Source organism: Oncorhynchus gorbuscha, linkage group LG24 (genome assembly GCF_021184085.1).
Source record: "Oncorhynchus gorbuscha isolate QuinsamMale2020 ecotype Even-year linkage group LG24, OgorEven_v1.0, whole genome shotgun sequence".
In the NCBI taxonomy this organism is placed as follows: Eukaryota; Metazoa; Chordata; class Actinopteri; order Salmoniformes; family Salmonidae; genus Oncorhynchus; species Oncorhynchus gorbuscha.
In genome coordinates this window covers 29,591,831-29,663,919 of record NC_060196.1, presented here as the reverse complement: position 1 = coordinate 29,663,919, position 72,089 = coordinate 29,591,831, and the positions used below count along the sequence as shown (strand labels likewise).

At 43.5% G+C, this 72,089-nt stretch overlaps 2 protein-coding genes across 2 annotated transcripts; both read left to right on the top strand.

Annotated features, from left to right (window-relative positions):
- Positions 1 to 17,768: 17,768 nt before the first annotated feature.
- Positions 17,769 to 31,939, top strand: LOC124012205 (POU domain, class 2, transcription factor 2-like). The gene is given in 13 exon segments (XM_046325682.1): positions 17,769 to 17,891; positions 19,049 to 19,114; positions 19,815 to 19,849; positions 20,441 to 20,497; positions 28,212 to 28,325; positions 28,672 to 28,890; positions 29,132 to 29,240; positions 29,470 to 29,598; positions 29,959 to 30,059; positions 30,280 to 30,570; positions 30,872 to 31,063; positions 31,535 to 31,583; positions 31,842 to 31,939. Coding segments are annotated over 12 exon segments (1,452 nt in total). The 5' UTR covers positions 17,769 to 17,891; positions 19,049 to 19,056.
- An 880-nt stretch (positions 31,940 to 32,819) lies between these two features.
- LOC124013142 (POU domain, class 2, transcription factor 1-like) lies at positions 32,820 to 35,146 on the top strand. Its single transcript, XM_046327335.1, has 2 exons — positions 32,820 to 32,888; positions 33,441 to 35,146. Exons 1-2 carry the CDS (start codon positions 32,822 to 32,824, stop codon positions 33,737 to 33,739), a joined length of 366 nt encoding a protein of 121 aa, XP_046183291.1. The 5' UTR covers positions 32,820 to 32,821; the 3' UTR covers positions 33,740 to 35,146.
- The last annotated feature ends 36,943 nt before the right edge of the window (positions 35,147 to 72,089 follow it).

Sequence of the window (72,089 nt, the reverse complement as noted above, 5' to 3'; positions counted from 1 at the left end):
TATAGTAGTTATGTTGCGTGTTAACATATAGTAGTTATGTTGCGTGTTAACATATAGTTTATGGGTACACACAAACACATCACACACCCCATACACTTATGAGGTGCCTGTCTTTTAGTTTCATCCTCGATAACACCGCCAAAAGCAAACCCTCCCACTCTCTCTCACACACACACACACACACACACACACACACACACACACACACACACACACACACACACACACACACACACACACACACACACACACACACACACACACACACACACACACACACACACACACACACACACACACACACACACACACACACAACTTGCTCTTAGCCCCGTCTGTTCCCTTAGCGACCGTTTCCAAGGTGCTCATTCCCCAGGGCCAGGGGAGGGAACTTGTGATGTTAGGCATGCCTAACGATACACCTGTAGCTGCTACTGCTTTCTTCCTCCTTCCCTTCATCCCTCCCTACCCGTATCCCTCCGCTTTGGTGCTCAGCCTCCTTTCCCACTTACAGCAGTCCATCTCATATAACCATAGAACATCAACTCAGCTCAAAGGAACTACTTTCTGAGGGCTAAATATTTAGTGTGCAGAGGATTAATTTTGGTCACATACTCCGTTGTCAATGTGTTTATTTATATGTATTTTATTGTGATAGTTTTGCCTTTTGGTTCGTTTCTAGGGTCCTCAGTAGGCAGTGACTGCATACTGGTAAGAAGATCCTACTTCTGATCAGGTGGGACACCATTATTTTAGCTGAATCTTTTCTAAGGTAAAACCGGATATGTTGTCAGAGCATTATGGGTACTATAGTACATCACGCTACACGTGTAACTACCCATGTCTTAAGGGATCAGCTTGACCCCTCACCCTGGGCCGTTGCCATGTTCTTTATCTCTTACTACCCGAGAAAAATACCTCAATGTGTTCAGTTCACTGCTCTCTGATTCGCTGTGCCGGGATGGGTCTCGTAGTCTGAGATATTTAGCATCAACAAAGTCGAGGAGTGGAAGTAGGCCAGTTTTATGAACTCTGACACTCTGCTTCCCCCAAGTCCCCTCCCCTCTTTCGCTCCCATTTCTCATTTTTCTACCTCTGCCGCCACAACTGTTGCACTTCAAATTGTTTTCAAACTCTCAACCTCCCGTTTACTACTCCCCTGCCCTGTCTCTCTCCCCCTCATTCCCTCTCTCTCCCTCCCTCTCTCTATCTCTATTGATCGAGTCATAGTTTTCCGTCTTCAGTGTGCTGGCTGGCTGGCTTTAATCAATACAGATAATTGTCTGCTTTCTCCCGATGCCAAACAGTCTGTGTTTTTTCTCAATGAATCCAGGTCTTTCCCCTTCGCACCCCTCCCCACTCCCCTCGCCCGGGAATCCCTCCATTAATGACAGGAGATAACCTGCTTTCCGTAGCGATTTTTCTCCCCCTCCCTCCTTCACCCCTGCTCCCTTGTTCATCGATCGGCGTGAGATACCCCTCGTCTACGAATGTAAACACGGCGAACACGTGGCGTTTGTGAGTACAAACATGCACTTGTATACACACACTTCATATCAGCTAGGCCCAGGCCCCATCATACCTCACTCTGCACGTACATCAAGCCTGGTACATGTTAATAGGCTACGTGACTGTTTAGGTAGTTAAGTGACTTGACTAAGTGCCAATGGACTCTGCTGTGATTAACATGTGTTTTGAGACATCTGTCGGGCTTCACTCAACATTGTGCACTCCAATCAACTTTTGCCTGTCAGGTTTCACATATATTCACTGAAAGGGTTCTAGTTTAATTCACCCATTTTGTTTTTTACCTTGAATAATCAACATTGCCCAGAAACGGTCCTAGTTTTTGATGGTCAAAGTTCACTTTTATGATCATAAAAAAAGTTGCACAAAATGATAGACTTGACGTGCTCTTTGCTAACTTGACAAACACAAAACCGATAATGTGATTGGGAAACACTCCAATAAGTCCAACTAAATGCACTTAATACATTGACAGCATGGGCTTGATCATGCAATAGAATGATTACCTAGGTAGTTTCATACAGTGCGGGCAAGGCCACTCTTTAATGACATGGTCTATACCCAAAGGCCCTCAAATCATCTCAGAAGAACTAGACTTCACACTTAGCTGCAATGGGATCCGGCACACCACATACACAACTCTGGAATGGAGAGCGTGAGTAGCATGCAACGGGCATATGAATAGAAGGTGAAAGGCTATGAACATTCCAGACATACATTAAGGCATTGTATGCAAGGCCAACGTATGCAGAACATAGAGGAACTAGAGCAAACAACATATGAACGTGCAAAGTGAAAATGTTACAAATGTATGCACAAGACCAACCATTTCAGCATATTTAGCAAGAGTAGGTCTATAGAAATGTAATATGAAACCACAACAAAAGCATGAATAGAAAAATAACTACCTCAAGGACCATTATAGAGTTCAATGTATTTTTACATGTATTTTTGACAGTACATGTATTTTTTACAGTACATGTATTTTACAGTACATATATTTTTTTACAGTATACGTATTCTTTACAGGTTGTACCTCCTGTAAACAATACAAATGCAGTATATGCGTTAAGATTTTTCCCATAGTCCTTCGCCCCTTGAATTAAAGCACATCCTGTTCTCTGTCCCCTAGCTGCTATGATCTGTGCTTCTTCTCACTCCGTTCAACAACTTGAGTGAAACAGAGAGACACAGTGAAGAGACATTGCGGCCATTTTGTTTCTCTTTTTTTGCCGCCTGCAATGTGAACGAGCCCTGATCCAATTTATACTGGTCAGTGGTGTGAAATGGCGGTCAGCCGGGGATAAGAAGGGCTCTCCAGCCACTCGGGCCTCGTTGCAGCTGTGTTTAACTGCCCGTAGATGAACATGACACTGTGCTGGTCCAGTATGTAGCCTACCAGCATGCCTAGAGCCGCGGCACATGAACAGGACAGACACACACACACACACACAGATCTCTCGAAACCTCTATACTCCTGTATTGTATGTGGCCCCTGTTGTTTTGTAACAAGATCAAACCTCCGTCCTATACATGGAGTCATGTTTTTCTTTTTTCCATCGAGGTTATCATTGTTATAGTCTCCCCTGCGGTTTGAACTCATTCAAAAGACGAACACACACAATTACACACACAATTGCTGCTGCATTACACAGACTACCAGTATATAAGGAAACATTTTTGACCAGTACAATCAGTAATTGTATGATTGTATGATTGCTCCAATGGGCAGTTGCTATGTTCTTTCACAGTTATGTTCCACTTTGACAATTTCTGTTCCTCGCAAAATGGATTTCCAGGGATATGAGCTGAAGGGATGACAATACAAACATGGATTTGCTTGAAAAACCATGGAAACACTTTATGTACCTTATCTTACAGTACCTTACTTACCCTGCAGGTATGATGGTTTATATCTTGTAAGTGTTGAAGCCTTGATAATAATGCTTATAAAATAGATGTTTTTTTGTTTCAAGCTATAAGTAGTAATTGTTTCGATCATCTGATTGATAGATCGCTAGATTGTTCCTATATCCTCTCCTGTTTGTGTTAGTCATTACAGATGTAGGATTTTAATTTGAGCCAGTTCTCTACCGCAGGAATATAATCCTGCAGCAACAGGAAAGGTTAATTATTATGTGGATTATAATTAAGGGACATTTTTGTAGAGGTTGATCCATTGTTTTTGTAAGGGAAAATCAAGTCTGAAATTTCAAAGTGGAATTTTTCAACCTTCAGAATGCTTTTTTAAACCTCAAATACACACTACGTGTTTTATATGTCCCTACATTGCAGGAAGGTTCTCCTGCAACAAGGGGGATCAAATTAAGATCCTACATCCTGAAATCATTTAATCAATTTGTATTATGTTTGATCATTCAAACAGATTTTATTTGTCTGAGACACGTGCATTTGACCTCGTGTGATTATGAATGGAGTCAAAACGTAAGACGTATACACGCCTGCTCTCTAAACAATTGGCCAGTTTGAGCATTTTACCAAACGGAACAAAACAGGACAAAGAACAGCAATGTATTTTCCATAGGACTTTCGGCCAACTCGAATCCTTGCCAACACACACGTACGCTCATTCAAACGTGTTGTGTTTTTGTTGTCCATGGCGACAATTGCCGTGCTTGACGACCATACAGTGCGGGCATGGCAACACAACGTTCACCATCTGAGAGAGGAGAAGGACTGTTGTCTGTGCCATTTGGTGAGTGAAATAAGTGGTGGTGAGATGGTCAGAGGGTCCGCCGATGGAGGGAAGGTAAAAATAGAGAGAGAAGAGACACTTTTGACTGGGGGGGGGGCTGTGGCCAGCAACAGTCGCAAATATAAAATAAACTATGGCCCTCGGAATCAGCCATCCCGCCAACCCAAAATGGAGTTTGTTAACTGAACGACGAGACAGTGTTATAAGACAAGGCAGTCTTCTGTCTGTAGTCTGCGTAACTCGGGCTGGAGTCTGCCTCGGGGGAATTGTGGGTGCGGATCACAGGCCCAAGGGCGACACACTGCGATGTTGCAAGAGAACCGATCGTCCAATCACACTCGCCGTGGAATTTGTTGTACGCCCGTTTGATTCCCCTGTTATCCCCCAAATTCTGAATCGGCCCCTCTTATCCCTAGTCCTACCGTGAGCGGTCACGCTTCAAGCTCAGGGATTTCTGGGCCGAATCCAACAGCTTTCATAATAAATATATGCATCTGTTTCATACTTGTAAAAAAATATATTCATTCAGTGTTGGAACAGACTTTTCTACATAAAATGTATATATATATATATTGTGCTTTTGCTGAGGGTCATTTTTACTGGCAATTGCTAGAATAACAAAAATATGAGGGGAGGGAATATGACAAAGGAGGAAGGAATATGGAAGACCAGTGGGGGTGAATATATGGACACTTATGCTCATGTTTTCATTCACATTTATATTCTCTAGCCTCTGGGGTTTATGTGTGTGACTCGGGCATTGTGTTTGGAGTGTGGTTAGGTAAATAAAAAGCTGGGCGGTCTGCCTCTTAACCTCTGAAAACAGGGAGATGCAAATTTGAATCCCCCAGCGAGCCGAGCCAGAGAGCGAGGAGATAGGGGTGAGGGAAAGAAAGGGGGGAGCGGGGAAGAGGAGGAGGGTGCAGAGTGGAGGCAGTGGACGTTGTGAAAGTGCCTCCGAAGCCCGCGGGTCGCTGCAACCCCTGTGAGGGGCCCCGATCGATACAAACTCAGAGCAATAAAGCTTTCTCCCTGTCATCTCCGCAGAATACAAAGCAGAATGGGGAAGGAAGGGAGAAGGGGGGGGTGAAAAGCTGTTCCGCTAGCCAGACCAATTTCCTAACCCCCCCCTCCATCCCCAACCCCAAACCACCACCTTCTTTCTTTCGCTCTCTCTTTCAGACCTTTCTTTTCCCCTCAGTTTTTCCACAGCTCTTCATGCCCACTTACATCACGTGTTATATAATTAATGGTGTTTGAATAAATAGACTCAATAATTCATCACTGTGATTTTAAAGAGATTGATAGAGCAGAAGACTGAACTGAACAAGTGTGGGTCCAAAGGAAAGGTGAAACGCTGAAAAAAAATTGGAAGATTGAAGGGGGGTGAGAGAGAGAGAGAGAGAGAGAGAGAGAGAGAGAGAGAGAGAGAGAGAGAGAGAGAGAGAGAGAGAGAGAGAGAGAGAGAGAGAGAGAGAGAGAGAGAGAGATGGAGAGAGAGAGAGAGAGAGAGAGAGAGAGAGAGAGAGAGAGAGAGAGAGAGAGAGAGAGAGAGAGAGAGAGAGAGAGAGAGAGAGAGAGGTTTGAAGGGAGGTGATGGCCTGAGAGAGAGAGAGAGAGAGAGAGAGAGAGAGAGAGAGAGAGAGAGAGAGAGAGAGAGAGAGAGAGAGAGAGAGAGAGAGAGAGAGAGAGAGAAAGAAAGAGAGAGAATTTAACAGGACAGGAAGAGAGAAAGACTGGAAGAGGTCAAATAATAAGGAGGTCAAATAACCTTTCTCTTTAATTCAGAGCCAATTTAAGTCTAGGACAATCGATACCCCTATAAACCGAGCAATCTAACACGGACCATAACCCATACCGTAGATCACATTGTTTTGTTGGTTAGGAGGCGCTGTCATGTCGAATGACTGTCTGTCTGCGCTTTCATTACACTTTTGATGCTGATGGATATTCACAGCAGTTTAGCCCTGTTTATGTCCATAGAAATAGAATCTATTCTATTCATTCAAGTCATTCTATTTCTACGTTTATCGCCCCTTGTTGTTCAAGACAAGAGTGTCGCTCGACATTATTATATCTGAAGCCTTTACACTTTCATTTTGGCCACATCCACATCTCTTTTTCTCCCTCTCTCTCTCTGGACTGTATGACCGTCAGTCTGTCTGTCTTGTCATTTCATTCTCTTGAGTCCTATCTGTTCCCTCTCTATTCTGAAGAGGCACTGTGTCTTTGTTACCCTCATTGTCACCCCCTCTTCCTTCTGTCAGTCCTCCTTTTATTGGAAAAGCCCAATACACTACTGCCACTACTGTCCTTTCCCTCCATCCTTGTGAATTGATCCCTTTATCCCAAGTCTCCTACACTCTCTCGCTCTCCCTCTCCCTCTCCTCCTCTCTCTCTCTCTCTCTCTCTCTCTCTCTCTCTCTCTCTCTCTCTCTCTCTCTCTCTCTCTCTCTCTCTCTCTCTCTCTCTCTCTCTCTCTCTCTCTCTCTCTCTCTCTCCATCTCTCCCCCCCCTCCCTCTAATACTCTGGTCATCCCTCTTTCCATTCTCTCTGCCACTGTCCCCCAACACCGGCTTTCCTCCCTCCCTCTCTCCTCCTCTTTCTCTCTCTCTCTCTCTCTCTCTCTCTCTCTCTCTCTCTCTCTCTCTCTCTCTCTCTCTCTCTCTCTCTCTCTCTCTCTCTCTCTCTCTCTCTCTCTCTCCTCCTCTTCCTCCATCTTTTTGCATCCCGGCGTCCACCCCAACGGAGGAAAGGATGAAAGGATGAAGGGAGGAAAGTAACACGCAGAGGCTATTTCCCCTTCTCCTCCCCCTCTCCTTCCATTTCTTTGTTTATCTTCATCCCTCCGTCCCGCTCCCTGGGGAGGTCAGTAATAATGTTGGAGACGGAGTGAGGGAGGGAGGTGCGATTATTGTCTTGTTGGGAGTCAGAGGGATCGATCGGGCTAGAAATATGTGGTGCGAGAAAGAGGTACTGTATCGGATATAATAAACACTCCAGAGAGATACACACACACACACACACACACACACACACACACACACACACACACACACACACACACACACACACACACACACACACACACACACACACACACACACACACACACACACACACACACACACACACACACACACACACACACACACACACACACACACACACACACGACACATACATCTGCACAAATAATTGCCTACCTGCACACACTCACTCTTGAGAGCCACTGAAAGACTCTGAAAGAAACTCAACATTGCTGTAAGAGACAAGCAAAAGAAAGACACAGTCCTTAAGGATTTTTTTCAAAGCCTTCCAAATATGTGAAGACACCTTGCAATGGTTTCAGAATGTCTAAACAAGCTTTGCGTCATTCAGAGTTGTGTTTTCTTCCTATTCAAGCTTATCAATGAGTTGGGCTAATGGTTTGAAAAACATACTTATACTTAATCATTAACACGCACTGAAACACACACTTACACACATCTACACACACACAGGCACATACACACACAGGCCATACACAGTGATCTTTCACTGCTGTTGCCTGGCAACATGCCTATGTGTCCTATTGGAGCACAGAGCTGTCCAGTGATGTCACGACCAACGCTGCTGACCAGTGATGTCACGACCAACGCTGCTGACCAGTGATGTCACCAGCAACGCTGCTGACCAGTGATGTCATGAGCAACGCTGCTGACCAGTGATGTCATGAGCAACGCTGCTGACCAGTGATGTCATGAGCAACGCTGCTGACCAGTGATGTCATGAGCAACGCTGCTGACCAGTGATGTCATGAGCAACGCTGCTGACCAGTGATGTCATGAGCAACGCTGCTGACCAGTGATGTCATGAGCAATGCTGCTGACCAGTGATGTCATGACCAACGCTGCTGACCAGTGCTGCTGCACCATGTAGCTCTGTGAACCGGGGACAAATAGGAAAGGAGATAATGTACGCGGTATAGGGAAAGATAGACGGATAGAGAGATAATGAAAGAGAGAGCGGAGTAGAGGAGAGCAGTGATAGGTGCAGAATGAGAGGGGAAAAAGTGATAGATGAGCAGCATTCAATGTTGCTTTTACAATCCAAGCTTTTCCGATGAATATTATTAAGTCTACAAAGAAGTGGCCTAACGCTGCATCAATCCTTGTCAAGTAGTATATCCTCAGAAATGCACTGTTTTTTTCATATTTTTCCAGAGATTAATCTATTTACAGAAATGTGTAATATTTTTTTATATAAAACATCCAGAACAGTCTACATCTGAAGTTGTGAAAAGCAGTGGTAGAAATTGCTGAATGTGTGCGCGTGTGGTCATCGACTCCTAACTCCGCTTACGATCAACCCCCCGTGAAAGACCGTGCGGTCGGTCGTATGTCTTTAGAAGAGACTGCGTTCGACTTTTAAACCTTTAGCTCCCCTCTGTAAAAACAGCCATTGTTCCGTTCCAATGTCTGTAAGCCAGGTCAACATGTAACCAGGTAGCGCTGCAGCTCCTTGCATCAGGTACTGAGTTACATTGGTCACATTGGTCACTTGTGTGTCAGTGTGAGGCAGTGCAGTAGCAGTATAGGTTCTTGTCAATGGATTATGCAAAAGGTCATATCTTCTTCTCCATCTACTCAGTGGGCCTGCTCAGATGCAATTCAGCAAGCCTTTACACCGATTGACCTATCTCTCTGACAGTTGGGATTCTTAGAACACAGATCCTATAGTTATATGTTGGTCCGCAGGACAATGATAGCACATACATGGGGAATGGCAGTCAGCAGTAACATTGGATCCTGTGGGTGCATAGCACAAGTGAGACCAATAGACCACAGGGTCCCGAGATGACTCCTCTCTGTGTGTGTGTGTGTGTGTGTGTGTGTGTGTGTGTGTGTGTGTGTGTGTGTGTGTGTGTGTGTGTGTGTGTGTGTGTGTGCGTGTGTGTGTGTGTGTGTGTGTGTGTGTGTGTGTGTGTGTGCGTGCATGCGTGCGTGTGTGTGTGCGTGCGCGAGAGAGAGCGAGAGATGGCGGGGTTGGGGCCAGGGCAGAGCGAGGCAGGAGGTGCGGGGTGAATAGGTTGTTTGCTGTTGGTCGGGGCCATGTGGCTGACCTCTTGACATCCACACGCCTGTCTGGACCCTCCGCTCTCCCCAAAAAGGCCCCCCTGTCACCCCCCTGAACCCACTCACACTGCCCCCCTCCACACACAACAAACACGTTGTCTGTCACGGTCCCCAGACAGGCGTGAACGTGGGGGAGCAAGACCCCTTCAGCCATCCTCCCTCCTATCCACTCCCCCTCTCCTCCTAATTCCCTGTCAGTGACCCTGAGCATCCCTCCCATCCCCCGCCTCGGCCCCGGTCAGCGTCCCGCGCCGCCCAAAGACAGATACATCATCTGCCGAGAGGCCCCCAACTCCCATTAGCACTGATAGACTGGGGGCCCTCGCAGCCTGCTGGCCGAGGTATATAGGGATGGGCTGGGGGGGTTGGGATGGGCTTGTGGGAAATTGGACCCCTGGTCAGAGGGGTGATGATGGGGGAAGTGGGGGGGTATGACTGTTAAAAACACTTTTTACATGACTAGTTTCATGTATTGTGTGGATGAGGTTATTGTGTGAATGTGTGTGTGTGTGAAAGCAGTTTTATAACTTTCATCTTCCAGTATTTCCATCTCCTCTTTTTAAATACATGTTGTGGAGATGCAATGGACTTGAACCATATACTTGACAGCATGCACTTTGAGCAGTGCTTTGGTGGTTTTGTGATTTTCAAAGAGTTACAGACTGTCCGAGCACTTACCAGGCCAGAAGCAGGCAATACTGTCTATGTAATAAAACGTAATCTAAGGTAGTTGAATTGTGAGCGTTTATGTGCTGCTGTTATAAGAAAATACAGTGTGATATGATGTGTCCTACAGCATTCAGTGACCTCCCTCAGAATCGGCAGGGTAGTGCTGCCACCACGTGGTGGTATTTAACTACTGCAATTTCCTCAATACCTGTTAATCTGATCCAATTGATTCTCAAACGAAACGGAATTTCTGGTCGAAATGTTAATTACACACAGTATGTAATGATAAGAAAGTACTGTATCTGCCTACATAGGCGACTGTGAAGAAGTGAGAGTAAGAAATTGGAAAAGAAGAGTCGCATAGTGTGACTGAATGTGAGCGGAAGGATATTTCTCCTCGTATGACCAGTAGTTTCCATCAGCCACCCAAGCACTTTCCAACTGCGACACTTTCAGTCGTTCACTCGTTCTTTCCTTTTCGTCTTTGGGCTTGCTGTTTTCTCTTCTTCTACCCAGCCTGTCACTTTATTTCTCCCACTCTGTACGTTCCGAAACCACCTCTCCTTTCTTCCTCCTCCTCCTTCTCAGACATTGAACTTGATACTGACCCTAATACCCTTTTTTTCAATTACTTTGCTGCAATTTGTACAAGTATGTGGTACATTTTCACAACTCTAAGCACAAAAATCTAAACAGATCATCAAAATGTCTCATGTTTCAAAACTCGAAGTACATTTTCAATTGACTGAGTACAAGAAGCAAATTCACAAAGTAACTTGTTCACTGCACCAAATCACTCTTTGAATTTGTATACATATTCAATAAAAGTATCTGATTTTCAAAATGCAATATCCACTTTACTTTGGATTTTCTTGTAATTTGTTTACAATACAATTCATTATCACTTAATCATACTGCTCAAAACTCATAACTACTGAAGCAAAAGTATGTTGTGCTAGTTAACGTACACCACCGGTCAAACGTTTTAGAACACCTACTCATTCAAGGGTTTGTCTTTATTTTTTACTATTTTCAACATTTTAGAATAATAGTGAAGACATCAAGACAATGAAATAACACATACCACAAGTGTTAAACAAATCAACATATATTTGAGATTTGTTCAAATAGCCACCCTTTGCCTTGATGACAGCTGTGCACACTCTCGGCATTATCTCAACCAGCTTCCTCTGCAATGTTTTTCCAAGAGTCTTGAAGGAGTTCCCACATATGCTTAGCACTTGTTGGCTGCTTTTCCTTCCCTCTGCGGTCTGACTCATCCCAAACCATCTCAATTTGGTTGAGGTGGGTATTGTGGAGGCCAGGTCATCTGATGCAGCATTCCATCACTCTCCTTCTTGGTAAAATAGCCCTTACACAGCCTGGAGGTATGTTGGGTCATTGTTCTGTTGAAAAACAAATTATTGTCCCACTAAGCCCAAACCAGATGGGATGGTGCATCTCTGCTGAATGATGTGGTAACCATGTTGGTTAAGTGTGCTTTGAATTCAGACAGTGTCACCAGCAAAGCACCCTCACCCCATAACACCTCTTCCTCCATGCTTTACGGTGGGAAATACACATGCAGAGATCATCCGTTCACCCACACCAGGTCTCACAAAGACACGGCGTTTGGAACCAAAAATCTCCAATTTGGACTCCAGACCAAAGGACAGATTTCCACCGGTCTAACCTCCATTGCACGTGTTTCTTGGCCCAAGCAAGTCTCTTATTATTATTGGTGTCCTTTAGCAGTGGTTTCTTTGCCACAATTCGACCATGAAGGCCTGATTCACACAGTCTCCTCTGAACAGTTGATGTTGATATGTGTCTGTTACTTGAACTCCATGAAGCATTTATGTGGGCTGCAATTTCTGAGGCTGGTAACTTTCATGAACTTATCCTCTGCAGCAGAGGTAACTCTGGGTCTTCCATTCCTGTGGCGGTCCTCATGAGAGCCAGTTTCATCATAGTGCTTGATGGTTTTTGCGACTGCACTTGAAGAAACTTTCAAAGTTCATGAACTTTTCCGTACTGTCTGACCTTCATGTCTTAAAGTAATGATGGACTGTTGTTTCTCCATGATTATTTGAGCTGTTCTTGCTATAATATGGACTTGGTATTTGACCAAATAGGGCTATATTCTGTATACCCCCTAACTTGTCACAACACAACTGATTGGCTCAAATGCATAATGCATTTAGGAAATAAATTCCACAAATTAACTTTTAAGAAGGTACACCTGCATTCCATGTGACTACCTCATGAAGCTGGTTGAGAGAATGCGAAGAGTGTGGAATGCTGTCATCAAGGCAAAGGGTGGCTATTTGAAGAATCTCAAATATAAAATACATTTTGATTTGATCAACACTTTTTTGGTTACTACATGATTCCATGTGTTATTTCATAGTTTTGATGTCTTCACTATTATTCTACAATGTAGAAAATAGTAAAAATAAAGAAAAACCCTTGAATGAGTAGGTGTTCTAAAACTTTTGACAGGTAGTGTAAATAGTTTGGTCATTTTGTTATTTTATTTAACTTTTATTTAACCAGGCAAGTCAGTTAAGAACAAATTCTTATTTACAATGACCGCCTACCCCGGGCCAAACCCTAACCTGGATGATGCTGGGCCAATTGTGTGCCGCCCTGTGGGACTCCCAATCACGGCCGGTTGTGATACAGCCTGGAATCGAACCAGACCGCTGCGCCACTCAGTAGCCACAAACATGTGTCAGAAGTGGGATAGGAACCCACCCCTTCCTTCGGAGACCAGAACTGCTGATAACTGCTGAACACTGTATCAATTTGACATCAATTTATGTTGGAAGGTAAAACCAAATCATAAATACAGTGCATTTGGAAAGTATTCAGACATCTTGACTTTTTCCACATTTTGATACGTTACAGCCTTATTCTAAAATGGATTAAATACATGTTTACCCTCATCAATCTACACACAATACCCAATAAGGACAAAGCGAAAACAGGTTTTTAGAAATATTTGAAAATGTATTAAAAATAAAAAACAGAAATACATTATTTACACAAGTATAATGACCCTTTACTATAAGACTCTAAATTGAGCTCAGGTGTATCCTGTTTCTATTGATCATCATTGAGATGTTTCTACAACTTGACGGAGTCCACCTGGGGTAAATTCAATTGATTGGACATGACTTGGAAAGGCACCCACCTGTCTAAGGTCCCACAGTTGACAGTAAACGTCAGAGCAAAAACCAAGCCATGAGGTCAAAGGAATTGCCCGTAGAGCTCCGAGACAGGATTGTGTCGAGGCACAGATCTGGGGAAGGGTGTCAAAAAATGTCTGCAGCATTGAGGGTCCCCAAGAACACAGTGGCATCTATCATTCTTAAATGGAAGAAGTTTAGAACCACCAAAACTCTTCCTAGAGCTGGCCACCCAGCCAAACTGAGCAATCGGGGGAGAAGGGACTTGGTCAGGGAGATGACAAAGAACCCGATGGTCACTCTGACAGAGCTGCAGAGTTTCTTTATGGAGATAGAATAACCTTCCAGAAGGACAACCATCTCTGCAGCACTCCACCAATCAGGCGTTTATGGTAGAGTGGACAGACGGAAGCCACTCCTCAGTAAAAGGCACATGACAGCCCGCTTGGAGTTTGCACCTAAAATCTCTCAGACCATGAGAAACAAGAACTCTTTGGCCTGAATGCCAGGCGTCACGTCTGGAGGAAGCCTGTCACCATCCCTACGGTGAAGCATGGTGGTGGCAGCATCATGCTTTGGGGATGTTTTTCAGTGGCAGGGACTGGAAGACTAGTCAGGATTAAGGGAAAGATGAACGGAGCAAAGTATAGAGAGAGATGAGATGAGAGAGAGGACCTCAGACTGGGGGCGAAGGTTCACCTTCCAAAAGGACAATGATCCTAAGCACATAGCCAAGACAACGCAGGAGGGGCTTCAGGACAAGTCTTTGAATGTCTTTGAGTGGCCCAGCCACTCGAACCCGATCGAACATCTCTGGAGAGACCTGAAATTAGCAACGCTCCCCAATGTGACAACACTTGAGAGGATCTGCAGAGAAGAATGGGAGAAACTCCCCAAATACAGGTGTGCCAAGCTTGTAGCGTCATACCCAAGAACACTGTAATCGCAGCCAAAGGTGCTTCAACAAAGTACTGAGTAACTAATGTAAATACTGAAGTAAATGTGATATTTCTGTTTTGTATTTTTAATAAATCTGCAAAAAATGAAATTATAAATGTTTTGTCCAACATACGTACTGGATAAGGAAGCTGTAAGCATATTTCACAACCTGCCAATGGATACAAATGACAAAAAATGGTGCATGTCAAGTTATAGTCAAATACTGTATGTAAATTATACTAACCATCTACTATTCTTTACATTCAGCACTTCAAAAAGGAGAGTTGTATATTGTATTTTTTTGCTATTGGATTAAATGTTATTTAAAATGACTAAATGGTGAGCCTATGAGCAATTTGTATTTCACGGAAAAAAAACTTGTATTATGCATGAATGACTCAGGCTGAAAGATGTCTTAAACCCAAATGAATGCAGGACCAATGGTTCTGAACATAAGATTACAAGTGCTATCAGTTCAGTGTTTTGTAATTAGGGTTTTGAAAATCTACCACTTACAATCAGAAAAATATGCTGAAGAGATTGAAAAACAAAACGGTCATAACATTGCCCCGATGCCCCCCCCCCCCCCCCCCACACACACACACACACACTCCACTCCTCCCACTCTTATTTATACCAATATCCCCCTCTTTCTAGTGTTTTTTTCCTTCGCTCATGCACTACATATGTTTACAGGATGTGGCGGGAGGAGGATGGGGGTGTAGAGGGGGACGGTGAAAGAGTCGTAGTGGGAGGAGGAAGGATTAAGAGTGAGGTGATAAGGTGGTGTTCACCATCTCCTTAAACTCACATATTAGCATGTAGAACAGAGCTCAACCCTGAACCATAAGAGGCCTAATATGAACATTTATGATTTATTATTGCTCTAATTGTACTATTCAGGCTCAGCTATAGCTATTTTCACATCTATTACATCTTAGGCCTTGCGTGAAAGTGTGAATGTGGAAAGAAAGACAATAAAAAGAGAGGAAAGGCAAAAAAAAGAGAAAAACGCAGTAAGGTCAGTACTGAAGAAAGACTTTCTTCCCTTAAGATGGTGGCGTTGGTGAACAATAATGTCTGATTCGCAGGTAATCTCTCCCGAGAAGGACCAACGCGTGTGTGTGTGTGTGTGTGTGTGTGTGTGTGTGTGTGTGTGTGTGTGTGTGTGTGTGTGTGTGTGTGTGTGTGTGTGTGTGTGTGTGTGTGTGTGTGTGTGTGTGTGTGTGTGTGTGTGTGTGTGTGTGTGTGTGTGTGTGTGTGTGTGTGTGTGTGTGTGTGTGTGTGTGTGTGTGTCTGTAAAGTATAGGCTCACGTACAGGCTACCATGGTAACATTTTACCGCTACTTCTAGTGTATAACCATTGTTAGGCGGTGTGTATTTGACAGTGTGTATTTGCATGACTTTGTGTTACTCTATAACACCTCCTCTTTCTGGGGATGGAATGTCGGGTGTGTAAAGTAGTAGGCTATTCCATAAAAATGAATCACAGGACAGAGGCAGGGACTGACATTAAGGTCAGAAAGACACAAGTTAGGACTATGTTTTGCTTGTCGAAGATTATCATCACTTTTCTGAAAATGTGAATGAGCTGTTAACACGCAGTCATATACAGTAGGCCTAATGCCTGCCTTTCCCCTACACATAGGGGAGGAATAACAAAGATAACTAGGCTACTGGATTTGATTGATTTTGGTTGTTGTCAGTAAAAAGAATTCAGAGCAGGCTCAATTTGCCCACCTGCCACAATTGCAAAAAAATGCCTGCCTTTCACGGTAACAATGGTGGTGGGGGGGATTAGAATTCTTTGCAGTTTGGTTGTTTTCACTCAGAGCAGCAGGCTCAACTTTCGCGGCATATAATTGTAGGATAATTAGAGCCATTCGAATTGTAACTAATTTAAACCAGTGACTCACCATGGTGTCAGTGTTGAAGGTGGAAGAATTTTAGGCATCCAAAAATAGCTAACTGAAATGGTAAGCCTATGGATGCTGGGTGTAAGATGCTCAGAGTTTCGCTCATAAGCATTGAGGCTTATTACAGTAGACAACCTATTTGACCTTGCCTTCAAGTAGGCTTTGTTGGTCACTAATGTAATAAAACAGTGCGTTCACTTTATTATTTTGCAAACTATTTAGGCACATTGATTGGTAAAATAAATGGCTCGAAAATAATCATTGCTCTTGACGAAATCTGCTGGTATGCACAAATAGACACGCGCAAATATGCAACCAGAGCTTGATAGTAGGAAGGACACCGCCAAAACCAAATCTTCCGATATATATTTGTATTTTCTCATGAATGTCGATAACCCAGGTAACTCTTGAATTATGTCAATGTTTGAAAATGTGAAGTTTGTAGGTTTTTATAACAGCTAGGGTAAACGTTTATCTATTCAAATGTTGCTAATTAGTGTACATCAAAACAAGCTCTGTCCGTGATAGTTGTAATGAAATGTCGGGTCATCTCTCCTGAAGAAGACCAACGTGTGTGTGTGTGTGTGTGTGTGTGTGTGTGTGTGTGTGTGTGTGTGTGTGTGTGTGTGTGTGTGTGTGTGTGTGTGTGTGTGTGTGTGTGTGTGTGTGTGTGTGTGTGTGTGTGTGTGTGTGTGTGTGTGTGTGTGTGTGTGTGTGTGTGTGTGTGTGTGTGTGTGTGTGTGTGTGTGTAAAGTATAGGCTCATGTACAGGCTACCATGGTAACATTTTACCACTACTTCTAGTGTATAACCATTGTTAGGCGGTGTGTATTTGACAGTGTGTATTTGCATGACTTTGTGTTACTCTATAACACCTCCTCTTTCTGGGGATGGAAAGTCGGGTGTGTAAAGTAGTAGGCTATTCCATAAAAATGAATCACAGGACAGAGGCAGGGACTGACATTAAGGTCAGAAAGACACAAGTTAGGACTATGTTTTGGTTGTCCGAAGATTATCATCACTTTTCTGAAAATGTGAATGAGCTGTTAACACGCAGTCATATACAGTAGGCCTAATGCCTGCCTTTCCCCTACACATAGGGGAGGAATAACAAAGATAACTAGGCTACTGGATTTGATTGATTTTGGTTGTTTTCAGTAAAAAAAAAATCTCAGAGCAGGCTCAATTTGCCCACCTGCCATAAATTGCGTTTCTTTCACGTTATCAATGGAGAGGAACCAGGGGTCAGTTTTAGGATAGGCTATTGGAAAATGTGAAATTCTTTGCAGTTTGGTTGTTTTCCGTCATAGCAGCAGGCTCAACATTTGCTGCATGTAATTATAGGCCTATTAGTCTATAATTAGAGCCATTTATAATTGTAACAAAGCTAAACCAGTGACTCACCGTGATGTCAGTATTGAGGGTGGAAGAATTTAGGCATCCAAGAATAGCTCATAGAAACCGTAGACCTATAGAGGCTGAAAGGGTGGGTGGAAGATCCTCAAAAGTTTCGCTTATGTGCATAGAGACTTATTACTGTAGACAGTCTATTTGATCTCGTCTTTAAGTAGACTTTGTTGGTCACTAATGTAATAAAACCGTGCGGTCACTTGATCCTTTCGCAAACGATTTAGGCACATTGATTGGTCCAAATAAATGGCGCGAAAATAATCATTGCTCTTGAGGAAATCTGCAGGTATGCACAATTAGTCACGGGCAAATATGCAACCATAGCTTGATAGTAGGAAGGACACCGCCAAAACCAAAGCTTTCGATAGATATTTCTATTTTCTCACGAATATCGATAACCCAAGGTAACTGATATCATTGTTTGAAAATGTGACGTTTTTAGGCTTTCGTAACAGCTAGGCTAAACGTGTATGCATTCAAATGTGAATATTTAGATTAGAGGTAAACACAACGAATGGAAAATGTCGGAGTTGTTTTTCATGACACGACGTTCATTTCAGGTTCACAAGGCCTAAAATGTATTATTATTTGAAATGTAATTATTGCAGGTAATACACTGCAAATAAAACAACTGTAGACTGTTATACGATTTTGTAAGACATGCATGTAAATAGCTTAGCCTATTAGCTTGTTATAAATGGCATGCGCTCCATCATACATCGTTATTTGTGTATTAATTAACCGTTTTTTATTACTATTCAAGACGGATTATGAAAAAAATAGTTTTGATTTAAAAAAGGCTATATTTGGAGCATAATACATTTCTGTCAAACGTGTGTGCAGAAATAAATTCACTTGCATTTGAACTTCTAATCTATTGTAGAAAAATGACCTATGCAATTAAATTCTCGAGGTTATTGACACAGGTTCCCAAAAATATAGACTTACCCTATATGAAATGAGTTACAGTCTCCAATGATGTGAAATATGTATTATTATCATTTGTATTGTGCATGTATTTATACAGCATGTCATGTATTTGGACATCTTGAATAACACTTTCACATTTATGTTTGACGTTAATTATTTTATTAACGATTCGGTAAAAACATATGACTGTGTTATTCATGCTGCAATTTCCCCTCCAGAAAATCACATTCCTTTACCAACGCTGACTTTATTACAAATAGATGAGTTGGATTTATGGTGGGGAGATTTGAAACGACATGATCTGTCCCGCCAGGTTTCATAACCATTTCACTTGCGTTCATTAAGCCAGCCTGATGGAAATATCGTGTGTGGCCTCTCTCTCTCTCAATCCTTGTGTGCATAGCATGCGTTACGGCATAACATTGAACATGTCCCTGTGACACTCATAAGCGGGGAAGCCACTGTGCGAACCACGGAGGACTGGAGATGGAGGGCAGGGGAAGAAAGGGTGAGGGAGCTTTTCTCCCTGTGAATCTCTCATCCTCATCCCTCCATATACGCTGGGCGGGCTGGGGATGTTTGTCAGTTGGAAACATGTTATATTTAACCTGCTTCCTTCTCTCCCCTGCAGATATCAGGATGTCAAAACCAGCAGAGGATGAGAAGCCTGGGGCAGACTTTCCAGGAGAGAGCACAGGTAACCATTTTGAGACTGCATTATGTGTTGCTTTGATATCAGTTATCGTCATGTGCCGTCATTGGGCCTGTTTCATGTTTGAATGAAAGGATGATGTGTGTGTGTCCACATCTGTTTATGTTGTCGTATTGATTGGGGAGAGTGGGCTAATCTGGTGTGTGGTTTTTGGATGTATTTCAATTTGAGTCATTTAGCAGGTGCTCTTATCCAGAGCGACTTACAGCAGCAATTAAGGTTTAAGTGCCTTGCTCAAGGGCACATTGACAGCTGTTTCACGCAGTTAGGGATTCAAACCCCCGACCTTTCAGATACTGGCCCAACGCTCTTAACTGCTAGGCTAGCTGCCGCTCTATGACACAACACATCCACAATAAGAGACCTGAAATCTTCTTCTTTGGTCACGTTTCTCACATTTTCCGAACAGAAAGTGAGAATGTTTTTGTCAGACTTGTTTGTATGACTTATGCACGTGACACTATACCGCCATATAAGTCGCTGCTCAGAGTCATGTTGTCACACACCTATGTGTTTACCTAGACAGCTTGGGCTGCGGAATGTTAGTAATTGACATTTGAAGTAACCTGTTTAAGGTTTTGCTGCAGCCCGAGGTATTTACAGTCGATCATGACGGGGTTATTAGAATTCCATCTTTATACTTTTCTCCTCTCTCTTTCTCACCCTCTTTTTTTTTATCTTACAGACTCTGAGAGGAACAGTCCTGATGCCAATGATCAGGTCTGTCATTTCAATTTAATTAATTGTAAAATTACGTTAGTTGTTGTTGATTTATTGTTATTCGTGTTTTTCTGTATTGCTGTCATTTGCTCTAAGGTTGTAATAAGATTATCTGCGCATATAGTAGAACCTCAAAGTTAAGGACTAACCAGTCAACCCAACGGGCAATATTAAACCGGGACATAAATGCAAAAAAAAACATATTAGGCTACAGACAAACAGAAATGTTGCTTAAATTTGGTAAAAAACATACCAGATATGTACAGTATCTGGAAAAAACATTTTTTTTAAACATACGCAATCATAATTTTGTATAAAGGTTTGATGCTGTTTTAAGGTGAATTTAAAAGTGTTATAGATATTTCAGTGTTCAGAACCACCTCGATTCCCAAATTTGTCCTGAGGTCCTACTGCTGTACTTTTTTTGGATAGGTTTGAATTAATGTAAAAATGAAAATGATTAGGAAACACATGGATTCAATTGATATTCTGTCAATCTGGAATGGCACCTGTGTTTATGGCTTCGCAGTTGAATATATTTAAAGATCTGTGTCTGAATGGATTCTATTGTTGCCATTCGTCTCATCACAGGTTCAGCCAATGAAAACGAGTCCCTTCAGTCTTTCTCCTACCTTGAGCAGCATCAAGGTGAGTGAATTAGTGCACGAGGGGGGGAAATGAGCTTTACCTTTCTCTTCAGAAAGACAGACTATGGACATTGATGTATAGAAATTAAGGGAGATCGAGGAAAAAAAGAGTGATGGGCAGATTGATGGATAGGACAGGTCAGAAATCCTCAGCTAACTTGGAATATTCTAAAATTATTTAGCCCCCATTAGGGCTAAAATGCTGATCAAATTCATAAATACTGAACAAAAATATAAACGCAACAATAGGAGAACCTTCCTGAACAACAACCATCTCTGCAGCACTCCAACAATCAGGCCTTTTGTTTGAACCTTTATTTAACTAGGCAAGTCAGTTAAAACCTTTTGTGACTAGGGGGCAGTATTTTCATTTTTGGAAAAATAGCGTTCCCGTAGTAAACAGGATATTTTGTCAGGACAAGATGCTAGAATATGCATATAATTGAGAGCTTAGGATAGAAAACACTCTAAAGTTTCCGAAACTGTAAAAATATAACAGAACTGATATTGTAGGCGAAAGCCTGAGAAAAATCCAATCCGGAAGTGCCTCATGTTTTGAAAGCGCTGCGTTCCAATGCGTCCCTATTGAGCAGTGAATGGGCTATCAACCAGATTACCTTTTCTCCGTATTCCCCAAGGTGTCTACAGCATTGTGACGTAGTTTTACGCATTTATGTTGAAGAATACCTGTAAGCGGCTACATTGCGCAACTGATCACCTGATGGCTCCCAGAGTGATTGTCGCGTAAAATACAGAGGTAGCCATTATTCCAATCGGTCCTACTGAAAAACCAATTGTCCCGGTGGATATATTATCGAATAAATATTTGAAAAACACCTTGAGGATTGATTATAAACAACATTTGCCATGTTTCTGTCGATATTATGGAGCTAATTTGGAATATTTTTCGCCGTTTTCATGACTGCAATTTCCGGGTGATTTCTCAGCCAAACGTGAATTAACAAACGGAGCTATTTCGCCTACAAAAATAATATTTTTGGAAAAAAGGAACATTGGCTATCTAACTGGGAGTCTCGTGAGTGAAAACATCTGAAGCTCATCAAAGATAAACGATTTAATTTGATTGCTTTTCTGATTTCCGTGACCAAGTTACCTGCTGCTAGCTGGACAAAATGCTATGCTATCGATAAACTTACACAAATGCATGTCTAGCTTTGGCTGTAAAGCATATTTTGAGAATCTGAGATGACCAGGTGATGAACAAAAGATTAAGCTGTGTCTCAATATATTTCACTTGTGATTTTCATGAATAGGAATATTTTCTAGGAATATTTATGTCTGTTGCGTTATGCTAATTAGTGTCAGTCGATGATTACGCTCCCTCATGTGGGATGGGGAGTCATTAGAGGTTAAGAACAAATTCTTATTTATAATGACAGCCTACTGGGGAAATTTGGGTTAATTGCCTTTTTCAGGGGCAGAACAACATATTTTTACCTTGTCAGCTTGGGAATTCGTTCCAGCAACCTTTTGGTTACTGGCCCAATGCTCTAACCACTAGGATACCTGCCACCCCTCAGTAAAAGGCACATTTCAGCCCGCTTGGAGTTTACCAAAAGGCACCTAAAGACTCTCAGACTGTGATAAACAAGATTCTCTGGTCTGATGAAACCAAGATTGAACTCTTTGGCCGAATGCCAAGCATCACGTCTAGAGAAAACCTGGCACCATCCCTACGGTGAAGCATGGTGGTGACGGCATCATGCTGTGGGGCAGTTTTTCAGTGGCAGGGACTGGGAGACTAGTCAGGATTGAGGGAAAGATGAACTGAGCAAAGTACAGAGAGATCCTTGATGAAAACCTGCATCAGAACGCTCAGGACCTCAGACTGGGGGCGAAGGTTCACCTTCCAACAGGACAATGTCCCTAAGCACACAGCCAAGAAAACGCAGGAGTGGCTTCAGGACAAGTCTCTGAATATCCTTGCGTGACCCAGCCAGAGCCTGTACTTGAACCCGATCGAACATCTCTGGAGAGATCTGAAAATAGATTTGCAGCAACGCTCCCAATCCAACGTGACAGCACTTGAGAGGATCTGCAGAGAAGAATGGGAGAAATTCCCAAAATACAGGTGTGTCAAGCTTGTAGTGTTATACCCAAGAAGACTCAAGGCTGTAATCGCTGCCAAAGGTGCTTCAACAAAGTACTGAGTAAAGGGTTTGAATACTAATGTAAATGTGATATTTCAGTTTTTTATTTTGAAGAAATCAGCAAAAAATTTAAATTTAACTGTTTTTGCTAAAAAAATATATATTTTACAATAAGGCAACCTAACAAAATGTGGTAAAGGTCAAGGGGTCTTAATACTTTCCGAAGGCACTGTTTATGTGACCCACTGGCTTGATTCGGTCTTATGTAGCAAAATTTGAAATTATGTTTTTTACATTGGATAAAAGTAGAGACTCAGAGCTAGACAATGGTATATCATACACTACAGTTGAGGAACAATGGGAAAGTAATTATTAGTGATGCAATATCCAATATTTTCCTTGCCAAAAATAACCGATATAAAACATGTGCAGCCTTTTAAGAATTCTAGTACAATTAAATAGCTAACACACCACATGAGTGCAGCGGTCTAAGGCACTGCATCTCAGTGCAAGAGGCGTCACTACAGTCCCTGGTTCTAATCCAGGCTGTATCACATCCGGCCGTGATTGGGAGTCCCATAGGGCGGCGCACAATTGGCCCAGCGTCGTCCGGGCCGTCATTGTAAATAGAATTTGTTCTTAACTGACTTGCCTAGTTACTGTAAATAAAGGTTACACACACATCACACTGACCAAAAAGTAATTTTGTTGGCATTTACGTATGTCCCCATTACCAGTCAAACATAATTAAAACCTATTTCTTTCACTTACTTGCTGTGCTGTTTTGTTGTTCATTTGTTCAGTCGTTTCATTCTCAACGAGGATTTCTGTAGAATGCCGTTTGGGTCTTTGCGTGTCAAAAAAGATACATGTCAAATAAAACTATATAGCTAGGTATCCTCATCTAAAATAACACACATTTATAAAACCATTCTTATTTGATTAATGGTTGTCGGACCCATCTACGTGAAGCTGGCCACAATAAGGATTAGCCACAATAGTGGACTTTGCGGGTGGCCTTCAAAATAAAAGTATGGCATAATTCTACTATTTGTATTCATTTGCATCACTGTCAATCACATATGCTATATTTGAAGTCAAACCGCAAATTGCACTATTGTGCCTAATCCTTATTGTGGCTAGCTTCACAACACATAACCCGGTCCGGTCGAGCGTCACTAGACAGATGAAGCTAGCTGGCTGCTAATATCTTTAGCTTTGGCCAACAGGGTTAAGTAGCTGGCTAGCTATTTATTTTCATGAACTGAAGTTCATTTCAATAGGTGAACAACAAGTGGCAACCTAGCTAATACTTACTCACAAGGATTCTTAAATCATTGCTAAGAATAATGAAAATGACTGCAGTTTCTACTGGTCATTGTTTGCAGGCTGGTTGTATTGGTGCTAGCTAGGTACCAAGCTAAAGCTAGCTATCCCAGAAGTTGCTGTCGAACAAATTATGCTTTATTACCAACGCGGTATTGTAAAGACATTGTTTTGTACAGCTTTGACAGTGCTTCTGTATCTTTTTTGACATGCAAAGACCTAAACGGCGTTCCATAGTATGTATGTCGTGAAGCTAATAGCAGTGACACTATTACTGTGTAACTCCGGTAGGGCAACATCTGAAAAATAGCGCACTTGGTAGTGTGTACCGGTGCTCGACCAGTCGGCGAAAGACAACATTACCCACGACAGGGTACGGTTGATTGTCAAGGGCAACTAATTCCATTATCTTGGCTTTAATGGATTTCGTCTTTGAGTTGTCTTGCTGAAATGTTCTTACTCTTTCAAATGACTTGTCGGCTGCTCGATCCACACAGAAGACATTGTGTGGGCTAGGTTAGGAATGCTGTTGCATGTGTAGCGCAAAATTTTATGTGGCGTTATTACGTTATATAGGTTATATAGGTATGCGCTGTAACTTTGACATCGGTTTTTAACATTGGCGTTAAACTAAACTAGACATATCGATTCCGATATGTTTGCCGATATATCGTGCATCCCTAGTAATTATGCTTTGTAAGTTGATAAACTTGTAACCCCACCTTTGAGACTCCGCCTGCATATTTGCAATCAAATGCCAGAATTTTCTCCATCTCCTTAGCTATCATACTCTGCTTCCACCGGACATTCCACTGATTTCAAAACTCGGTCCTTGTAACGTTCTGAGTGTAGTGGGTGAGAAGTCAGGCGCAGGAAGCAGAGAGTTCAGGGTAGTGCTACTTTAATGCACAACACGGCGAACATAAGCCAAACCCACGAAAACACAGGGCGTATAACAAAACAAACGCCCCAAACACGGGGACTTAACCTGTCCAGCAAAACCCACGAAATGGGATAACACGTAACCCACAGAGGTGCGTACAAGTTACACAAAACAGAAGGTCACAATAATTAATCCCGCCCAAAGAACCAGGCGGGCCGGCTGACTAATAAAGCCTCCCTAATTATACCCAACTCAAAACAGGTGTACTCAATAAACACATAAGGAGGGGGAGGAAAGAATCAGTGGCAGCTAGTAGGCCGGTGACGACCGCCGCCGAGCGCCACCCGAACGGGAAGGGGAGCCACCTTCGGTCGGAGTCGTGACAGTCCTCCAGAAAGTGGAGAGCATTAGCAACACTTTTGCAGTTCTTTGTGATATCTTTCAAAAAATCTGCGTTAGAAAGGATTACCTACACATACTAAGCAGCTCATGTTATAGACAGAAGCATGCTACATGGCAGACCAATCCGAACTCATCTCATCTCATGTTCAGCCCATCCATTGTCTCAGCCAATCATGGCTAGCGGGAAGGTTCCTGACTTTCCCTGTGGCTAAACTAATTCTGCTCGTCATTTAACCATTTTATTTGTATTTCCAGATGACATACAAATTTGTTATTAAGGCAAATAAAAGTTCACATGTTCCAGAAGGCATTTATTTTTTTAATAAACATGTTCAAATGCCTCTCCTGTGAAGTAATGAAGCGGGACCTACACCTAGTCTCCTGAAACGAGTCACATATCCACTAAACAAAAATATAAATGCAACATCAGGGCCTAAAATTCACTGCCACTGTGTCATGTAGATGGGGAAAAAACCTGCCAGGCCCTCAGATTTTTTACCAGGCCGAATATATTTTTGTTATAATTACATTTAAAAAAAACTGATGACCATGCTTTGTAATGTTTCTAAAACAAGAAATGTATTATTAAGAAGTGATGTGGTATTTTGCTCAATTTTTGTTGTTCTTGTGTGACCTGTGTCTTTTACCCCAAATATCAGATGATTAAAAAAAAATCAGCTGCCCATTTAAGGGAGGGAGGTTACCGTGGTAATAGGGCCACTCAAGTCTGTATGTGTGTGTGTAAGATTTGGGATGTGACTAGTAATAGACCGCTTCTCTTCGCTATCAGTTGAAACAAAAGATTCAAACTAACATTTGAAAACAGCCAAGCTTGTGAACAAAACAATGTATTAAGCCAAGAAACCGGAGGACTTTGCTGACTTGAGTAAATTATACCAACTATTATGCTTGTGCAAGCTCCTTGTATCTATCAGCCCTTCACTCACAGTGCACAAAGCTGTTGCTGCGCAAGGTGGGATCTAGGATTTGTATTTCTTTGTTCGATTAGCAGATATGAAACAAAACAGCAGAAATACTTTGAAAACAGCTTTGCACATATTCTAATACTTGACTTTTGACTATTTTGTATTCACAAATTCAAATGTAATGCGCGCACTCTAGAGCCCTGAAAATGTACCACCTGCCAACTTGGCTGGTGAAATAGCCATTCTTACCCGCTAATACCTAAATCTACCCGCATTTGGCGGGTGTTAATTTTAGTGAGCATTTTTCTTTGCCAAGATAATCCATCCACCTGACAAGTGTGCATTATCAAGAAGCTGGTTAAGCAGCCTCATTACAGAGGTGCACCTTATGCTGGGGACAATAAAAGGCCACTCTAAAATATGCAGTTTTGTCACACAACACAATGCCACAGATGTCTCAAGTGTTGAGGGAGCGTGGAATTGCTATGCTGAGTGCAGGAATGGCCACCAGAGTTGTTGCCAGGAAATTTGATCTTAATTTCTCTACCATAAGCCACCTCCAACCTTGTTTTAGAGAACTTGGCAGTACATCCAACCGGCCTCACAACTGCAGACCACGTGTATGGCGTCGTGTGGGCGAGGTTTGCTGATGTCAATGAACAGAGTGCCCCATTGTGGTGGTGGGGTTATGGTATGTGCAGGCATAAGCTACAGACAACGAGCAAAATTGCATTTTATCGATGGCAATTTGAATGCACAGAAATACCGTGACGAGATCCTGAGGCCCATTGTCGTGCCATTCATCCACCGCCATCACCTCATTTTTCAGCATGATAATGTAAGGCCCCATGTCGCAAGGATCTGTACACTATTCCTGGAAGCTGAAAATGTTCCAGTTCTTCCACAGCCTGCATACTCACCAGACATGTCATCCATTGAGCATGTTTGGAATACTATGGATTGACGTGTTCAAGTACCCACCAATATCCAGCAACTTCACACAGCCATTGAAAAGGAGTGGGACAACATTTAATCAGGAGTGGAACAGTTCACAGGCCACAATCAATTGAGTGGACCAGCCAGAGCCCGGACTGGAACCCGATAGAATATCTCTGGAGAGACCTGAAAATAGCTGTGCAGCAACACTACCCATCCAACCTGACAGAGCTTGAGAGGATCTGCGGAGAAGAATGGGAGAAACTCCACAAATACAGGTTTACCAAGCTTGTAGCGTCATACCTGTCACGATCGTCGAAATGAGCGGACCAAGGCGCAGCGTGAGTTGAGTTCCACATATTTAATACAAAGTTAAACTTCAAACAACGAACGTGAAAGCCGTGGTGCAACATGCACACACACAAAACAATATCCCACAAAACAGGTGGGAACAAAGGACAACTTAAGTATGATCCCCAATTAGAGACAACGGTTATCATTGGGAACCATACGCAAAAACAAACATAGAAATACAAATACTAGAAACCCCCCATAATCACACCCTGACCTAGAACACCACAGAGAACTCCGAGGGCTCAGGGCGTGACAATACCCAAGACTCGAGGCTGTAATCGCTGCCAAAGGTGCTTCATCAAAGTACTGAGTAAAAGGTCTGAATACTTATGTAAATGTAAAATGCGCGTTTTTTAAAATTTTAATACATTTGCAACAATTTCTAAAAAGCTGTTTTTGCTTTGTCATTATGGGGTACTGTGTGTAGATTGATCAATTTTAGAATAAGGCTGTAACGTAACAAAATGTGGAAAAAGTCTAGGGGCCTGAATACTTTCTGAATGTACTGTATTGGTCAAATTTGAGCTTGAATATTAGCTGTGTGGTTCATATATAGATACATGTTTTATCTCATGAAACCACACAAATCCTTAGATTTAGGCAAAATATGTTTTTGCTCCAATCAGGTCATCTCTGGACCGTATTTCTGTCTATTTAAGGGACCCATTTTGGCAACTAAAATGAGGCCTGTGTACCAGATCCCCCCCCCAATTTTTTTTATGATTATTCTTTTGAGCTTTAACCTTATTCAATGTTTTGATATTATTCACCCTGCAGAGTAAAAGTGAGGCAGTACCTGAGATGATCTCCACCCATGTGCCGCCTCCTTCTCAGCAGCAGACGCCTCACCCTCACACACAACTCATGTTGGCAGGGAGTCAGCTGGCAGGGGTAAGCACTGGCACAGATGTAGTGTGTAGGCGGTTAGGGTGATGGACAGTAAGCATTTTCTGCTTCACTCATGCTCTTGCTTGCATCTCACCAAGGTTGGAGTGAATGACATTTTCATTCAATTCTGTCAATTAAGGAAGTAAACGGAAATTCAAATTCCAATCTTCCTCATTCCTGAATTGACTGAATTAAAATGGAATTCATCCCTTCTCTGCCTCTTACTGCCTGCTCAAACGCTGGGTGACACTATTCTTTTTCTCTATATCTTCTGCTTTTTCCCCTCCTCTCTTTGGGCAAACCCTACCCTCTCCTCCACCACCTCCTCTTCTTCCCGCCTCTTCCTCAGCTGGCTGCCCTCTTGCCTGCGCAGCAGCAGCTGTTGCTTCAGCAGGCCCAGGCTCAGCTCCTGGCCGCCGCGGTGCAGCAGTCCAATGCGGCTCACGCTGCTCATGCCGCTCACGCAGCCGCCCAAGCCAATCAGCAGCAGCAGCAACAACAGCTGACCAAACAGGAGCAAGCCCCGCCCCAGCTCACCCTCTCTCAGCCTATCCAGCTCACCGCCCAGGTAGGAGCGGCCAGTCACGGATCAGATATGACCAGCTTTAAGCCAATCTAACTCACTAACCAACACTTGTCTGTCAGAAGTGTTTCTCTATATACTCTTAGGTGTTGTTACTTTGAAGGCTGGGGCTGTGTACATTTGGGTTCTTTGCTAATTTCTTTGCATTGTATTGTATATATGTTGCTCTGTTCAGAAATCATACATGACTCGTTGACCCTTTTCTCTCTCTCGCTTCCTCCTGTAGGATATCCAGCAGCTGTTGCAGCTGCAGCAGTTAGTCCTGATGCCCGGCCACCACCTGCAGTCTCCTCAGTTCCTCCTGCCTCAGGCCCAGGGACAACAGGGGCAGCAGGGTAAGTGGGACCTACTAAGTAAGTGGGAACCACCATCATCAACACTGTCACTTCCTCTTGGCACAAAACATCATGTAGAGCTTGGTGTTCTGATCTAACTGCTAAGTTCTAAAACAAGTTAGAATAAAGTTGTAACAATACAGTTAAAAAACAATAAATTAGTGTTCATATAATTACAATACTTTAACAGTGTTAATAGTATTAACGGCCTCTCCGTTGTGTTCCTTAGGTTTGCTCTCGACACCTAATTTAATTCCGCTACCTCAACATCAGCAAAGCCAGGGGAGTCTTCTAACTATTCCACCCAGGCTGGGACTGCAAGCACAGGTATAGTATTATTGAAAACCACCTCAAATATGTGTGTCCGTGTGTGTGTTGAGACTGGACTTTATAACATACATACTTGTAAGTAGGGTAGGGATCTGCCTCTACAAGCAGAAAACAAAGAGCTCTGTGGAATCAGTGCTGGTGCATTGATCCAAACGCTGATCTAATCAAACACCAAACCCGTAACCCAGAGTGTGTTTGAATTGATCCACAGTTTAAACATTGCTAATGTCAGTGTGCCAGCCACCCCTCGCCATTCCACAGGAATGATATGGGTTTATGTCTCCCGTACTGTAGCGTCGCCATGGTGATGGCCTCTCATCTTTACAGAGGGACAAGAGCGGGGACGGCGGGGTGACCTCCGGGGCCTCAGCAGCCCCCATGACCTCAGTGACCTCTGGCCCTCACGGAGAGGAGCCCAGTGACCTGGAGGAGCTGGAGCAGTTCGCCCGCACCTTCAAACAGAGACGCATCAAACTGGGCTTCACACAGGTAAGTTTGTATGCATGCGTGGGTGTGTGCGTGTGTTGTGATAAAGGGCAAGAGAACCATGAGCAACTTGATCAAGCTAGACTACATATGGGTCAGAGTGTGTGTTGGTGTGTGTGTGCGTGGGTCAGAGTGTGTATGTGTGTTTGCAGTGAGGGAGGGCAGGAGGAGCTAGAGGCCAGAATGAAGATGACTGTTTAACACAAATTCTCTCTTCCCTCAGGGTGACGTAGGCATGGCGATGGGGAAACTGTATGGGAATGACTTCAGCCAGACCACCATCTCTCGCTTCGAGGCCCTAAATCTGAGCTTTAAGAACATGTGCAAGCTCAAGCCTCTGCTTGAGAAGTGGCTAAACGATGCGGAGACCATGGCGATAGACAGCATGCTTCCCAGCCCGAACTCTCTCTCCTCCCCCATGATGGGGTTTGAGGGCATGCCGGGGCGTCGCAGGAAGAAACGCACCAGCATCGAGACCAACGTCCGCGTGGCCTTAGAGCGCAATTTCATCTTGGTGAGAAAGAGATACGTCCCACAACAGACTCCTAAGGAACACACTCAAATGACATTCTACTCCCTACCCTGCACTCACAGTGGAGTACATAAACCGGTGACTCTGTTCACAACAGTTTATTTCACTTTTTGATTAACATTTCATTTAACGTAAATAAATATTTACCCCTTGCTTGGTATTTTCTAAATATTGCTGAAACTGTTGAATGTAACATTGACAACATGTCAGCTTTATGCGATATACAATGTTTGTGGCCTGTGACAACATGATTGACCATGATTTTTGACTGTGTTCCCTCCAGAACCAGAAGCCTAACTCAGAGGAGATTCTCCTGATGGGCCAGCAGCTCAACATGGAGAAGGAGGTGATTCGGGTCTGGTTCTGCAACCGGCGCCAGAAAGAGAAGCGCATCAACCCTTGCAGTGCCACCCCTCCCCTGTCCAGCCAGCCCCCTTCTATGACGCACAAAACCCCCTGCTACAGCCCGCACATGGTATGACCCCGCACTCACCCCATCCCCACTCTCCCCACCATGCCTGTCATTGGCAGGCCTTTGGTCCTTTGCCTCCCTGTTCCTTAGTTTGGAAACAAACTGTCTAAATACAAGTCAGGCATCATGAGAGGAATAGATCTTTGACTCTCTGGATCTATGGACTTGCCCCACTCCCTCTGCATGACCCCATGTGTGACCCTGTGGCCTAACCCATCCTGCACTGCTCCACTCTCAGCACCGTGCAAATGACTACACTGTTGTATGAGGTGCCAAATGTTACAGACCAACCCACACGTCATCACAGTTACACCATGAGAGCATGTTTCTTCTGTCTCTCTCCTCACGGCCTATCTACCACTCCTTTTCTTTCTTTCTTTCTTTCTTTCTTTCTTTCTTTCTTTCTTTCTTTCTTTCTTTCTTTCTTTCTTTCTTTCTTTCTTTCTTTCTTTCTTTCTGTTCCTCTCCCTCCAGGTGTCCAGTCAGGGGCTGCACCAGGCTGCCACCAGCCTCAGCACAACAGGTGAGGAAATAGATTTTTGGATACATTTGTGTTTTTGTGAAGCTAGGCCATAAGTGCCAGAGGTCTAAATTCCCTTTAGTGGACTAAGACATAGAGACGAGTGCAGATGCCCAGTACCATGGACATTGGGAAAACCTAGCAATGTAATCAAATGTACTGTATACCATTCATATTACCACTGATGGTTCGCGCTCTCTTTCTCAGTGACCAGTCCATTACCCTCGGTGACCTGCCCTCTGACCCCCTGTGGCTCTGCAGCCACCAGCTCCACCCCCTCCTCTAGGACTCCGCCTCCACACAGCACAGCCAGCCCCGCTCCTTCCACCCTCAGTACCCACAGCCTGAACGCTGGGTGAGTGTCTTGTCTTGTCTGTCTGTCTGTCTGTCTGTCTGTCTGTCTGTCTGTCTGTCTGTCTGTCTGTCTGTCTGTCTGTCTGTCTGTCTGTCTGTCTGTCTGTCTGTCTGTCTGTCTCTCTCTCTCTCTCTCTCTCTCTCTCTCTCTCTCTCTCTCTCTCTCTCTCCTTTCTCCTCTCTCTCTCTCTCCTTCTCTCTCTCTCCTACTCTCTCTCTCTCCTACTCTCTCTCTCTCTCTCTCTCTCTCTCTCTCTCCTACTCTCTCTCTCCTACTCTCTCTCTCTCCTACTCTCTCTCCTACTCTCTCTCTCTCTCTCTCTCTCTCTCTCTCTCTCTCTCTCTCTACTACTCTACACTTACTCAATCTAACACTAAACAATCCCTCATACTCAACAAACACACTTTCATATTCGCTGGGTTAGTGTCCCCTAATTATATAATTATACTCTATCCTCTCTGTCCCTTGAACACTCAACGACTACTGCTCAATAGAACACTGACTCCTAACACTGAATCCTCAATATCTGCTGAACTGTGTCCGCAGCCAATAAAGTCAACTTTGAGACTGGATGAGGCGATATTTACTGACTTGCTGGGAATTCGTGGTATGGGGCTACATGGGAAATGTCATGTCACCTGTTTAGCAGCAAATCTGAAAGTTCTCACACATATGAAGAAACATGAATATTTGTCAACCCACAGTCAGACCCAGGCCAATGCATGAATTGAAAACATGTTGTGTATCCTTAATAGAAAAACATGAGGGTGTTTGATTAATGAGCTTTCACTTAACCCTCTTGGTCCTTTTCTCTATCTCTGCATGTGTGAATGTGTGTGTATGTGCACATGGGGGAATATGGATCCATACATATTCCAGGAACACAATGATGAGAGTAAGCACAGGGATGAACCAGGCTCTCGTCAGCAGCAATCACCTGGCCACAATGCAAGGTGTGTTTGTCCGACAAAATCGGTGTGTATCCAGATTATGGACGGTATTCTGACTTCTGATAAGCACGCGCAACACTGCCTGGCGTAAATCATGACTTGGTGTCAATAGGATACAATTTTGAGTTAAGCGTGCAGATCTCAAGTCAGAAAAGAGGACGTCCCTCCATTTGCCATCATTTCAACATGCGAATTCAGATCAGTTGAAATTGCATGTCTTCACACCATCCCATTCCATCCATATCACCACCAAGTAGATCATGGGAGTGTCGTGTGTGTCTGTGTGTATGTGCCAGGTGTTTTTCTGTAAGCTCTGACTGACTAAGCTCTCCTTGCTCTACTCATACTATGTTCTCTCATCTGTTGCAATGTCACACCTTTATCATCACCATCCTTCATCTCACCATGTCATCAGTTACAGTGTCACCCAAATCGATGCCGATGTATCTCTGGTAGGTGTATTCACTTATTCTTTCTCCTCTACCTTTCTCTTCCCCCACCAATCCTTCCACCTGCCTCTCTCACCCCGTCCCCTGTAACTCTATCATGGTTCAGCTCTGGCTGCCAGTGGTGGGCAGCTGCCCATTTCCAGTCTTGAGGCCGGAGGTCAGATGATCCTGGGCGGGGCGGGAGTTCGCCCCTCCCTATTCCTCAACCGCCACACCCTCCTGCCTATGGCGTCCCACCAAGTCGGCGTGGGTTTGGTCGGCGGTCCCAGGGGAGCATCTCCACCCCCCGGCGCCAGTGGGATGGACGTCGACTCCTGCTCCGCCTCTCCCTGCTCCAGCCCCGCCTCCTTCGGCTCGTTCAGCGAAGCCTCACCGCCGCCGCTTGACGGGGCCATGGCCGAGTGACGACGACACAACCCAAAGGATCCTATCAGAAGGAGGAGGAGGAGTTTTAGTGGAGCTTTACAGAAACACCTCACCTTTCAACCAAAGCCATCTCTCTCTCCCTCCATTTGTCGTCTCCGCTCTCTCTCCCGGAGTCTTTCAAAGCCAAAAAAAATACACAGATTGAAAGAGGAAGAAGAGAGCGAGGAAGAATGGAGAGGAGGAGAGAACAGGAGAACGGTGGAGATTTAAACCAAAAAATATATATCTATACAGTTGGAGAGGTGGCATTGTGGAACACAGTGAATGCTAATGTACATTTACTCCTTTCTCTGGAAAAGAAGAAATGAGCTGAAAAACCTGATGAAAAAGAGGGCAGGGATGACAACTGAACTAAGACTGAGAGAGAGATGGGTGGCAAGGACAGGAAAAGAAGGAAAGAAAAGACTTTCAACAAGCTTCAGCAGATGGATGGAAAGAAAATCACGTTTTTAAAAAACCTACAGGGGAAAAACACACAAAGACAAAAATGACAAACATTCCACAATCTCCAAAACCGAAATACCAAAAACTGAAACCAAAAAAACGGAGAGAAAAGCTTTACTTAAAAGACTTATGATTCTGATCTGTCCAGGATCAGCACATCAACCACACTTAACAAGGCCAAAAACATGTATCATTTCATCATAATATATAATTTTAAAGTTTTGTTTTCAACACTTTTACAACGCATATTTTTAGTATTTTATATGATTTGAGCTTTGGGTTATGTCATAGCAAATGATTTGATATAGATATCTTAGTAGTGTCAGTCCTCCCACATATCTCTACCTACCTCTCTAGTGGCTCTACAGTTTTAACCTAGTTACAGTATTAAACTGTGTTGTGGATTTAGCAGTCACCTCAGACTAATAACAATTAGTAACTTTCCAACTTATTTTGTGGTTTATTTTCTTATTTCTGATTTTTCTAATGATCATCGTAATTATAATCATCATCATTAGGGTTATTATCTTCAATATTTGTTTAATATGATGAGATATTTTTCTTTTTCTAGGCAGGTCAGTTAAGAACATCTTATTTACAATGACGGCCTACCCCGACCAAACCCGGATGACGCTTGGCCAATTGTGCGCCGCCCTATGGGACTCCCAATCACGGCCGGTTGTGATACAGCCTGGATATTATTGCCTCCTTTGTTTCATAACTTATTTTATACAGTGGATTCAAATTATTGACACCCTTGATAAAGATGAGCAATAATGACTCTGTAAAATTAATTACTAAAATACTGGGCTATATTGTATGCAAAATAAAATGGGAAGATATGTTATACAAATAATTGCTCAGAGAAAGAGATTCTGTTTAACAAGCAATACAAAAAAATACAAATAAAGATAGGGGTCAAAATTATTGGCACCCCTGTTTTCAATACTCCAGCATCCTCCCCTTGTGAGGATAAGGACGCTGAGCCTTTTTCTAAAATGTTTTATGATATTGGAGAACACGTTGGGAGGGATCTTTGACCATTTCTCCATACAGAATCTCTCCAGATCCTTGATATAATTTGTCTGCGCTTATGGCCTTCCATCTTCAATTCAAACCACAGGTTTTCAATGGGGTTCAAGTGTGGAGACTGAGATGGCCATAGCAAAATGTTGATGTGTGGTCAATTAACCATTTCTTTATGGATTTTGATTAGTGATTGGGGTTATTGTCTTGCTGGAATAGTCCCATAACATCAATGATCCACCACCCTATTTTACCATATGAGGAATGTTTTCACCACTGGTGTGCGTGGCCAAAGAGATTCATTTTCATGTTATCTGAATATAGAGCTCTTTGGCCAAGCACACCAGTGGTGGGTTTGGTGTTGAAAACCGAAGCATATGCGTAAAAGTACCTCATACCAATGGTAAAATATGGTGGTGGATCTTTGATGTTATGGGACTATTTTGCTTCCACTGGTCCTGGGGCCCTTGTTTTAAGGTCAACGGCATCATGAACTTTACCAAGTACCAGGGCATTTTAACCGAAAACCCGGTTGCCTCTGCCAGGAGGCTGACACTTGGCAGCAAGTGGAACTTCCAGCAAGACAATAACCCCAAGCGCTAATCAAAATCCACATAGAAATGGTTAATTGACCACAAAATCAACATTTTGCAATGGCCATCTCAGTCTCCGGACTTGAATCCCATTGAAAAACTGTTGTTTGAAGGCTCAGTGTAGTTATCCTCGCAAGGGGAGGGTGCTAGAGTATTTTAAACATTCATTCTGACCACTATCTTTTTTAGATTTTATTTTATTACATGTTAAAAAATATATATTTCTCTGAGAAATTGTATTAGTGTAAAATATAATTTCTCCAGGTTTAAAAAAAATATTTAAAAAAATAGCTTAGTATTTTTATAATTTATTTTATACCGTTTTTTAAATCACCTTTATCAAGGGTGCCAATAAGGATGGACCTGACTGTATATGAACACCAAAATGTACTCTACTGCCTGTTGCTTCAAACACACACACACACACACACACACACACACACACACACACACACACACACACACACACACACACACACACACACACACACACACACACACACACACACACACACACACACACACACACACACACACACACACACACACTACACTAGAATGTATTGAGATGTTGAACTAAAATAGTCCTTTATGCCTTTCATTATATTTGTTTGCCTGTTTTTTTTATATACACTACTGTTCAAAAGTTTGGGGTCACTTAGAAATGTCCTTGTTTTTGAAAGAAAAGCTATTTTTGTCTATTAAAATAACATCAAATTGATCAGAAATTCAGTGTAGACATTGTTAATGTTGTAAATGACTATTGTAGTAGGAAACGGCAGATTTTTAATGGAATATCTACATAGGCGTACAGAGGCCCATTATCAGCAACCATCACTCCAGTGTTCCAATGGCACCTTGTGTTAGCTAATCCAAGTTTATCATTTTTAAAGGCTGATTGGTCATTAGAAAACCCTTTTGCAATTATGTTAGCACTGCTGAAAACTTGTTTTGATTTAATAATAAAACGGGCCTTCTTTAGACTAGTTGAGTATCTGGAGCATCGGCATTTGTGGGTTCGATTACAGGCTCAAAATGGCCAGAAACAAAGCACTTTCTTCTGAAACTCATCAGTCTATTCTTGTTCTGAGAAATGAAGGCTATTCCATGCAAGAAATTGCCAAGAAACTGAAAATGTAGTACAACGCTGTATACTACTGTGTACTACTACTTCTAATCAATTTGATGTTAATTTAATGGATAAATCATTTGCTTTTCTTTCAAAAACAAATACATTTCTAAGTGACCCCAAACTTTTGAACGGTAGTGTATATAATTTCCATATAATTCCACCAACTTCATATCATTCACTTCCAGTCAGTCACTCTTGGATACCAAAGCATTGTTTCTCCCGACTGGAAGAGCCGGGAAACAAGTGTTCAGACAGAAACCTCAGCAGTGTCAAAAACCAAACCATCAATAACAGGACGACTCCACACCAAAACAAAAGTGACAGCGTCCCTCCCAGTCCCCAACCCCCTGCCCTCCATCCCTTCTGTCCCTCTCCTTTGCCTCGAAAGATGGGGTGAAAGGGCCAAAAAAGAAGAGAAGAAAACAAGAAGACGACCCAGAGAAGTCAAAGGCAAAAAAAAGGATCTGTTGAAAACTGCAGGGGAAAACCGAGGAGAAAGCTGGAACGGAGGACCCAAACCAAAAAAGAACCTAACCAAAACCTCCGTATGAGCAACTAAACTGAACAGATAAGAAACCAAAAACCAAATACAACACGTTGTAGACAAAGAGGAGGAGGAAGAGAGAGGGAGGGGTCAAGCCCTGTCTGTCTGTCACAGTCTGAGACAGAGGCTTTCCCTCTCATTCTCTCCTCCCTCCTCCATTTGTGACCTCCTTTGTTCACCCTTTTCCTGGACGGAATAGCTAATGACCTCGTGGAACTGATTTTTAAAATATATATTTTTCGTTTTTGCTTTTCATGGTCTGTCTGTCGATTGCTGTATGACTTTGTCTCATTGCTTTCTACTTGACTGGGTGATTTATTGCCTATTTTCCTATCTTGTCTGGGTTATTTTTTGTTGTTGTGCTTTTTTTCATTAGGTGGTTGGAAAGAATACTGTGAAAATGTAGCTTCCAAATCTTTCTTTGATCAAGAATGTCGTGAAGAAGCCAAAACTGAATACCAAAAGTGAAACTTTTTGACACAGACATACCAAATACCAACCAAACCAATGCACAATTGTCAGAGAGGAACAGTTGGATAACTGTGTTTGTGCTAGGTTTTCTGGATAGATGTATAGAAAGACTGGTAGAGCAAGAAAGGTACTGTGCGAGCGTGTGCATTCAGGCATGCTTCCATACATGATTGCCCGTATACCTGTGTGTGAGATATGGATGGTGTGTATGTGACAGGAGAGGAAAAGTGAGATCGAATGAGTGTGTGGAAAGATTTATTCTCTTGCATATTAACCAACCCATAAAGATTCAGTACACACTGTTCTGTCTAGTGTACCACAGAATAGTGTTTGATAAAGGCATGGAACTTCACGAGTGAAATGAAGAATACTTGGGCACATATAGGCAGATATTAAAGGCAACCAATGATAATATTGTGGGCAGGGGCGGGCGGAAATCAACTGAAAACCAGTTGACAGACACTTTTAGAGGGGATGTATCTGTTAGTGCTTCAATAGATTTTGTAGGAAAAAATCTATATGTTCTACTGCTTATTTATTGCTAATGTATAAAAGGCTGTGAAGTGATCCTTGATACAAATGTTGATGATAACAATGACTTGATTTTAGACCAAAAGCTTTAAACTATCTCTCTGGGGATCTTTGTTTGAAGATGTGTATTTATTCATGTTCAGGGGAGGATACATTTCTTTGCAAATGATTTGTACGTTATGAACTCTCACCTGTTTATTTATTGATTCATTCGTTTATGTAATGTATTTGTTCTATTTCTGGATTGGGACCTTTTGAGGTTCTATTTTGGAGAGAGGTGATCTTGAGATTAAGACAAGAAGACAAAATGCTTTAAAACACAAAGAAAAGGGCAGAGCTTTAAAACAAAAAGTGAAACCAAATGTAAAGACTGTGGGTGTCATCTCATTGCCCATGTCAACTGATTAAAACCCTAACCTAACGGAGAGGAAGAGAGGGAGAGCCTATCAAACTCATCCATGAAATGGGTACATTTTAGAGTTACAGTGGCCCCTGAATTTTCTCCTTTCTCTTTTCTGCTTACACCTGTGAGTGTCAATAGGAGTTCAGACACGTCTAGATGTTCACACTTTCTCCAGCTCGCCCTCTCTCTCTCTCTCTCTCTCTCTCTCTCTCTCTCTCTCTCTCTCTCTCTCTCTCTCTCTCTCTCTCTCTCTCTCTCTCTCTCTCTCTCTCTCTCTCTCTCTCTCTCTCTCTCTCTCTCTCTCTCTCTCTCTCTCTCTCTCTCTCTCTCGCTGTCTGGTCCCGTCTTTCATTTCAAGGCGAGGGCGACGTCATATATACCTCGTATTCTTTGATGAAAAACCAAATAGACAGAAGCTTTAATAAGACGTGTGACCCTGGTCGTCTTGGCTCAGGAGAGGGATACAAGAAGTGGCCTGGCTATTGAGTTTGATGAACAAGCCTTTAGAACACTTTATTTTTAAACGGTTAAAAAAAAAAAAGTTTGTAGGCAGTTTCCTCTGTTTTATAGGTCACTCCTCAGAAGTAGATGCACCACTCCTCTCTCCTTCAGTGGGTCTTTGATTTCTGTTGACAATGTTGTGAGGGTACTGGAGGTGTTTATGGCAATGTTTCTTCTGAGAAGGTGTGTGTGGGATATTAACATGATGCTAATACTGTACAGTATGTGTGCCTGTGTAGGGCTCTCCTGTGGTGGACCGAGAATGATACCAAAGTCAAACCACCACAGTGAGACCACACACACAAAACACTCACTCACACACACAGTTAATCCATGTGTATATAAACATTCAGGAGTCTTCATAAAGACTGTAAATGCTACATTATGGTGTTTATTACCCTTCATTGACATCAAAAGACATACTACTGTCTTCAAGAGCACTTAATGCTATGAAGCAATGCGCCTTGAATTGTGACCATTTTATACTGTAGTTATAAGTGGCTATGAATGTTTGTTTTATGTGCTTATTAAGAATATCCTCAATTTATAGGTCTCCATGAACTAAGATATTTCTTTGGCCTTGAGAACACAAATATGTCTGAACGTCACATCAAATCAAAGTGGATATAGTAAAAGAGAGAACAAACAGTGAATTTGGCACATATTCTTTGTTTATTTTTGAAACATATTTTTTTCTACAGTACAGCTTAAATCCAAAGGTAATTTCATTAGTACGGCAAAGAAAGATTTTACTAATGAAAACCTCAATAGTGAAAACCAAAGAACTCCACCAACCTTTTTACACATAAAAAAATCCCATTTTTCTTTTTGATGGTAAAACATCAAAAAGTTCTCTTTAATACAATGTTTGATGATGATGATAACTATGATGCTGATGATGATAACTAAAACACTGCTCTCTAACTTTGTATCTGTTACGACCCATTTAATTTCTGTTTGTGAGTAACCTGCTTTTACCTCAAGTTTCTCTCTGAGTTAGTAACCCCTTTTTTAAATTTTGTTCCCAACTGTTAGCCTGTCCCTTATTCATCGCTATGGGTGTGCCTGTTGTTTGGGGGGGAGGGGGACAAATGAAACAGTAAGTGTTAGGAATAAAGTGCGAATTTAGACCAATCTGTCCATGTCTTTTATTTATTTGCCCTCTTGGTGTTCAAAACCAGTTATTAAATGTCTTACATATGACTAAAAAGATATTTTTGCAGTGCCAGTATGTAGATTTAAAGTAGGATTTTGAACTCAATTTGAAGCTGAGTTCAATCAGTTAACAGTTAACATTGTTTTATTGAAAAAAGGGATCCAAATGGGTATTTATGCATCAGGAGAAGAATAAAGTATATTGTCTTCTCCCTGAAACCCTATTACCGGTTTTGGTCAAGAAAGCCCTAAGTCGGTGAACTCATGAATAACTGTCTATATGCAAAATAGAGTCCTTGATAAGAGTAGATACACAAAGAAAAGTAGGTTAGAGGTCCAATGTCTCTAGACTAGATACACTACATGAACAAAAGTATGTGGACACCTGCCTCTCTGAACATCTCATTACTAAATCATGGGCATTAATATGGAGTTTGTCCCCTCTTTGCTGCGATAATACCCTCCACTCTTCTGGGAAGGCTTTCAACTAGTTGTTGGAACATTGTTGCGGGCCATTGCTTCCATTCAGCCACACGAGCATTAGTGAGGTCCGGCACTGATGTTGGGCAATTACGCCTAGCTCACAGTCTGCGTTTCTATTCATCCCAAAGGTGTTCGATGGGGGCTCTGTGCAGCCCAGTCAAGTTATTCCGCACCAATCTCAACAAACCATTTCTGTATGGACCTTTCTTTGTGAACGGGGGCATTGTCATGCTGAAACAGGAAAGGGCCTTCCCCAAACTGTTGCCACAAAGTTAGAAGCACAGTATCGTCTAGAATGTCATACAGTATGCTGTAACGTTAAGATTTCCCTTCACTGGAACTAAGGGGCCTAGCAACGAACCATGGAAAACAGCCTCAGACCATTATTCCTCCTCCACAGTTAGCACTATGCTTTGGGGCAGGAAGTGTTCTCTTGGTTATCCATCAAACCCAGATTCTGTTATGCTGGTGAATGAGGACCCAAAAGCGACTTAACGAAAACAGAGTCTTTATTCCAGTATATGACAAAAGTAATAATCCTGGATATATCAAGGAGAAAACAAAACAGGAAAACTGAAATCCACTTGTAGTAGCGAGGACTGACTGGAGACTCGACCATAGACTGCAGGTTGCTTCGGGAAGGCACCGACCGTAGCAGACTAAGACACCTGCTCACACGCAGCATCTGAAGAAGGTAAAACACGACAGGGCGAGACAAGGACACAGAACAGCGAACATCATACAAGGATCCGACAAGGACAGAAGCGGAAAACAGAGGGAGAAATAGTGGCTCTAATCAGAGGGCAACATAGGGGACAGGTGTGAAAAGAGTAAATGAGGTAGTAGGAGAATGAGGAACAGCTGGGAGCAGGAACGGAACGATAGGGAGAGAGAGCGAGAGAGGGAGAGAGGGAGGGGAAGAGAGGGATAGAAAGAGGGAAAGAACCTAATAAGACCAGCAGAGGGAAACTAATAGAAGGGAAGCACAGAGACAAGACATGATAACCAATGACAAAACATGACAGTATCCCCCCACTCACCGAGCGCCTCCTGGCGCACTCGAGGAGGAACCCTGGCGGCAACGGAGGAAATCATCAATCAACGAACGGTCCAGCACGTCCCGAGATGGGACCCAACTCCTCTCCTCAGGACCGTAACCCTCCCAATCCACTAAGTACTGGTGACCACGTCCCCGAGAACGCATGTCCATGATCTTCCGTACCTTGTAAATAGGTGCGCCCTCGACAAGGACGGGGGGAGACGAACGGGGCGCGAAGAAAGGGCTTGACACAGGAGACATGGAAGACAGGGTGGACGCGACGAAGATGTCGCGGAAGAAGCAGTCGCACAGCGACAGGATTGACGACCTGGGAGACACGGAACGGACCAATGAACCGCGGAGTTAACTTGCGAGAAGCTGTCGTAAGGGGAAGGTTACGAGTGGAAAGCCACACTCTATGGCCGCGACAATACCTAGGACTCTTAATCCTACGTTTATTGGCGGCTCTCACAGTCTGCGCCCTGTAACGGCAAAGTGCAGACCTCACCCTCCTCCAGGTGCGCTCACAACGTTGGACAAACGCCTGAGCGGAGGGAACGCTGGACTCGGCGAGCTGGGACGAGAACAGAGGAGGCTGGTACCCCAGACTACTCTGAAACGGAGATAGCCCGGTAGCAGACGAAGGAAGCGAGTTGTGAGCGTATTCTGCCCAGGGGAGCTGTTCTGCCCAAGACGCAGGGTTTCGAAAAGAAAGGCTGCGTAATATGCGACCAATCGTCTGATTGGCCCTTTCTGCTTGACCGTTAGACTGGGGATGAAAACCGGAAGAGAGACTGACGGAAGCACCAATCAAACGACAGAACTCCCTCCAAAACTGTGACGTGAATTGCGGACCTCTGTCTGAAACGGCGTCTAACGGGAGGCCATGAATTCTGAACACATTCTCAATGATGATTTGTGCCGTCTCCTTAGCGGAAGGAAGCTTAGCGAGGGGAATGAAATGTGCCGCCTTAGAGAACCTATCGACAACCGTAAGAATCACAGTCTTCCCCGCAGACGAAGGCAGACCGGTAATGAAGTCTAAGGCGATGTGAGACCATGGTCGAGAAGGAATGGGAAGCGGTCTGAGACGACCGGCAGGAGGAGAGTTACCTGACTTAGTCTGCGCGCAGTCCGAACAAGCAGCCACGAAACGGCGCGTGTCACGCTCCTGAGTAGGCCACCAAAACCGCTGGCGAATAGAAGCAAGTGTACCCCAAATGCCGGGGTGGCCAGCTAACTTGGCAGAGTGAGCCCACTGAAGAACAGCCAGACGAGTAGAAACAGGAACGAAAAGAAGGTTACTAGGACAAGCGCGCGGCGACGCAGTGTGAGTGAGTGCTTGCTTAACCTGTCTCTCAATTCCCCAGACAGTCAACCCGACAACACGCCCATCAGGAAGAATCCCCTCGGGATCGGTAGAAGCCACAGAAGAACTAAAGAGACGGGATAAGGCATCAGGCTTGGTGTTCTTATTACCCGGGCGATAAGAAATCACGAACTCGAAACGAGCGAAAAACAACGCCCAACGAGCTTGACGTGCATTAAGTCGTTTGGCAGAACGGATGTACTCAAGGTTCTTATGGTCAGTCCAAACGACAAAAGGAACGGTCGCCCCCTCCAGCCACTGTCGCCATTCGCCTAGGGCTAAGCGGATGGCGAGCAGTTCGCGGTTACCCACATCATAGTTGCGTTCCGATGGCGACAGGCGATGAGAAAAATAAGCGCAAGGATGGACCTTATCGTCAGACTGGAAGCGCTGGGATAGAATGGCTCCCACGCCCACCTCTGAAGCATCAACCTCGACAATGAATTGTTTAGTGACGTCAGGAGTAACAAGGATAGGAGCGGATGTAAAACGCTTCTTGAGGAAATCAAAAGCTCCCTGGGCGGAACCGGACCACTTAAAGCATGTCTTGACAGAAGTAAGAGCTGTGAGTGGGGCAGCAACTTGACCGAAATTACGAATGAAACGCCGATAGAAATTAGCGAAACCTAGAAAGCGCTGCAACTCGACACGTGACCTTGGAACGGGCCAATCACTGACAGCCTGGACCTTAGCGGGATCCATCTGAATGCCTTCAGCGGAAATAACAGAACCGAGAAATGTGACAGAGGAGACATGAAAGGCGCACTTCTCAGCCTTCACGTAGAGACAATTCTCTAAAAGGCGTTGGAGTACACGTCGAACGTGCTGAACATGAATCTCGAGTGACTGTGAAAAAATCAGGATATCGTCAAGGTAGACAAAAACAAAGATGTTCAGCATGTCTCTCAGTACATCATTAACTAATGCCTGAAAAACAGCTGGAGCATTAGCGAGACCGAACGGCAGAACCCGGTACTCAATATGCCCTAACGGAGTGTTAAACGCCATTTTCCACTCGTCCCCCTCTCTGATGCGCACGAGATGGTAAGCGTTACGAAGGTCCAACTTAGTAAAGAACCTGGCTCCCTGCAGAATCTCGAAGGGTGACGACATAAGGGGAAGCGGATAACGATTCTTAACCGTTATGTCATTCAGCCCTCGATAATCCACGCAGGGGCGCAGAGTACCGTCCTTCCTCTTAACAAAACAAAACCCCGCTCCGGCGGGAGAGGAAGAAGGCACTACGGTGCCGGCGTCGAGAGAAACAGACAAATAATCCTCGAGAGCCTTACGCTCGGGAGCCGACAGAGAGTATAGTCTACCCCGAGGGGGATTGGTCCCCGGAAGGAGATCAATACTACAATCATACGACCGGTGAGGAGGAAGGGAGTTGGCTCTGGACCGACTGAAGACCGTGCGCAGATCATGATATTCCTCCGGCACTCCTGTCAAATCACCAGGTTCCTCCGGAGAAGAGGGGACAGAAGAAACAGGAGGGATAGCAGACATTAAACACTTCACATGACAAGAAACATTCCAGGATAGGATAGAATTACTAGACCAATTAATAGAAGGATTATGACATACTAGCCAGGGATGACCCAAAACAACAGGTGTAAAAGGTGAACGAAAAATCAAAAAGGAAATGGTCTCACTGTGGTTACCAGATACTGTGAGGGTTAAAGGTAGTGTCTCATATCTGATACTGGGGAGAAGACTACCATCTAAGGCGAACATGGGCGTGGGCTTCCCTAACTGTCTGAGAGGAATGTCATGTTTCCGAGCCCATGCTTCGTCCATAAAACAACCCTCAGCCCCAGAGTCTATCAAGGCACTGCATGAAGCAGCCGAACCAGTCCAGCGTAGATGGACCGACAAGGTAGTACAGGATCTTGATGGAGAGACCTGAGTAGTAGCGCTCACCAGTAGCCCTCCGCTTACTGATGAGCTCTGGCTTTTACTGGACATGAATTGACAAAATGTCCAGCAGAACCGCAATAGAGGCAAAGGCGGTTGGTGATCCTCCGTTCCCTCTCCTTAGTCGAGATGCGAATACCTCCCAGCTGCATGGGCTCAGTCTCTGAGCCGGAGGGAGGAGATGGTTGCGATGCGGAGAGGGGGAACACCGTTAACGCGAGCTCTCTTCCACGAGCTCGGTGACGAAGATCTACCCGTCGTTCTATGCGGATGGCGAGTGCAATCAAAGAGTCCACGCTGGAAGGAACCTCCCGGGAGAGAATCTCATCCTTAACCTCAGCGTGGAGTCCCTCCAGAAAACGAGCGAGCAACGCCGGCTCGTTCCAGTCACTAGAGGCAGCAAGAGTGCGAAACTCTATAGGGTAATCCGTTATGGATCGATCACCTTGGCATAGAGAAGCCAGGGCCCTAGAAGCCTCCCTACCAAAAACTGAACGATCAAAAACCCGTATCATCTCCTCTTTAAAGTTCAGATAATTGTTAGAACACTCAGCCCTTGCCTCCCAGATAGCTGTGCCCCACTCTCGAGCCCGACCAGTAAGGAGTGAAATGACGTAAGCAATCCGAGCTCTCTCTCTTGAGTATGTGTTGGGTTGGAGAGAAAACACAATATCACACTGGGTGAGAAAGGAGCGGCACTCAGTGGGCTGCCCAGAGTAACATGGTGGGTTATTAACCCTAGGTTCCGGAGACTCGGAAGACCAGTAAGTAGCTGGTGGCACGAGACGAAGACTCTGAAACTGTCCTGAGAGGTCGGAAACCTGAGCGACCAGGGTCTCAACGGCATGACGAGCAGCAGACAATTCCTGCTCGTGTCTGCCGAGCATAGCTCCCTGGATCTCGACGGCAGTGTTACGAGAATCCGTAGTCGCTGGGTCCATTCTTGGTCGGATCCTTCTGTTATGCTGGTGAATGAGGACCCAAAAGCGACTTAACGAAAACAGAGTCTTTATTCCAGTAAATGACAAAAGTAATAATCCTGGATATATCAAGGAGAAAACAAAACAGGAAAACTGAAATCCACTCGTCAGTAGCGAGGACTGACTGGAGACTCGACCATAGACTGCAGGTTGCTTCGGGAAGGCACCGACCGTAGCAGACTAAGACACCTGCTCACACGCAGCATCTGAAGAAGGTAAAACACGACAGGGCGAGACAAGGACACAGAACAGCGAACATCATACAAGGATCCGACAAGGACAGAAGCGGAAAACTGTGGGAGAAATAGTGGCTCCAATCAGAGGGCAAAATAGGGGACAGGTGTGAAAAGAGTAAATGAGGTAGTAGGAGAATGAGGAACAGCTGGGAGCAGGAACGGAACGATAGGGAGAGAGAGCGAGAGAGGGAGAGAGGGAGGGGAAGAGAGGGATAGAAAGAGGGAAAGAACCTAATAAGACCAGCAGAGGGAAACGAATAGAAGGGAAGCACAGAGACAAGACATGATAACCAATGACAAAACATGACAGATTCGTCCATCAGATTGCCAAATGGTGATGTGTGATTCGTCATGCCAGAGAAAGTGTTTCTTTCCACTGCTCCAGAATCCAATGATGTCGAGCTTTACACCACTCCAGCCGATGCTTAGCATTGCGCATGTTGATCATAGGCTTGTGTGTAGCTGCTCGGTCATGAAGCTCCCGATGAAGCTCCCGACAAACAGTTATTGTGCTGACTTTGCTTCCAGAGGCAGTGTGGAACTCTGTAGTGAGTTACGCGCTTCAGCACTCGGCGGTCCTGTTCTGTGAGCTTGTGTGGCCTACCACTTCGCGGCTGTGCCGTTGTTGCTCCTAGACGTTTCCACTTCACAATACCAGTACTTATAATTGACTGAGGCAGCTCTAGCAGGGCAGAAATGTGAAGATCTGACTTGTTGGAAAGGTGGCATCCTATGACGGTGCCACGTTGAAAGTCACTGAGCTCTTCAGTAAGGCCATTCTACTGCCAATGTTTGTCTATGGAGATTGCATGGCTGTGTGCTCGATTTTCTACACCTGTCAGCAACAGGTGTGGCTGAAATAGCCAAATCCACTCATTTGAAGGGGTGTCCACATACTTTGTGTATATATATATTATATAAATAATCAGTGCCGTTTAAGATGAGGGAGGACAATATTTTTTCATGAACATGGCCTTATTTCTATTACATTGGATGACTGTCATTCATATTGCATTCACTCAGTTCAATGTAATATGGATAGGTTTAGGCTACTACAGGATACTCAAATTTTCCCTATACCTATCATGATGTTGCGACAAACTAGCCTATGAATAAAAGTTTGCAACATAGGTGCACACTGGTCGAGAGACAAATTTGAGGTGACAGACAGTGACACATGGACAGATGGTGACATTCAATACCACCTTGCACACTCTTGCCTGCATCTAGCTGATCTATGGTGTAATCGTTGGTCCAACAGTTGCAAACAAGAACTTCTATTGGACAAATTCAGGTATGTTTATTCTCGTTTTGTCCCGTTTAGGAAACATTTTTCAACAGAATCAGCGGAATAAATACATCCCTGATCACGCGTAAACACAGTTCACTTTCATAGTAGTCAAGTTGTATTCCTTCTCTCATCTATGCGCTCTCACCTCTTCCCATTGCTTGTGTACTTCAATGCACTTCACATCAACTGTATGTCACCAAACGAAAAAACCTTTCCAAGCCTAACCGCTACACACAGTCTACATCGTTTTCACCATCTAAAGTAACGTCATAGTCAGCATAGCATAGCTATTAGTAAACCCGCTACAAACATGCAGTAATGTTACAGTAAAAAGTCAGTATGCACTTACACCGGCGGGCCCAGGTGGCAATAAATGAGTAAAACCAAAAGCTTACCTTGAGTTCCAGTGTTGTGTTGGATAGTCATAGCCAGCTAGCTAACATAGCATCCCTCTGTAGGCTGAACCAGCTAGCTGCATTTTCTAGCTAAGTAAGTGAAACTGAAAGTGAGAAGAAAAAAATGACACTCTATTTCTCAAAACTCTTCAACTGTTGTCTTTCTTTCTCTTTGAGTCAACTACTCACCACATTTTATGCACTGCAGTGCTAGCTAGCTGTAGCTTATGCTTTCAGTACTAGATTAGTTATCTGATCCTTTGATTGGGTGGACAACATGTTAGTTCGTGCTGCAAGAGCTCTGATAGGTTGGAGGACATCCTTTGGAAGTTGTCATTTATTACTGTGTAAGTGTATGGAAGGGGGTGAGAACCATGAGCCTCCTAGGTTTTGTATTGAAGTCAATGTACCCAGAGGAGGATGGAAGCTAGCTGTCCTCCGACTACACCATGGTGCTACCCTACAGAGTGCTGTTGAGGATCCTGTAGATCTTCATTGCAAAACAGTGTGTTTAAATACATTTTTTGGTGACGTGATTATATTTAGTATAGTTTTATCTAAAAAGGATAACTTTTAAAATGTTTTAAAACATTTATTTTTATGAAATTCACTGAAAAGGATGGTCCTCCCCTTCCTCCTCTGAGTAGCCTCCACGTATGTATATATACTTTTAACCTCTTTCCACTGTTCAGTCATGCACGCTATTCTTACTTTATTTTGAAATAGGTGTAAGTTATTCAGGTATAATTTTATAACATCATCATGATTAACCCAAATTCAGCTATAGTATGCTATACCTACACTGTGGTTTAGAGTTTGGTCAGACTTTGTGCAGTCTTTCTAGTAAATTAGTGGGTGGCATAGTGTTTTTCAGTTTCAATCGAGGATATCGTGGATCGTCTGGGATTGATATACAATACTCATCCTACATGATGGATGATTTTGCCACCTTCTCCTCCCTCCTGAATCCTCCTCCCCCTCCCCCCACCTCCTCCCTCTCTGCAGATGACTTCGTCAACCATTTTGAAAAGAAGGTCGACGACATCCGATCCTCGTTTGCTAAGTCTAACGACACCGCTGGTTCTGCTCACACTGCCCTACCCTGTGCTCTGACCTCTTTCTCCCCACTCTCTCCAGATGAAATCTTGCGTCTTGTGACGGCCGGCCGCCCAACAACCTGCCCGCTCGACCCTATCCCCTCCTCTCTTCTCCAGACCATTTCCGGAGACCTTCTCCCTTACCTCACCTCGCTCATCAACTTATCCCTGACCGCTGGCTACGTCCCTTCCGTCTTCAAGAGAGCGAGAGTTGCACCCCTTCTGAAAAAACCTACACTCGATCCCTCCGATGTCAACAACTACAGACCAGTATCCCTTCTTTCTTTTCTCTCCAAAACTCTTGAACATGCCGTCCTTGGTCAGCTCTCCCGCTATCTCTCTCAGAATGACCTTCTTGATCCAAATCAGTCAGGTTTCAAGACTAGTCATTCAACTGAGACTGCTCTTCTCTGTATCACGGAGGCGCTCAGCACCGCTAAAGCTAACTCTCTCTCCTCTGCTCTCATCCTTCTAGACCTATCGGCTGCCTTCGGTACTGTGAACCATCAGATCCTCCTCTCCACCCTCTCCGAGTTGGGCATCTCCGGCGCGGCCCACGCTTGGATTGCGTCCTACCTGACAGGTCGCTCCTACCAGGTGGCGTGGCGAGAATCTGTCTCCTCACCACGCGCTCTCACCACTGGTGTCCCCCAGGGCTCTGTTCTAGGCCCTCTCCTATTCTCGCTATACACCAAGTCACTTGGCTCTGTCATAACCTCACATGGTCTCTCCTATCATTGCTATGCAGACGACACACAATTAATCTTCTCCTTTCCCACTTCTGATGACCAGGTGGCGAATTGCATCTCTGCATGTCTGGCAGACATATCAGTGTGGATGACGGATCACCACCTCAAGCTGAACTTCGGCAAGACGGAGCTGCTCTTCCTCCCGGGAAGGACTGCCCGTTCCATGATCTCGCCATCACGGTTGACAACTCCATTGTGTCCTCCTCCCAGAGCGCTAAGAACCTTGGCGTGATCCTGGACAACACCCTGTCGTTCTCAACTAACATCAAGGCGGTGGCCCGTTCCTGTAGGTTCATGCTCTACAACATCCGCAGAGTACGACCCTGCCTCACACAGGAAGCGGCGCAGGTCCTAATCCAGGCACTTGTCATCTCCCGTCTGGATTACTGCAACTCGCTGTTGGCTGGGCTCCCTGCCTGTGCCATTAAACCCCTACAACTCATCCAGAACGCCGCAGCCCGTCTAGTGTTCAACCTTCCCAAGTTCTCTCACGTCACCCCGCTCCTCCGCTCTCTCCACTGGCTTCCAGTTGAAGTTCGCATCCGCTACAAGATCATGGTGCTTGCCTACGGAGCTGTGAGGGGAACGGCACCTCAGTACCTCCAGGCTCTGATCAGGCCCTACACCCAAATAAGGGCACTGCGTTCATCCACCTCTGGCCTGCTCGCCTCCCTACCACTGAGGAAGTACAGTTCCCGCTCAGCCCAGTCAAAACTGTTCGCTGCTCTGGCTCCCCAATGGTGGAACAAACTCCCTCACGACGCCAGGACAGCGGAGTCAATCACCACCTTCCGGAGACACCTGAAACCCCACCTCTTTAAGGAATACCTAGGATAGGATAAAGTAATCCTTCTCACCCCCCTCCCCCCTTAAAATATTTAGATGCACTATTGTAAAGTGGTTGTTCCACTGGATGTCATAAGGTGAATGCACCAATTTGTAAGTCGCTCTGGATAAGAGCGTCTGCTAAATGACTTAAATGTAAATGTAATGTAAATGGATACATTAATGAATTGAGATTAGACTGTTGCTGCTTCCCAGAATCATGGAAGAAGCCTTACGGCTCACACATGACCTGAATTGGAAAATATCCTTCTTTGCAGTATATGACAATAACAGGGGTAGAGCCCACAGAGGGAGATTACCAAGTAACCAAAACCAAACAGACTTGCGTCATCTTAATCAAGTGACAAATCTCACTTTAAATCATCCTTTCACAAGACTGCGTAGTGTCTGTCTGAGAGTTAATGCGGGTAACAATCCCCCGATGCTTTTGGTCTGGTGTGGTGAATGGTAACAATCTCCTGATGCTTTTGGTCTGGTGTGGTGGATCTGGGTGGCCTAGTAGTGTAGGAGGGAGGGAGGGGAGAACTGACGAGGGATCTTTCCAGTCAGTCCCAGTCCTTCTTCCTCTCTTCTGGGAAGTCTTGTTTATCCTACATGTGTTACCCGAGGAATCCATCAAGGGCTAGTAACGAATGGAGAGCCTGCCGGGCTGTTGCAGAGGGCGTCTGTGTGTGTTGGGCATGCACACACGTTCCACTGCCTAGTGAGGTGAGAAAGCCCCCCTCTAATACACAGTTCAGACTATTGGCTATTTCTCTACTAATGTTTATTGCCAGTGTGTCTCAAATTCACCAACAGAAACCACATAGACTGGTGTGGGCTTAGTGAAATGCCACATTCATGCCCACACTGGCCCATTTAAATGTATAATGGAGCGTGGCATGGTCCAACACATTCTGCGTTGTTATTGGCAGTTGCTCTGACGTCTGATACATCGGCCTACTAATAAGAGCCACCACTAGATGGACACCTACACAAGAATGAGAAAACATGCTTTGAGAAGGCCTGGCTGAGCTACGTGTAGGAACAGGCAATCATGGCACCCATGTACTGCTGCCGATTTAACATATACGAAAGTGTTTTTCAAGTATGATTTTGAAGGGGACCTAATCTTTTATTCAGACCAATATAGAACGGAGTATAAATATTTTCCTCGAAAATCAGAGCAGGGCCTTCTGCATGACAAATAAAACAAATGTACTGGAAGTTGAGTACTTTGCATTCCTGACTTGAGAATAACTGGTAGCGTCAACCTGTACAGACGCGTCATGCAGGTTTAAGCTCATTTGAAAACATATTTGAATTAGAGGTAAACACAAGTATTTGTGCAGGTAACACTGTGTACTGAGGAGGAACAATTCACTTCTTTAAATGTTATGCCTAAACGTGCAAATGTGTACGGTTCGGTTCGATTCTGACGTGAATAAGAAAGGGCCCGTTTGATTTTTCCTGTTTGAAAGATATCCTGCAGCTGCATGATGAATGTCATATCCCGGTAAGTGTATTCTGGTGGGAACTAACAAAGGATTTCCACTGTGTTAATGGATGAATCACACATTTATGTGTAGGAAGTTTCATTGTGATAATGAATGAATCACATGCAGAGGACCTATATTGACCTGTAGTCTACTTCATTTCTGCCTGTCACAAATAACTATCACAACAAATACCACTGTAATCATTTACACAGTTGAGTCAGTTAGTTACAGAGAAGACTTCCTCTCTTAACATGACCTGACCCAGAATAAAATAAAGTAAGGCTGCTACACTTCCGGGAAAAGCTCAGGGACCTTAGTATAAACTACAGTTATAACTATCCTCCTGATTCCTTTGGGACCCGAGGATGAGCTGCTCTATGTCTTTTGATGACTGCCACCCTCTCCATGTGTCATCTCTTGTAGACACGCGTAGTCCCGGATGACGCAACTGTCTGTCTGCTCAGTGTGCGACCACACATGGTTGAAGTTGGCGCTCGCCTCTGGACCGCCGGCTGGCTGGTTCTCCGCTCAGCAGTCCTGGCACTCTGTGCCAACCGCCATGCTTATTTTCCTTATGTGCCCAAAGGGAGCCATCGCATGTAGACTCCACCCTAGCCGAAAAACGACGAAACCTCCCAGAGCTGCAATTTAAGGTTGAGGCAGAAGTTTCTGTTCCCCAGTCCAGGTTTTTTAAAATCCTATGTAAATAGTGGGTGTGTTGAAATTCAGTCTGATTTCAGACCTAGTTTACAGAAAGCAAGAGATGGCAGGAGTAAAACGACGATAGAGTAAGAGGGTAGAGAGAGAGGGTAGAGAGAGAGAGGGTAGAGAGAGAGAGGGTAGAGAGAGAGGGTAGAGAGAGAGAGGGTAGAGAGAGAGGGTAGAGAGAGAGGGTAGAGAGAGAGGGTAGAGAGAGAGAGGGTAGAGAGAGAGGGTAGAGAAAGAGCGAGGGCAGAGAGAGAGAGAAGTGGGAAGTGGTGTGCATGTTGCCAATCGGAATAGGAAGGGGAAGTTCCTCGGTGAGATACAGGAGACCCTGTCCTCACATACACACTGAACTCAATATAGACTGACATCGTTCCACGCATACCTCTGACTTCTGCCTCTCTCACTCTCCCTCCCCCTTTCTCCAGCCCTCTCACACTGTCATATACACACACACACACTTTCCCGTAACTTTTTCCCCCCACTCTCCCCTCCTATTCCTCTCGTAAACTTTCCCTCTCCCATACTGTTAATCTCTCTCTCTCTCTCTCTCTCTCTCTCTCTCTCTACACTTCTGTACATTATAGATTTGGCGCACAGCCGGAAAAATAGGTCAACTATCTCTCTCACATTCCTCTCCGCAGTTTCTCTTCCTCAAGGATTCAGTGTGGCCTCTCTCTCTCTTTGAGGTTCCACAGTACTTTATTTAAACTTCCTTGGGAGGTTACGTGTTTGAGTTATTTTATATGTGTGCCGCTTTAGAAATGCTTACTATAGCCAAACAATTTGAATAGAAATTGTAATTAAACGCATAGAGCAGCTTCACAGAGATGTGTTTGTTTGCAATGTGCAGATAACGTGCATTTTAGAACCTCTAAAATGTCATGCTGGGCTAGAAATTCATTTGTGAAACTGTCCGATTTCCTCCAATGAACTTCCAACAGTCTAATAACGGGATCATTTGAGGGTCTTTCTTGCCCCCTTGTCTTTGTATTCTCCTTCTAGAATCTAGACCATTGTTTGCCTTTTCATAAACCCCCCCCCCCCCCCCACTGAACCGTCCCCTTTATAACCTCCCTTGCCTCTTCCGCCCCCGGCTCTTATCTTCCAGGGCCTCGTCATCCCCTCTTCTTCCATTTCGGTCCCCTCTTTCCCCAGGGCAAGAGCGTAGTAATCCCATTACACATGTGTGAATACCAGCTGGGAGAGAGAGGGAAGGAGCGGGAAGAGGAGAAAATGAACCATGTGTGTGTCTATATAGTACGTGTGTCTGTCTCCCCCCTTCTCCAGTCTAAAGTATGTAATCTAATGTTGGAAGTATTTCAGTGCTGGTAAGAGGCGACAGGGCACAGGCAGGCACAGTAGAGGTTAGCTTGGGAAGGGTTTGTAAGGTGAGGACGCCAGACAGCAGAGACAGACCCAATGTGTTTCCTGAAGAGTTCAAGCGCCAAGAAAATAAACAAGCCTTTTGATCACAAAGGCCCTATTCACTCCGTCTCCCTCTCTCGCTCTCTGCTTCTCCCCCTCCCCCTCCGTCCTAGGCCTTCCACTTACCCTTGCTACTCTCGCCATTAAATCTCCACTTTCCCTCTCTCCCCCGGACCCCTTCTCTTTCTTAATCCCCTTTCCTCCTTTAAAAACCTTCCTCCCTCTCCTCCCTCCATCTCACCCCTCTTTTCCTAAGGAGCTGTGCCTCAGCTGTGTGTCTGTCACTTGTATGACTTGAGGGCCTCAGTTCATATTGTCTTTGGGCTTTGAAAAAGCCTTGAAGATATGTGTGCCCCCTATCATCTCGTGGGGGAAGGAGAGCTGTAATAGTGTTGAGGAGACTGTGACACTGAAAATGTCTTCATCGTCATAACATCATTGACACTCAAATGGTAGTGAGTGACAAATGCCATCCTCACTTAACTCTCCTTCATCCCCTACTCAATGGCTCTTTTGTGTGTGCCTATTTGTTTGTTAAATGAATGCAGATGTGTTGGTGTGAATCGGTCTCTCCCCATATCAGTGTCGGCACTTGTGTGTTCTGTTGTTCATTGTGATTCCCTCAGCACCACTTAGGAAAGGAAAAGAGATGACCTCATTACAATACTGTGGTTTAAAATAATACATTTGATGTAACCTCTGGTCAGATTATATAACCTTCGCTAATCATCAGGTTGCTTACCCTATATTTCAAATCTCACAATATGGATAGACTAACATCGATTAACCGTTATGAACTATTTTGTTGTGTTACAGCTTGAATTTAAAATGTTTTGTGTCACTGGCATCGAGTACAACAGGTTTAGAGACCTTACAGTGAAATGCTTACTTACAAGCACTTAACCAACAATGCAGTTTTAAGACAAATAAGTGTTTACTAAAGTATTTACTAAAATGGTGACTTTATAACAGTTTCAGAGTTTAATGGCTGTGATAGGAGAAAACTGAGGATGGATCAACAACATTGTCAAGTCTAGGTCCTTCACAATACTAACCTAAATGAAAGAGTGAAAATAATAAAACAAATATTCCAAAACATGCATCCTGCTTACAACAAGGCACTTAAGTAATACTGCAAAAAGTGTGGCAAAGCTTCTAGTCCTGAATACAAAGTGTTATGTTTGGGACAAATCCAGAGTAACACTCTCCATATTTTCAAGCATAGCGGTGATGCATCATGTTATGGGTATGCTTGTAATCGTTAAGGACTGGGGAGTTGTTCAGGATTTAAAAAAAGAAACGGAATGGAGCTAAGCACAGGCAAAATCTCAGAGGAAAAGCTGATTTAGCCGCTTTTCACCAGACACTGGGAGATTAATTCACCTTTCAGCAGGACAATAATCTTAAACACAAAGCCAAATCTACACTGGAGTTGCTTACCAAGAAGACAGTGAATGTCCATGAGTGGCCGAGTTACAGTTTTGACTTAAATCTACTTGAAAATCTATGGCTAGACATGAAACTGTTTATCTATCAATGATTAACAACTAATTAGACAAAGCTTGAATAATTTTGAAAAGAATAAATGGGCAAGTGTTGCCCAATCCAGGTGTGGAAAGCTCTTTTGTATTTAACTAGGCAAGTCAGTTAAGAACAAATTTACAATGACGGCCTACTCCGGCCAAACCCGGACGATGCTGGGCCAATTGTGCGCCGCCCTATGGGACTCCCAATAACGGCCGGATGTGATACAGCCTGGATTCAACCCAGGAACTGTAGTGATGCCTCTTGCACTGATATGCAGTGCCTGAGACCATTCTTAGAGACATACCCGAAGGATTCACAGCTGTAATTGCTGAAAAAGGTGCTTCTACAAAGTATTGACTCAGGGGTGTGAATACTCATATAAATGAGATATTTCTGTATTTCATTTTCAATAAATTTGCTAAAATTTCTAAAAACATGTTTTCACTTTTTCATTATGAGGTAATGTGTGTAGATGGGTGAGATTAGTTTTTATATATATATATACAAACACATTTTTAATTCAGGCTGTAAAACAACAAATATGTGAAATAAGTCAAGGGGTATGAATAGTTTCTGAAGGCGCTGTTGGTCCTGAAAATATGCCCCGTCTCTCTGTCCCCCCAGGTGTATGTCCCCCCCCCCAGGCGTCTGTCTGTCACTCTGATTAGGGACGCCAAGGTCACCCCACAAAGGAGGAGAAGAACCCTTAACGTTCTTCTAACGTTCTGATTAATCGTCTCAAACTCAACCAGGGCTTATCAATGCACTAAGGTTCAGAAAAGGTTTTATGGAAGGACAAGTCCAAACATGACTATCAATGGCTCAAGATCAGGGGAGAATGAGTGCTCCCTCTCGTTGAAGCTGTGGAATATCAAGGCAGACCGCAGTACTGCAGTCATTGTTTGCAGAAAACAGGAGTGATCCCCTATTAAAGTGAATGGGAAAATGGCAATCTTTGAGGTCAGTCTTCATGTAAAAAAAAAAAAAAAAACATTAAAATCCAAGACAATCGTGGTACCAATAATTCATTCTATATACCAGATGTATGTTGTTGAACTATTATTTTAAAATCACACAAAGAAAACGTTCTAAGGATAATTTAGTTGCTAATGGCATCCTTTAGTATCCCAGTGGGCCTTCAACTGGAATTAAGACGTCTGCATGCTTCGCAGTTCATGCATATATCATGATGACATTTTGTGACGTTTATCTCTCTCGTTATTTTGGCTGTTCGGCCACACAACATTTTATCTTGACGTATGCCGAAGTTGGTAACCCGTTGTCATTCCACGAGAGACAACTCGTCCTCGTGCACAATTGTTCACTTGAGAAATACTGCACCAAACATCCTAGTCAGATGCAAAATTGCGTGACTGAGATCTCCTCTGCAAAAACGTCAAAATGAATGACAGATTTCTTTAGTTATCTTTTTGAGGTGCATACTGCCTATGGCGTCTCAAAATGGCCACCGACTGAAGCACGCTGATGCCTTTAATCAATGAGAGGAGGCAACACTGAGCTAGCCTGCAATGTCACTTCCTGGAGTACCTAAAACTGTGCATGTTATGCAAAGATGGTGGATAAATAAAGATAGTTTACTCAGGCCATTTACCCTTTTCTTTTCTTTTTAATTGTCAGTTCCGGTCGACTTAACAGCGTGGGTGACCCACAGACATCAATGCAATAATAGCTGGGTCTGGTCTACTTAGTTAATTGACTTTCATTGAACCATAAAAAAAACAGCTAGTGGGGTGTCTCGCTTCCTCTTCCGTCTCTGATGTTGTGTCCGTGAGACGCCATTTCAACCGACTTAATCTGGCTTCGTTTCTCCTTGAGTCTTTACACAGGAATGAATGGTGTCATGTGATTGATGGCTTTGTCAGTCATTGTTGAAAATCAATGAGACAGGAGCTAGAGCATTGCAGAGCTGTTACCTCACCCTAGACAAGTTGGCTACTGGGGGGGGGGGGGGGTCACAGTCTCTTCACACTCTTTGGAGAAGGAATGGGAGTGAGGGATGAAAAGAATAAAGGAATATGGATTGAGGTTTGGTTTGGTCTGGTAGAAGGGTGGTAGAAGAGAGGCAGAGTGGTGGAGGACTGTTTCCGCTACGTTAAAACTGTTCTGTTACCCGGGTCCCTTTGTGTGACAGCTTATGAAATGTCATCTACTTCCCTTCAGTATCCACACACAACAAATTAGAGGAAACAAGAGCAGGGGAGGGAGAGACAGAGGGAGAGTTGGATGAAAAGAAAGAGAATGCCACATACAGAGTAAGGCTGTAACGTAACAAAATGTGGTAAAAAGTGAAGGGGCCTGAATACTTTCTGAATGCACTACACGATCATGTTCCCCACTTCAATTTCCCTCCATCCGTTTCTTCAACTCTGCATATTTCATCTGTTCTCCAACCCTCCCCTTGGGCCTCATCAACTTCTAGTTTCTCTTATAACTTCATTTACAGTATGTTCTCTCCTGGATCTTTAAAGAAATACTCTTATAAACGAAAAGGTTGAAAGGATAGACTGAATAAAAAGGAGTGCAATTAAAAACAACTTATTTGGTAGAAAACAGCCGATGTGGCATCAATATCAGTCCGAAGAATGTATTCGTGTCAATTGAGTACAAAGTGTAAATAAGATCATTTTGGTCATAAAGTCAGTCTTGTTCAAAACTGAGATTCGCGAGATAATTAGGAAAAAATGGTATGTCACAAAATGAAGGGTAGCGTAACAGTTTTCCTTGGTTTGGGTTTATTTCAAAACTGCTGGCAGCACTCAAGTAATCGTCAATTCGAAGCACATGGTCAATTTGGTTTGGCATTTGATATCCCTATGGGGCTAGTTAGGGACTATCAGTATATTACACAATGTACATTTTAAAAATGTCAAAAGCTTCAAATTTCAATGACTTAAAAACCGACTATAAAATGTAGTAATTAATGTACAAATATTGAACACATTTAATGAGACAACTAAAAGTCGTGCAACATTCCCAGAGATAGGCTATCCAAAGTTAAACCAATTTTGCCATGGTTGCTCATTGGCAGCTGAAGTTAATTAGTGAAGGAAGTTGGCTAGCTTGCTAGCTAGTGTAGGCTACTTCCAGACACAAGATTTGTTTAGACTTTCAAGTTATCTAGGGTGAATGACTAACTGTGTACTGTTTTGGCAGAGTGAAAGTACAAACTCTTCACACGTTCGAACCAGAGGAGGCTGGAATGGAGTTAACGGAAAGGTATCTATCAAACATATGGAAACTACATGTATGATTCTGTTCCATCATTCCATTCCTGCCATCACAATGAGTCTGTCCTCCTATAGCTCATCCCCACAAGCCTCCTCTGGTTTGAACACACACCTACACACACACAAAAGCACGCCTCCAAGACCCAAATCTCATTCTCAGTTGCATTTCCTAATGAGGAGAATTGAAACCAAGGCTAAATCGGGAAGTTCCCCTTTAAGAGAAAGACCCATCAGCAATGTTACATCAAATTTTTGTCAGCAAACTTGACCGTTGTGAAAATTCTGTGCAACTTTCAGTGCGCATTTACTGTGAACACTGAGGCTGTACCCACTTTAAGTTACAGTTTTAACAGTGGCCAAGTAGGCTACTGTGGCTATTTGAACATAATGTAGGCCTACCAGAGTGGTCTACCATCAAAAACAATGGAGAAAATGCATTGCATAACATTCTAACATGGAAATAGCTGTTCTATCATTCAGCCTACAGTAGCTGCCAATGTGTGGGACTCAATGTGGGCCTACATTCCATGAGACTTTTGAAAAAAAACATGCAGGGCTTGACATTAACCTGTTTATCTACTTGTCCTTCAAGAGGTGACTGAAAATGTTGTTTTGTTTTGATGCAAGAAATCACTTTACAAAATAAAATGTATTATTATTCCCATACAATTAATACAGAAAATCAGACAAATTATTCTACCCTCTGCCTATTTTCTACTAGGTTATTCAAGCCGGTCTCAAAATACAACACTGCCCCTTTAAGACAACTCTTTACCTGACTTGCTTTTTAAATATGTCTAGAAATGTGGACGTTTCATGCTCTTGTAGGAAGCAATCACTCCCCTATTGAGGACTACAAATTATCTATGACTGGGATAATAACTTACTAACTAGTAAAGGATATGAACAAAATGTGGCTTCATGCAGATCTTGCTTTGATCTCAAAACAAGTTCATCTACTCACGGCCACTATTGTAAGGGTCTATTTGCATATTGGCCTACTGCAGCTCTGATTGGTTATGCCGCACCGATCTGTGTAGAGTCGTACCCAATAGAATCCTGCTCCGATGCGGTCTGCCTACAACAAAATCTCTTGCATAGTTTGTTTTGTTTTGGTATGTGGAAAGTGGAACGTGGCTAATATTGCGTTGACTCAATCACAATAGAGAATGCTATTCATTGACTACAGCTCATTGTTCAACACCATAGTTCAACACCAAAGCTCATCACTAAGTTAAGGACCCTGGGACTAAACACCTCCCTCTGCAACTGGATCCGGGACTTCCTGACGGGCTGCCCCCAGGTGGTAAGGGTAGGTAAGAACACATCCGCCACGCTGATCCTCAACATGGGGGCCCCTCAGGGGTGCGTACTCTGTCCCCTCCTGTACTCCCTGTTCACTCATGACTGCATGGCCAGGCACGACTCCAACACCATCATTAAGTTTGGGCTCCCGAGTGGCGCAGTGGTCTAAAGCACTGCATCTCAGTGCAAGAGGCGTCACTACATTCCCTGGTTTGAATCCAGGCTGTATCACATCCAGCCGAGATTGGGAGTCCCATAGGGCGGCGCACAATTGACCCAGTGTAGTCTAGGTTTGGCCGCGTAGGCCGTCATTGTAAATTAGAATTTGTTCTTAACCGGCTTGCCTAGTTAAATAAAGGTTAAATAAAATAAAATAAATAAAAGTTTGCCGTGACACAACAGTAGTAAGCCTGATCACCGACAACGATGAGACTATAGGGAGGAGGTCAGAGACCTGGCCATGTGGTGCCAGGATAACAACCTCTCCCTGTCACGCCCTGATCTGTTTCACCTGTCCTTGTGCTCGTCTCCACTCCCCTTCAGGTGTCGCCCATCTTCCCCATTATCCCCTTGGTATTTATACCGGTGTTTTCTTTCTGTCTTTTGCCAGTTTATCTTCTTTGTTCAAGCCTACCAGCATTTTATCTCTGCTCCTGTTTTTCCCTAGGCTCTCGTTTTCCTCATCCTCCTGGTTTTTGACCTTTGCCTGTACCGGCCCGCCTGACCGCTGCCTGTCACTTACCCTGTGCCTGCTTGCCGTCCTGTACCTTTGCTCCACCTCTGGATTACCGACCTCTGCCTGACCTGAGCCTGCCTGCCATCCTGTACCTTGGCCTCTGCCTGCCTTAAACTGTTGTTTGCCTGCCCCTGTGGTTACAATAAGCATTGTTACTTCACACAGTCTGCACTTGATCCCTGATACTCCCTCAACGTGATGAAGACAAAAGGAGATGATTGTGGACTACAGGAAAAGGAGGACCAAGCACGCATCCATTCTCATCGACGGAGCTGCAGTGGAGCAGGTTGAGCGCTTTAAGTTCCTTGTGTCCACATCACCAACAACCTATCATGGTCCAAACACACCAAGACAGTCGTGAAGAGGGCATGACAAAGCCTATTCCCTCTCATGAGAGTAAAACGATTTGGCATGGGTCCTCAGATCCAATTGGCCTATTTTAAATACGATGTCGCAGGTGAAAATGTATTGGTTGTTGGATTTTGGGCTACTTCCTATCATCCAGAAGGCGAGGTCAGTATGGGTGCATCAAAGCTGGGACCGACAGGCTGAAAAACAGCTTCTATCTCAAGGCCATCAGACTGTTAAACAGCCATCACTAACATAGAGAGAGGCTGCTGCCAACATACAGACTCCGATCTCTGACCACTAAAATAAACTGACTTAATAAAGCTATCGCTAGTCCCTTTAAATAATGCCACTTTAATAATGTTTACATGGAGGTATTGCTAGTCCCTTTAAATAATGGCACTTTAATAATGTTTACATAGAGGTATCGCTAGTCCCTTTAAATAATGCCACTTTAATAATGTTTACATGGAGGTATCGCTAGTCACTTTAAATAACGCCACTTTAATAATGTTTACATGGAGGTATCGCTAGTCACTTTAAATAATGCCACTTTAATAATGTTTACATGGAGGTATCGCTAGTCCCTTTAAATAATGCCACTTTAATAATGTTTACATGGAGGTATCGCTAGTCCCTTTAAATAATGCCACTTTAATAATGTTTACATGGAGGTATCGCTAGTCCCTTTAAATAATGCCACTTTAATAATGTTTACATGGAGGTATCGCTAGTCCCTTTAAATAATGCCACTTTAATAATGTTTACATGGAGGTATCGCTAGTCCCTTTAAATAACGCCACTTTAATAATGTTTACATGGAGGTATCGCTAGTCCCTTTAAATAATGCCACTTTAATAATGTTTACATGGAGGTATCGCTAGTCCCTTTAAATAATGCCACTTTAATAATGTTTACATGGAGGTATCGCTAGTCCCTTTAAATAACGCCACTTTAATAATGTTTACATGGAGGTATCGCTAGTCCCTTTAAATAATGCCACTTTAATAATGTTTACATGGAGGTATCGCTAGTCCCTTTAAATAATGCCACTTTAATAATGTTTACATGGAGGTATCGCTAGTCCCTTTAAATAATGCCACTTTAATAATGTTTACATGGAGGTATCGCTAGTCCCTTTAAATAATGCCACTTTAATAATGTTTACATGGAGGTATCGCTAGTCACTTTAAATAATGCCACTTTAATAATGTTTTACATATTCTACATAACTCATCTCATATGTATATACTGTATTCTACACCGTCTACTGCATCTTGCCTATGCCGCACGGCCATCGCTCATCCATATATTTATATGTACATATTCTTATTCATCCCTTTACATGTGTGTGTATTTATGTGTATAAGGTAGCTGTGAATTTGTTAAGATTACTTGTTAGATTGTACTGCATAGTCGGGAACTAGAAGCACAAGCATTTCGCTACACTTGCATTAACATCTGCTAACCATGTGTATGTGACATTTGATTTGATTTGAAATTGCACCGCGGCTGCCATGCCAATTTCTTACAATAACCTCAGCAACAACAAAGAAACTGCCTTTATCAGGACCCTGTCTTTCAAAGATAATTTGTAAAAATCCAAATAACTTTGCAGATCTTCATTGTAGAGGGTTTAAGCACTGTTTCCCATGCTTGTTCAATGAACCATAAACAATTAATGAACATGCACCTGTGGAACGATCGTTAAGACACTAACAGCTTACAGACGGTAGGCAATTAAGATCACAGTTATGAAAATTGTGAAAAGCGCCACAGGGAGACAGGATGGACAGCTGATGGTCCTCGCAGTGGCAGACCACGTGTAACAACACCTGCACAGGATCGGTACAAGTACAGGATGGCAACAACAACTGCCAGAGTTACACCAGGAACAGACAATCCCTCCATCAGTGCTTAGACTCTCCGCAATAGGCTGAGAGAGGCTGGACTGAGGGCTTGTAAACCTGTTGTAAGGCAGGTCCTCACCAGACATCACCGGCAATAACGTCGCCTATGGGCACAAACCCACCGTCGCTGGACCAGAAAGGACTGGCAAAAAGTGCTCTTCACTGACGAGTTGTGGTTTTGTCTCACCAGGGGTGATGGTCGGATTCATGTTTATCGTTGAAGGAATGAGCGTTACACCGAGGCCTGTACTCTGGAGAGGGATCGATTTGGAGGTGGAGGGTCCATCATGGTCTGGGGCGGTGTGTCACAGCATCATCGGACTAAGCTTGTTGTCATTGCAGGCGATCTCAACGCTGTGTGCTACAGGGCGTTGAGATTTTTTTGTTACAGGGCGTTTCTGTTTTTGCTAAGTTTACATATATATATATATATATATATATATATATATATATATATATATATACACTGCTCAAAAAAATAAAGGGAACACTAAAATAACACATCCTAGATCTGAATGAATGAAATATTCTTATTAAATACTTTTTTCTTTACAAAGTTGAATGTGCTGACAACAAAATCACACAAAAATGATCAATGGAAATCAAATTTCTCAACCCATGGAGGTCTGGATTTGGAGTCACACTCAAAATTAAAGTGGAAAACCACACTACAGGCTGATCCAACGTTGATGTAATGTCCTTAAAACAAGTAAAAATTAGGCTCAGTAGTGTGTGTGGCCTCCACGTGCCTGTATGACCTCCCTACCACGCCTGGGCATGCTCCTGATGAGGTGGCAGATGGTCTCCTGAGGGATCTCCTCCCAGACCTGGACTAAAGCATCCGCCAACTCCTGGACAGTCTGTGGTGCAACGTGGCGTTGGTGGATGGAGCAAGACATGATGTACCAGATGTGCTCAATTGGATTCAGGTCTGGGGAACGGGCGGGCCAGTCCATAGCATCAATGCCTTCCTCTTGCAGGAACTGCTGACACACTCCAGCCACATGAGGTCTAGCACTGTCTTGCATTAGGAGGAACCCAGGGCCAACCGCACCAGCATATGGTCTCACAAGGGGTCTGAGGATCTCATCTCGGTACGTAATGGCAGTCAGGCTACCTCTGGCGAGCACATAGAGGGCTGTGCGCCCCCCCAAAGAAATGCCACCCCACACCATGACTGACCCACCGCCAAACCGGTCATGCTGGAGGATGTTGCAGGCAGCAGAACGTTCTCCACTGCGTCTCCAGACTGTCACGTCTGTCACATGTGCTCAGTGTGAACCTGCTTTCATCTGCGAAGAGCACAGGGCACCAGTGGCAAATTTTCCAATCTTGGTGTTCTCTGGCAAATGCCAAACGTCCTGCACGGTATTGGACTGTAAGCACAACCCCCACCTGTGGACGTCGGGCCCTCATACCACCCTCATGGAGTCTGTTTCTGACCGTTTGAGCAGACACATGCACATTTGTGGCCTGCTGGAGGTCATTTTGCAGGGCTCTGGCAGTGCTCCTCCTTGCACAAATGCGGAGGTAGCGGTCCTGCTGGGTTGTTGCCCTCCTATGGCCTCCTCCACGTCTCCTGAAGTACTGGCCCGTCTCCTGGTAGCGCCTCCATGCTCTGGACACTACGCTGACAGACTCAGCAAACCTTCTTGCCACAGCTCGCATTGATGTGCCATCCTGGATGAGCTGCACTACCTGAGCCACTTGTGTGGGTTGTAGACTCCGTCTCATGCTACCACTAGAGTGAAAGCACCGCCAGCATTCAAAAGTGACCAAAACATCAGCCAGGAAGCATAGGAACTGAGAAGTAGTCTGTGGTCACAAACTGCAGAACCACCCCTTTATTGGGAGTGTCTTGCTAATTGCCTATAATTTCCACCTGTTGTCTATGCCATTTGCACAACAGCATGTGACATGTATTGTCAATCAGTGTTGCTTCCTAAGTGGACAGTTTGATTTCATTTCAAAGACGTGTGATTGACTTGGAGTTACATTGTGTTGTTTAAGTGTTCCCTTTATTTTTTGAGCAGTGTATATTTCACTGTGACCTGCTGCTGCTAACTGTCAGGAAGTGAGGGAGCCTGTTTCTGCTCACACCTACTGAAATGGTCTGAGCCTAAACCACACAAAAACAACAATAGACCCTATGGAACACAGGGGTTGTGCTAATTTAGTATAGAGCAGACCTAACCCACTCTATTAAATTAGTCAAAACATGAACATTTTACATCTGGCCGGAAATTAATACGGAAATTATCTCAACAGATTAGGCAACAACAAATTCAACAAATTTAAACCTCGGGGAGGGGGTCACACTCAGACAAACAGAGAGGGGGCAAATTATTGTGGCCCTGGTGGCACAAAATCATCAAAAGGTCTAACTGCACAGAGATGCTTGAAAAATGGTCATAACGGGGAACCAGCGTGTCTGTGTTTCAGGGTTGGGGGGTGTATCTGGGTGCCATCAGCTAGGACCTGACATTGGTTAATCAAATCTCCCCATTCTTGCTCAATTTGTATGCCTTCTCAAACAGCTACAGCTGTATATGCATTCACACATCAAGTCTTCTCTTGATGTTGAACATCTGAGCTTGTGGTTGTTTGTGGGGGAAGGGTGGGGAGTCTGTCTGTCTGTGTGTGTGAGAGTGTGTATCCCACATCTGTTGCTATGGGTTAATGACATTAGGGACAATATAGGGTGTATCAAAAATTGTTGCCAAAATAAGAGTTGCTTGCAAAAAATGTCATTTTTGTAATGCCAATCCTGGTTATGGGAAACAATCCTTCGTATGAACTGTCAACATTATTATGCATATTATTTGTTAATTGTGGAAATAAATTAAGATATGCAAGATTTGTTTATATACAGTTGAAGTTTACATACACTTAGGTTGGAGTCATTAAAACTTGTTTTTCAACCACTCCACACATCTCTTGTTAACAAACTATAGTTTTGGCAAGTCGGGTAGGACATCTACTTTGTGCATGACACATGTAATTTTTCCAACAATTGTTTACAGACAGATTATTTCACTTATAATTCACTGTATCACAATTCCAGTGAGTCAGAAGTTTACATACACTAAGTTGACTGTGCCTTTAAACAGCTTGGAAAATTCCAGAAAATGTCATGGTTTTAGAAGCTTCTGATAGGCTAATTGACATCATTTGAGTCAATTGGAGGTGTACCTGTGGATGTATTTCAAGGCCTACCTTCAAGCACAGTGCCTCTTTGCTTGACATGGGAAAATCAAAAGAAATCAGCCAAGACCTCAGAAAAAAATTGAAGCGCTCCACAAGTCTGGATCATCATTGGGAGCAATATCCAAACGCCTGAAGGTACCATGTTCATCTGTACAAACAATAGTACGCAAGTATAAACACCATGGAACCACGCAGCCGTCATACCGCTCAGGAAGGAGACGCGTTCTGTCTCCTAGATATGAACAGAATTTGGTGCGAAAAGTGCAAATCAATCCGAGAACAACTGCTACAGATGCTGAAGGAAACAGGTACAAAAGTATCTATATTCACAGTAAAAATAGTACTATATCTACATAACCAGAAAGGCCGCTCAGCAAGAAGCCACTGCTCCAAAACCGCCATAAAAAGACAGACTATTGTTTGCACTTGGGGACAAAGATCGTACTTTTTGGAGAAATGTCCTCTGGTCTGATGAAACAAAAATAGAACTGTTTGGCCATAATGACCATCGTCATGTTTGGAGGAAAAAGGGGGAGGCTTGCAAGCAGAAGAACACCTTCCCAACCGTGAAGCACGGGGTGGCAGGATCTTGTTGTGGCAGTGCTTTGCTGCAGGAGGGACTGGTGCACTTCACAAAATAGATGGCAACATGTGAAAGGAGAATGATGTGGATATATTGAAGCAACATCTCAAGACATCAGTCAGGAAGTTAAAGCTGGGTCGCAAATGGGTCTTCCAAATGGACAATGACCCCAAGCATACTTCCAAAGTTGTGGCAAAATGGTTTAAGGACAACAAAGTCAAGGTATTGGAGTGGCCATGATAAAGCAATAACCTCAACCCTATAGAAAATGTGTGGGCAGAACTGAAAAAGTGTGTGCGAGCAAGGAGGCCTACAAACCTGACTCAGTTACACCAGCTCTGTCAGGAGGAATGGCCCAAAATATACCCAATTTATTGTGGGAAGCTTGAGGAAGGCTACCTGAAACATTTGACCCAAGTTAAACAATTTAAAGGCAATGCTACCAAATACTAATTGGGTGTATGCAAACTTCTGACCCACTGGGAATGTGATGAAATAAATAAAAGCTGAAATAAATCACTCTCTACTATTATTCTGACATTTCACATTCTTAAATTAAAGTGGTGGTCCCAACTGCCCTAAGACAGGGAACTTTTACTGGGATTAAATGTTAGGAATTGTAAAAAATTGAGTTTAAATGTATTTTTCTAAGGTGTATGTAAACTTCTGACTTCAACTGTATGTGTATATATATACAGTGGGGCAAAAAAATATTTAGTCAGCCACCAATTGTGCAAGTTCTCCCACTTAAAATGATGAGAGGCCTGTAATTTTCATCATAGGTACACTTCAACTATGACAGACAAAATGAGGGAAAAAATGTTCAGAAAATCACATTGTAGGATTTTTAATGAATTTATTTGCAAATTATGTTGGAACATAAGTATTTGGTCAATAACAAAAGTTTATCTCAATACTTTGTTATATACTCTTTGTTGGCAATGACAGGGGTCAAACGGTTTCTGTAAGTCTTCACAAGGTTTTCACACACTGTTGCTGGGCAACACAGACTTTCAACTCCCTCCAAATATTTTCTATGGGGTTGAGATCTGGAGACTGACTAGGCCACTCCAGGACCTTGAAATGCTTCTTACGAAGCCACTCCTTCGTTGCCCGGGCAGTGTGTTTGGGATCATTGTCATGCTGAAAGACCCAGCCACGTTTCATCTTCAATGCCCTTGCTGATGGAAGGAGGTTTTCACTCAAAATCTCACGATACATGGCCCCATTCATTCTTTCCTTTACACGGATCAGTCGTCCTGGTCCTTTGCAGAAAAACAGCCCCAAAGCATGATGTTTCCACCCCCATGCTTCACAGTGGGTATGGTGTTCTTTGGATGCAACTCAGCATTCTTTGTCCTTCAAACACGACGAGTTGAGTTTTTACCAAAAAGTTATATTTTGGTTTCATCTGACCATATGACATTCTCCCAATCTTCTTCTGGATCATCCAAATGCTCACTAGCAAACTTCAGACGGGCCTGGACATGTACTGGCTTAAGCAGAGGGACACGTCTGGCACTGCAGGATTTGAGTCCCTGGCGGCGTAGTGTGTTACTAATGGTAGGCTTTGTTACTTTGGTCCCATCTCTCTGCAGGTCATTCACTAGGTCCCCCGTGTGGTTCTGGGATTTTTGCTCACCGTTCTTGTGATCATTTTGACCCCACTGGGTGAGATCTTACGTGGAGCCTCAGATCAAGGGAGATTATCAGTGGTCTTGTATGTCTTCCATTTCCTAATAATTGCTCCCACAGTTGATTTCTTCAAACCAAGCTGCTTACCTATTGCAGATTCAGTCTTCCCAGCCTGGTGCAGGTCTACAATTTTGTTTCTGGTGTCCTTTGACAGCTCTTTGGTCTTGGCCATAGTGGAGTTTGGAGTGTGACTGTTTGAGGTTGTGGACAGGTGTCTTTTATACTGATAACAAGTTCAAACAGGTGCCATTAATACAGGTAACGAGTGGAGGACAGAGGAGCCTCTTAAAGAAGAAGTTAAGGGTCTGTGAGAGCCAGAAATCTTGCTTGTTTGTAGATGACCAAATACTTATTTTCCACCATAATTTGCAAATAAATTAATTAAAAATCCTACAATGTGATTTTCTGGATATTTTTTTCTCATTTTGTCTGTCATAGTTGAAGTGTACCTATGATGAAAATTACAGGCCTCATCTTTTGTGGGAGAACTTGACAATTGGTGGCTGACTAAATACTTTTTTGCCCCACTGTATATATATATATATAACTGTATACAATTGTGGTGAGTGCATTGGAAATGCTTTCGGCAGTTAATCTGCTTCAGTTCTGTGGGATGCAATGTGTGCTCTTTTTAAAGGATGGGTCCCAATCTCTCAAAGGCCCTAGGACACAGGTGGACATGGGTGGTCTCCCAGTCAATGGGACGACAATCCAACTTGGGATTGGGGGAGGTTTTAGTGGGTGGAATAGTGGAGAATAAGTGGAGCTTTACTCAGTAGCAGTGCAAATACCATGGAACAGCTATATGGACACTCAATCATTATGGTGCTTTTTAATGGTAAGTTTACAACCAAACTGTTCTCTACATACAGTGCATTCGGAAAGTATTCAGACCCAACTACTTTTTCTATATTTTGTTACATTAGTCTTATTCTAAAGTGGATCAAATAAAATGTTCATTAATCTACACAAGATATCCCATAATGAAAAGCAACATTTTCTTTCTGAAATCTTGCCTTGATGATTCTGTCCCCAACCAAGCAGGGCCTACAGCAGCACCTAGATTTTCTGCACAGAATCTGTCAGACCTGGGCCCTGACAGTAATAATGGTGTTCCACAAATACAAGTTCTATCTAGACACCGTTGCCCTAGAGCACACAGAAATCTATACATACCTCGGCCTAAACTTCAGAATCACAGGTAACTTCCACAAAGCTGTCAATGATCTGAGAGACAAGGCAAGAAGGGCCTTCTGCGCCAACAAAAGGAACATAAAATTTAACATACTAGTTAGGATCTGGCTAAAAATACTTGAATCAGTTATAGAACCCATTGATCTTCATGGTTGTGAGGTCTGGTGTCCACACCAGCCAATGATTCACAAAATGGGACAAACACTAAATTGAGACACTGCATGCAGAATTCTGCAAACATATCCTCAGTGTACAATGTAAAACACCAAATAATGGCCGATACCCGCAAATTATCAAAATCCAGAAAAGAGATGTTCAATTCCTCAACCACCTAAACGGAAGAGATTCCGAAACAAAGCCATCACTTACAGAGAGATGAACCTGGAGAAGAGTCCCATTAGCAGCTGGTCCTGGGGCTCTGTTCACAAACACAAAACCCCCCCAGAGCCACAGGACAGCAACACAATTAGACCCAACCAAATGATCAGAAAACAAAAAGATCATTATTTGACACAATGGAAAGAATTAACAAAAAAAACAGAGCAATCTAGAATGCTATTTGGTCCTAAACAGTGAGTACACTGACAGACCCAAAATGAAGGAAAGCTTTGACTATGTACAGACTCAGTGAGGGTAACCGGTGTGAAATGGCTAGCTAGTTAGCAGGGTGCGCGCTAATAGCGTTTCAATCGGTGATGTCACTTGCTCTGAGACCTTGAAGTAGTTGTTTCCCTTGCTCAGCAAGGGCCACGGTTTTGTGTAACAATGCTTTGAGGGTGGCTGTTGTCTATGTTTGCAGAGGGCTCCTGGTTTGAGCCCAGGTAGGGGCAAGGAGAGGGACGGAAGCTACACTGTTACATAAGCATAGCCTTGTTATAGAGAGAGGCTGCCATAGGCAGACCTGGCTCTCAAGAGAAGACATGCTATGTGCGCACCGCCCACAAAATAAGGTGGAAACTGAGCTGCACTTCCTAACCTCCTGCTAAATGTATGACCAATTAGAGACACATATTTCCCTCAGATTACACAGACCCACAAAGAATTTGAAAACAAATGCAATTTTGATAAACTCCCATATCTATTGGGTGAAATACCAGTGTGCCATCACAGCAGCAAGATGTGTGACCTGTTGCCACAAGAAAAGGCCAACCAGTGAAGAACAAACCCCATTGTAAATTAAACCCATATTTATGTTTATTTATTTTCCCTTTTGTACTTTAATTATTTGCACATCCTTACAACATTGTATATAGCCATAATCTGACATTTGAAATATCTCTACTCCTTTGGAATTTTTGTGTGTGTAATGTTTACTGTTTATTTTAGATTGTTTATTTCACTTTAGTTTATCTATTTCACTTGCTTTGGGATTCAAAATAAAAAATAAATAAATATAGAACAAAACACACATCACGACAAGAGACAACACAATACTACATGAATAGAGACCTAAGACAACAACATAGCAATGCAGCAACACATGACAACACAGCATGGTAGCAACACAACATGACAACAACATGGTAGCAGCACAAAACATGGTACAAACATTATTGGGCACAGACAACAACACAAAGGTCACAAAGGTAGAGACAACAATACATCACACAAAGCAGCCACAACTGTCAGTAAGCGTCCACTTTTGAGTCTTTGAATGACATTAAGATAAAACTATCCAGTTTGAGTGTTTTTTGCAGCTATGTGTCCTCACAATTTCAATATTCACCTTCTGCTACCATTTCTGTCAAGCCGTCTACCCGTAC

Excerpts from the sequence above, each read along its gene's own strand:
- LOC124013142 (XM_046327335.1), top strand. The coding sequence starts at position 32,822 with ATGATGAGAGTAAGCACAGGGATGAACCAGGCTCTCGTCAGCAGCAAT. Across the intron at positions 32,889-33,440 it reads TCACCTGGCCACAATGCAAG|CTCTGGCTGCCAGTGGTGGG; the intron begins GTGTGTTTGTCC and ends ATCATGGTTCAG.